Source organism: Canis lupus, chromosome 37 (genome assembly GCF_011100685.1).
Source record: "Canis lupus familiaris isolate Mischka breed German Shepherd chromosome 37, alternate assembly UU_Cfam_GSD_1.0, whole genome shotgun sequence".
Classification (NCBI taxonomy): Eukaryota; Metazoa; Chordata; class Mammalia; order Carnivora; family Canidae; genus Canis; species Canis lupus.
This window is the reverse complement of record NC_049258.1, coordinates 26740946-26813034: the sequence shown is the minus strand read 5'-3', so window position 1 is coordinate 26813034 and position 72089 is coordinate 26740946.

The window sequence follows — 72089 nt, the reverse complement described above, 5'->3', positions numbered from 1 at the left end:
GTTTTTATTCTCATGTACTTTATTGAGTTGAATAGTACAGTGCCTTAAACTACACTATAAACATCTTGAGGCTTACAAAAATCATAGGTCTAGTATACAAGAAAAAAATTGAGGCTGCAAAAGCAATGTTGAGGTCCCTATTACACTTATCTATGAACAATGAAGCAGTGGGAGAAAACACACCAAAATACTCTCATTATCTTTTATGCTTGGGCATTTGGGAATCACAGGATTTAGTAGAATGACAAGTATTTGCTAAGTTCCTATGTATATAGAGTTACTTAGAGTCATTTTCAAATTTGTGTTAAAGAAGAAAAATAAAAATCATTTTTTTACCATATAAGAATTAATAATGGAAAACAAAAATATTGCACACATATAAAAACATGGATGGAAAGGAGGAAATTAAGCAGAAGGGGAAAATGAACACTCCTTGAATAAGGACAAATTTCAGAAGCAAATGAATAAATATCCAGATAAAATATTCATCTATATAATATTTATGATTCTAGTTAAATGCAATTGATAAATTTAAATTGCATATTTTATCAAACTTGTTTTTTTTCCGAGAAAATAATTAACTATTTGCTGTTATTTGATGTATGTATATGCCATCTTCATTTTTGGAGAAATAAAAAGCCATCTGGAAACTATTAAATGTTGAATGAAAAATTATTATTAAATTATACTTGATATTATTGATGACTTCATTTATTTTTACAGTTTATCTGAGAACAGAAGAGTTTGCTGTATTTATAAATTTCTTGGCTTGACAATTTGTATTCTGCATATGTTCCAAACCACTAGGAAATGATGTTTTTACCCTTAACTAAATGCATACACCATTAAAATTTCTCCTTATATCCAATGTCAGTCACTATGTTTCAGAGAGGATATCTTCCTTATATTTAGGTTGGAAATACTCTGCATCCTATTTCTGTTAGCAATTTATCACTTATATTGGAAAGAAAAGGGGAAAAAAAATCTTGTATTTGGTTTGCCATTTAGCTCATTTCAATTTCCCTCACCATATGTTATACTGTGTTTTGCAGCAAATACTAAGTCTGCTGTCTTGTAGAACTGCATTAGAAATGATGGAAGGTAGAAGAAATTCTAAACTCCCTTATCCTCGGATTCAAGTCTTTGTTCTTGACCATCCTATCTGCTTTCACTTGCTGTGTCCTGAGTTGCCCTCTAATATGACAATTTTAATAATCTTTGCCCTCATCACTCTCTCACTACATGGTGATCTCATTGAGAGAAGGGAATTGTATAGACAAAAAGTTGTTTGCCAACTACAATGGTTCACCTATGATTTCAGCACTGTGCTCCGCAGCAGACTTCCAGGGGGGCTTCCAGTTGGCACATTTGTTACAGAACAAGGACAACTGCTATGTTCAGCTAAGATATTTCTTCCATATATCAGCTCTACTTCCAAGGGAGTTCAGTCCACCACTCACTTCAGTGTGAACCAAGGACTTTGCTTGCCATTTCAGACTGTGCCAAGAGAGTGAAGATTGGTGGATCGGTGTATCACAGTAGCATCTTCAGTTCAGAAAAGCAGTGTTATCTTCTTACAGTATCTGATGATCAAAGCATCAAAAAAATAGCATGATATTGGCTTAGTTATTTATATTTTCATCTTTATAATTGTTTTCTCAAGGTACAAATAAGGGCATCCTCTTGTATCATTACTCCCAATGCAGAGAAGGGACTGTGGTTTGGAAGAACAAGCTTCTATCAAAAGCTCCTCAACTACTTAAGAGACAAACCTAGGAATTAAAAAAATAATAATAAGCTAATGCCATGGTATAGTATTTTTAAACCTTTCTTTTTTTATTCAGTTATATATATATACACACACATACATATAAATGTAATCACAAGAAATTCATGCTAATTTCTTTTGGAGACAGAGGTATATTACTTTGAAAGTTACATGTAAGTAAGCCTTTAAAGATTTGGCAAATAAAAATACAGAATCACCAGTTAAATTTGAATTTCAGATAAACAGGAACAACTTTTTTTTAGTATATGTCCCAAATATTTCCTGGACATACTTATACTAATTCTCACTGGAATTAAAATAGAGCTCTAGTTTTAGGAGCAGGGGATTTGGAAGCAGGATCTAGGAGCAAGAATTGGAGAGAATTTTTTGACCATAGGGAAATTTTTATAGAACATTGCTATCTATAGTGCTGGTAACGAAATGACAGCTAAGTCAACCAATACAGTTTGGAGAGGGTCACATCTTTGGTGTTAAGGTAATACCGGATCTGTGCCTCTGTCTGGTAAAACACTGAGTTACCTCATGGTTTTCAGGTTGGTTTTGAGCAACTTATTGACCTAAGAGAACATAAGCTATGATATAGGGGAAGACAAGACACATTTATTTAATTATTTAGCCCATTTATATCCTTCAGAAGCCAGGAAGACCCAGGTTATGACACCATGAGAATCCTTGTCACAGAGAGGAAATCCGCAATGTGTGAACAACACTTAGCTACCTTATCCAAAGTTCCTGAGTGCTGAATGGGCCTTAGGCCAGATGGCTAATGGGGCAATGCAGAGGAGTGAGAAAAAAGTAGGTAACAATCAACACAGATGAGTTGAAAATGTGGAACTATGGCAGTAACTTGCACCCTGAGAGCCATAAACATGCACTTGTCATTCCCACATACTCTGATCACCAAAGCAGTAGATGAGTCTGGGTATCTGCTGACACACTCATTGATCCCAAGATGATAATTGATTATCGAAACCTTAATTTATAAAATATTGGTTTTTGAATAGAGTCATCTTTTTTTAAAAAGAGGAAGAAATTTTCCTTGTACCTCAAGTGGAACTTGTTCAACCGAGTTCACATAATTCTCCTTAGAGAAAGCCTTACCAAAGCTATATAGCAGGACCATGAAAGGTAAGTGAAGATATTCAACAAAAAGGAGCCTGCAGCCCTGGCCTAAGGGTGGTAGTGAAACAGGACATGGGAAAGAAGTGCCATTTCTGTCTGTGCTTTCCCAATGTTAATCTCCTTTAACCCTTATATCTCAATGCTTCCTCATTCCAAAGCCCAAACTCTCTTTAGTGCCCTGCCATGCATCATTCCTTCTTTTATGTTTCATTTAAGGTGTACAAGATAGTCTATTTTCACACAACACTAAACACACAAGCACAGGGTAGCCTGGGAGGCTCAGATGATTGAGTGTCTAACTTGATTTCAGCTCTGATTATGATCTCAGGGTCCTGAGATAGAGCTCAGGGTTTGAGCTCAGGGTGGAGTCTGCTTGTCCCTCTCCCTCTGCTTCTCCCCGTCCCAAATAAATAAATAAATAAATAAATAAATAAATAAATAAAATCTTTTAGAAACCCCAGCATACACACATGCACACATTTACCCACACATCCTTTGACTTTATCCTCATATAGTATCACAATGATAACTGACATTGGAGTTACTAGCATGGCTGTACTTCCCTCTGACATGAGGTACTCTTTCTTAGTGACTCCTTTAGCATAGGAGCTGAGGAATATTGGCCAAAAGAGGGCTTCCATGCTTCTGGCTGCACACTCCCAAAGAAGAGAAGGGCCATCGCTCTGTGAGCTGCTAACCTTGCCCAACCTAAAGGGCAGTTGAGGTAGGTGGCACCCAGCATTGTCAGTTGCTAATTTATTGTCCCACATGGGATCATATATTATATTGACTCTAGTCAGAAAAATGAATTTGGATAAGTATAATATTTTATGGAGCCACCATAGTGGCAAAGGCAGAGGGGAAGTCTTTTTCTTATTACTTTTCCCCCTTGCCTTTACAGGTACAGTAATGGAAAATGGGTTTCATCTTACTCGTTCTATTGGTTTGCTATGGCTGCTATGACAAATTACCAGGAACTGAGTGGCTTAAACAATAGCAATTTATTGTCTCGGAGTTATGGAGGCCTAAGTCCAAGATCAAGGTGTTGGTGGAATTGGTTCCTCCAGAGGATTGTGAGGAAGAATCTTCCATCCTGCTCTTCTAGATTATGGTGGTTTAAATCTTTTATATTCCTTTTATATTCCATCTTTTATATCCCTCAACTTCCCTGCCTTCATCTCTACATGGCATTTTCTCAGTGTTTATGACTATCTCCAAATTTCCTCTTTTTTATAAAGAAACAAGTCACATTGGATCAAAGCCCACCCTAGTGACCCCATTTTTCATGATTACTTCTGTCTTCAACTAAGGTTACCTTCTAAAGTACTGGGGGTTAGGGTTTCTACATATGATTGGGGGGAGGACATGACTCAACTCATAACACTTGTCAAGGTTGACTGATTTGTAGGAGCTGCTGCCCAGAGTGCTGTGGGGGGGGAAGGCTTCCTGATGATGCCTGGGATACTCAGACCAGAAGATGGTGCTTGGTGAGTGATGTCCACTGCCAAGACAGAATTGATTCGAGGTTGGTGACACCACTGATTATCCCAGCTCTAAGGAAAGGGATTAGTGAGGGTATTCACATGGTAACTTAATCGAATCAATATGCTTTATGTTCATCTATAATTGGAGGTGACTGTTATTCTTGATACAGAAAAATATAAGATTATATCCTTGGTTCCTGGATTTTACCAGAGAGATATAAAACCAGGTTTATGAAGAAGAAAGAAAAGTTGTCTTTTGGTGTTGGGTGATAAGATGGGCTTTGGAAGCACATGCATCCCCGCAAGTCTTGTCTTTGCTCTTTGCCAGTTCTGTGACTGTTGGGAAAAGGAATCTACCTCTTGGAGCCCATCCACGAAGGAGATTAATGCAGGACAATTCACGTAAAGCTCTTAGCAGGCCGGCTGCTTGATCAGTACCCATGGGTGGTTCAATTGTTCATTTCACCCCACAAAAGGCCCCTGCATTCCACACAGTAGGTATTACAAACTTCTCTGATTGTCCTAGTCTTTGTCCCTATCCCTTTTGCTAGAAAACACAAACATATAACCCAATACCTAATCCATAACAGGAGCTCAGAAATTATAGGCACTAAACAAATGAGCCGGGGAGGATATTTGCAATACCAATGTCACTCCCCCTTAAAGCAAGCAAACAAATGGCAACAACAGAGATCTCAAAAGAGACACAACTCACAGAAGTCGAAGTCGAACTTTTTTTCTTTTTTTTCTTTTCAGTCTGTTGTCACAGGCCATGGTGTAGAAGCCCAGGAGGGCAACAGGAAGTAAAAGAAAAGTCAGCAGGATAAATGATGCACAAAGGAAGAAACCGGCACTGAATAAATGAAAGTTGGCTTGACGGAGAGCAGAGCTGACAGAGAGCAATGGCTCTGCCTGAAGGAATGATCCAGGAGCTGCTCCACGTGAGGCCAAGGCTCCAAAAGGCATGGGGGCCGGGGGGGAGGGGGGCAGTGGTGGGGGGCAAGCACTCTCCAGAACCTAACACCCTGATTAGTATTTCCCCTGCACATTTTCTAGCGACTGGGTGGACACAAGCTGGGTCACCGCTCACAAAGGTCCAGGGAAAACTTTCAAATCTATTCAGTCTGGGAATGTTCCTTCCTTGTCCAGAATCAAGAGGATAAGTGCTTTGACAGCAAGGGTGAGAGATCAGGGAAGCTTCAGCACAGCCTCAGGAGCCAAGAGACTCTTGGATTGGCAGAGTCCCAACTCTTCAATCACAAGCCCTGGTAGCCTTTTCCTTTACTAAACTGTGCGGATAATGCCACTGATTTATGACCTGTCCCCTCTACTGAACGTGGAGAGGCCGGTGACACTTGGACATCTGATGGGGGAACCCAGCCAAGGCATCTCTTCAGCCTTCCTTGATTTCCCTTGGGTTCTCCTATGGGTCACAGTGAGTGACACTCGTATGTTGAGGGCAGAGGCTTCTGCAGAAGGTCAGGTTTGTAATTTTGCGGTGCTCAGCCCAACCCCTTCTCTGTGTAGACCCGGACTAAATCCTGGCTACGTCGTTACGGCTGCAAATATATTGCTCGTGGATACAGAACGCACAAAATTCCCGTGTAAATTTCCTCTAGCTCGAAGTGTTGAAACCCAAGCCCAGTTTATCAAAAACACAGCTGCCTTCCTTGGGGTTTGGGGAGGCTCAGAACAATTTTTTTCTTTATGAACTTGTGAGAACACCCTGAGGAAAACAGCTGCGTTATTGCAGAGATGAAGAAATCTCAGATGAGTGTGAAGTATTGTAATTTAAATAAGAGCGCTATTTTCAGGCCTTTTCATTTTAAGATCATTTCATTATTTTATTTTTCCCTAAATAAGTTATCCAGGAAAATAAGAGAGCAATTACTCCGGGGACTGCGGGCACGATAGCAGGCAAATTAAGGGTTTTAATTGAGAATATCAAATGTTGTACTACATGATTAATAGAAATGGGATACCAGTATTTACATATGTGAAATATTTAGCATATTCGCTTTGTTCTATTTAAATATGAAGCCAAAAGCAAGTGAAAAATAACAGACTTTGTTGATTTTAAAATTTTCTTGAACTGCACTGTCTATTCCAAGCTGCTCATGCCACTCATCATAAATGGTAGCAGTTTTTTTCTCATGCTACTGTTTGTAAACCATACACATTTTGTAAACGGATATAAACATGCTACTGTTCACAAAACAAACCATAGAAGAAGCAAGAAGCCTTGATGTTCTCAAACTTTTATACCAGAAATTTTATCTGAAATTGAATCGTCTACTGACCATGCCTAACCCAACCCAAAAAACTTAGTTGATCTATCTGTGTCTAAGAAGAGTGCTTCAAAAAAGATATGTATTTTTTAGGTTGCTTGTCTTTTTTTTAGCTAAAGATTTATTTATTTATTTATTTATTTTTAGCTAAAGATTTAAGTGCTAGTACTTATACCTTGAATCTTAATAAGCCGAGTCATTCTCTCAACTTTTTATTCAGTAAACATTGGGGTATAAATGAGAGAAACCCAACTTACACTGGTTCAATTTTAATTATGTGTTTTTTCGTATAACTAAAAACTTTATGTAGGGATATGGCTTGAGAAATTTTGAATCCAGTTATCAAAAATTGATATTAAATCACTCCCTAATTGTTCACACCCCCCCCCCAGGTTTTCTCCCTATCTCTGTCTCTCTCTGTCTCTGTCTCTCTCCCTCTTGCTTTCAATTTTTCCATTTTTGTCCTGGATTCGTTTCTCCTCTGTAAACAAGTTCTTCCAAGTGACTAGAAGGAAAAAGAAACACAAGCAACCTCTGCATACATTTTTTTTTTTAATTATAAAGGAAGGGAATGTGCCTCTTTCACAGCTTTTATATGCCAAATATCTGACAAATCAGCTTGGGGAAGATGCCAGCTCTACAACGATCACCATGTCCAGGAAGCTGGGTTATTCTGCTTCGCCATGTCCCTACACGTGTCTTCACCAGGAGCTGGGGAGAGAGCGGAGAGGAAGAATCATGGTCCCCTGAACTACACAAAACGGAGGACGGAAGGATCCAGAAAAAAAGGAAAAAGGTATGCTGGAGCAAAAACAGTTGTTTCTTTTTGATAATGTGATTATAAAGAGGGGGAGGAGGAAGATTAGAATGAAGAGGAAAAAGAAAAGCGAAGAAAAGAAAGAAAAAGAGGAAGAAGGGGAGGAAGAGGACATAATAAGGAGGGAGAGGAATTGTTGATATATCACCAATCTGTCTAATAGACATTCAGAAGCATATCTCAAACCAGGTCCCTAGAAGAATAAAACTAGGTATTGAAAAAATCCATTGTGACTTACCAAGGTGTAACATGCATTGGCCTGATGGGGTTATTTTTAGCTCTGGATGCCATCATGGCGTAAGCACTATACCTCAGAGGACTGAAAGTTTTATTCTGATTTATTTCCATTCGTACAGATATAACTCTATTAAAAAAAAGATTAAAACACCAGCTTTTCATTGGAAAATATTCCGTTGCTTAAAATGTAGAAGGGCTCCTGGGTGACTCAGTTGGTTAAGCGACCAACTCTTGGTTTCAGCTCAGGTCATGATCTCAGGGCCATGACATCAAGCCCCAAGTCAGTCTCTGTGCTCAGAGTGGAGTCTGCTTGAGATTCTCTCTCTCTCTGTCTCCCCCCCGTCCTTCCCCCACTCTACATATGCACACTTGCTCTCTGGAAAAAAATAAAACAAAATAAATAAATAAAATGTAGAAAGGCTGCATTTCAATAGCATCCCCTTCTACCATCGTCCTCCTCTCTCATCATCATCCTCATGCGCACCATGGTCACCTCTCACAGGCTTCAAGTCCTCATCAGGTGCTAGGCTCCCTGCTTGGTGCTGCAGTGCATCAGCCCATTTCATCCTGACAATAATCCTCTATTGTAAGTAGTAGTATTCTCCAGTTACAGATGAGGAAACTGAAGTGCCATATATACACTTTTAAAAATCAGCTCTCCCGAGAAAAACAAAATAGCAAACAAACCAAAAGACTAAATGAACAAACAGGACACATCTCAGGGACTTCCTTAGTATCTTTTAGATCCAATACATGAGAAAGAAATCACTTATATCTGTAATCACAATGTTTCTAATATTGCATTGACTTCATTCGGTTTTTGAACTCCTTTATCAGAATTGTTTTTCATGTTGCCCCACTCTCTACTTTCTGTTCCATGATGTACAAAAGCTCTTCTCTTAAACTACAAAGAAAATCCTGATACTTCACCACCCCAAACATTAGTCAAATGTTCAGGAAATCGTATGACCTCTGCAAAAACGAGATCCAAAACATATAAAAATCTAATTTAAAAATATAGAGTTTGAACCTGAAATAATCCATTATTGCCCATCAGGAAGCTAAAACTCAAAAATAAATAAGTAAATAAAAATAAAATAAGTTAAAATAAAATTTTAAAATTTTAAAAAAGGAACCTAAAATTCAGAGAGGTAAAGCAACTTGCCAAAAACTGTATATGCACAGAGTTGAATTGCCTGACCAAGAGCCTAGGGCTCCTGACTTCTTATTTTAGGCTATATATTTTAATTGTGAAGTATTCATGCTTACAAAATAGTGTATGAAGCATTTTTGTATATTTTAAAGAATAATAATAAAATGAGCATCCATGTATTACTACCTATATTAACAAACAGCCCCCTGCGTGTCCTTCCTTGATCACATTTTCCACAGTATGCCCCAGGTACCATTAACCTGAACTTTGACTAACTGCTAGTATTACATTTTTACCATCTACCTGACTCTCCAAACAATGTTATTTAGCTTTGACTATTTGGGGCAAATGTACAATATGTACATATTGTGTACATATATACATATGTGTATGTATACACACATGTAGACATTTTATTTTATGTTGTCCCTAGTCAGTGAATATCCTTGTAAGGAAAATCCTTGTAAGGAAATTCCACCTTAGCAAAGTTGTTTGCAAAGACATAATACCAGCATCTTTGTAAGATCTGGTCCATCTTTCCTTGTCTTCCTTTCCAGTCTTTTCTGCCATTATGCAGCCTCAGCCTGTGTCCAACAGAAGTGAAACCCCCACACATTTGTTTGCTCCTTTGAGAACAGTCTCTCCTTCACTGACATCTTTGATGGTCATTTGCAGTCCCGTACTAATGTCCCTGGGCTGTATGATGGCTCAGATGTGGCATATGGGTGAATCAGGGGAAAGGTGGCTTTTGTAAGAACATATTCCCTTCACTTCCTGCCATTTCCTAACACTTGGTTAGAATCTGGGATGGAGAACTTTTTACTGATTATTAACCTATCTCTTATCTCTTCTACTAGACTAGAGAGAACAAAACGGTCCAAAATATGGTCACTATCAAACCTACAGCTGAGGCGTAAACTTCTGGGTACAGATGGGGTTGCTAGTTTCACTGTATGAATTAAGAGGGCAGCCCTGGTGGCTCAGCTGTTTAGCACTGCCTTCAGCCCAGGGCCTGATTCTGGAGACCTGGGATCGAGTCCCAGGTTGGGCTCCCTGCACGGATCCTGCTTCTCCCTCTGCCTCTCTCTCTCTCTCTCTCTATCTCCATCTCTGTGTGTGTGTCTCTCATGAATAAATAAATAAAATCTTAATTAAAAAAAAAACTGTATGAATTAAGATGTTGAGGGCCAGTTTGGCTTGTGAGCCTCTCCTAGGCCCTGTGGTATATCCAAGCCAAAGTCTCCAGGCCCTGTGAACATAAATAACATACACTTGAGCTCTTTACTGATCTTTTCCATCCCCTCTGTGGCTCTTAGACTTTTAGCTGAGAACATGGTTGCCAGAACAAGGACTACAAATCCCAGCTTCCTTTACAACATATGTGCCACGTGACCATGTTTAAACCAATGACAAGTGAACACAAATGAGGACAAGTGAACACATGTCCTTAAAAGCAAGATGTGTGTCCTCTCTTTGCCCTTTCTTTTGTATAATGCTGAAATCCAGATTTGTGCTGGCCAAGGATGAGGACCATTATAAAGATGCTTGGACTTGTGTGTACTTCGGCAGAGCTTCCCTACCAGCCCAAATTTTAAGAATAATTTTTATTTTGCTTAACTCATTGTTAATGTGGTCTTTCTCACAGTACCAAATCCTATGTCCTAGCTAATGCAAGCCCTCTGAGACAGAGCCACACAGATCACTTTTCCTGAAACAAAAGCTTGTGATTACATGCATGTAAGTGCAGGGCTACTCTGGGGGCCTCCATTTACAGCAGTGTCTGTAATGTGACATTATCACCCTGGAGCTTTGAGGAAAGTGGTCTCTTTATCCCCCAACCAGTTCCAGAAAGAGTAAGCTTTCATATCATGGATATTTGGTATTACATTACAAAAAGCTGTTTTAAAAAATAAACAGTGACCTTTGTGCTGTAATTCCTTCAGTCTGAAGTTATTAAGAATTCATTTATGATTAGAACAGATTCACTAACTGGGGGAAAGCCATTAATGAATAGAAAGCTAAATTCACAAGCTGTGAAGATTATATTTGGGTGGATAGCCATAACTGTGATATTGAAGTTTTATTTTGTAATTACATCTCACTTCTTCCAGATTAAAATAATTTCAAATCCACTAACCTCTCCCTTCCTTGCGTCTTTATTCTCAACTTGTGTTCCTAGCTGAGTGGCTAGCACACCCATGATTTCTATCCATCCACTCCCCCTGCCCACGTCTAGGAGGGGGCTTGGGATATGCATCTGAGGTACAAAGAGAAGAAGAGAAAAAGAAAACAAAAAAACAGATGCTTTGTGTCACCCTACTGGGACTTTGGATGGAAAGAAAACACTCTCTCCTCTTCAAGGCAAGGCTGAATGAGTTCTACTCTTTAAGGGAGACAAAAAATAAAAAAATAAAAAAGAAATAAGGGAGACAAGCAACCTTTGGATACAAACCAGAAAAGCTTCAGATTTTACCCCATGCCCATACCACCACCCAGCCATACTCAACTTGGATGTGATTGGTCATTTTTACGGTAAGTTGAGCGGTATAAAATAGTAAGAGGAGTTTTTCCATAACCCTATACACCAGTTTATATCTATTAAATATAAAACTCCCATTACATTAGGCTGGTTTTCACTCTCATCCTTGACCTGAAAATCATCCCAAATTTAATAAGGCCTTGGGCAAATGACCCTGTGCTAAGAGTGTCATAATAATAAAAGCTCCTATTTGTTGAGCAGTTCTGATGTACGAAGTGGTTGATATACATAATTTCCCCTAATCCCCAGAATTATCCTCTAAAATGAATATTATTTTCCAGTTAATAAAGGAGAATCTGAGGCTGAGAGAAGTTAAGCATTTTTAAGTAACCTTCCTAAAGGCAGGCACCTAACAAGTAGCAGAGCCTATAGTTGACTCAGATAGTCTGACTTCAGCAAATAAACACTATACTGCCTATTGTCATACATCCATTCATTTTTATATGACCAATGTTTATAGAGGGCCAATGCGTGCTGTGCTCTGTCTTAGGCACTTTCACATATTCACTCGTTTAATTATGTTAGTAACCCTATGATTTGCCCCGTTTACAGATGAGGAAACTAAGCAGAGAGACATTAAATCACTTTCCTATGCAGGAAGTGAAGAGTGGTTGGGTAGTGAATCCAGGTCAAGACCTGGGAGAGGAAGAATCACAAACATGAAGCATGAGGCATCCATAGGCATGGCATACAATGGATGATGATCTGGTATGAGCCACTGTTTGCAGGAGATGGATGTACATACATGCACCAGAATGATGCGGATTCCCCAAATGAAGAGGACAAGGAGGATGCTGGATGGATGAGGACACAATTTCTGGTATTTGGGATATTTGGAGACCAGATCAGTTTAATAAACCATGGTTGTTTTTAAGGCAATAAAATGTTACTTGAGCATTTACTGTTTGCTAGACACTTTGTTTGGTGCTCTCCTCACTTGTGAGATAGAAAGTAGGATCATCTTCATTCTATAGATGCTTAGAGAGGACCAAGAACCTCACTCAAGATCTAGGTGAAGGTGTTGAAACAGGGAGCCCATTGGTTGGATTTGGTCCCCCCCTTTCCCCACATGTATGGGGACCTGCTTATATCACTAGGCTGTACTGTCTTCTTATGAAGAGAGGTCTCTTTTTGGGGTGGGGCTGCTAACTACAGCAAGGCTGCCTCCAGCTGTAATAGCCTTATTAGAGTTAGCTTTATGATAAGTAACTAACATCCTCCCAAGCTATCCAGGTGATTGTCACAGACTCTGGCCATCCCAATATCCTGCTCACTACTGCTTAAATTTCACCTTATCATCTTCTCTATGGCCTGACATCTTAATCCTGACCCTTGTTGGGTGGACAGTGTATTTAACATTAGTTTTGCACACGTAGCAACCAGTTCTCACCTCTACTGTCCATCCACTTTTGGCCAAATTCCCTAAGGCTTGTCAGGGCCAACCACAACCACTCCCCCTATGTCATGTCACCTTCTGATCTAACAACACCATCCCTCCTGAGATAGCCTTTTATCTTTTAGAGAAAGTATAAAGTATAAAATGAATTTTTTTAAGTGTGTTACTACCAACATGGGACTTAAAATAAGAAGTTGTTTGAAAAATGAGCTGAAACTCATCAAGCTGTTCTGAAAACCGAGAAGGAAAAAAATAAAGACCAAAAAAAAAAGCCAATTTTAAAGAGGAATAAAGAGGGCAAGTATGTGTGCTATAAGAAATCAAAAGTCACAAGATTGTCAAAGAAACAAAGAAAACAATGGCAAGAGACAGAGACCAGGCCCATGCCCACACATGTACGGGGACTTGATCCCCGGCAGAATTATGTTCTCTGTATGGTGAGAGGAGCAGCTGGTCAAAACTAATAATAGCCACCTTGGATACCTATATTACATCATACCCAAAAATAAAATCCAAATTGACCAAGGTCCTAAATATAAAAAGTAAAGCTTTAAAACTTTTATAAGAAAATGTAAGAGACTATTTTTATGGAGCTGAAATATGAAAAGAAAAATCCTAAGACGCTAAGTGCAAACCCTGAAAAGGGAAATTATAAATCTGATCGTTGAAGTTAAAAACTTCTATCAACAAGGTAAAAAAGACAAAGAAAAGACAAAATCTGGAAAGTTACTTGCAACCAACATAAATAACAAGGGATTAGTAATCAGAACATGTAAAGAGCTCTCACAAATCAAAATGAAAAATCAATTACCAAATGGAAATTTGGACAATATTTATGATTCAACAGAAGAGAACATATGAATGGCCTCTAAATATAAGAAAATAGCTCAATTCCACTACGACCGAGGAAATAAAAATTAAAACAAAAATGAATGCCATTTCATACTCATTAGAATGGCAAAAAAATTAAAAAGTGAAAATTCTAAGTACAGCAGGGATTTATGCAAATAGGAAGTACTGTCAGTGGGGATATGAATTGAAGTTGCTATTTTGAGAACAATTTACTGCTATCTAGTCACATGTGGATGTCTATAACCAAGCACCCTGTGATTCCTTTCCGAGGTATATATGCTAGAGAGATGTTTGCCATACACTTAAGGAAATACACGCAGATCTTTTCTACAGCATTGCATAGAATAACAGAACAATTAGCAACAACAGAAATGTCTATCAACAGGAAGAACGGACAAATGAACTGTACTACATTCACACGATTCAAGAATAGGGAACAGCAGAGATAAATCACTGAAAGCTTGATGCATCTACTGGAATTAGTCTTGAAACACAACATTGAATGAAGATGTAAATTCCAGAACATGTCATTCCTTTTTCAAAAGTTAAAGGAACTCAAAACATACTCTTTTTAGGAACATGTATACATATAAACATACTAAGAGCTGCATGGAAAGGTACATACTAACTTCAAGGTAGGAGTTATTCTTGTGGAGGGAAGAGAGAAGAATGAGATCCGGGAAAGGTTAAATGTGACTTTAAATCTGCTCATCCGTGGTTGAGCATCTGCCTTCAGCTCAGGTTGTGACCCTGGGGTCCTGGGATCGAGTCCCACATCAGGCTCCCCGCAGGGAACCTGCTTCTCGCTCTGCCTGTGTCTCTGTCTCTCTGTGTCTCTCATGAATAAATAAAGTCTTTACTAAAATAATCTGTTGGTCTTTATTTTATAGAAAGAAGCAAATACAGAGAATGGTAACTTCTTAAATTTGGGTATTTTATATTGATAACGTATATACATATGCAATATGTATATAATTCATATTCATATATGATATATATGAAATATTCCCTGGGTAGGCTTTGGGGTCAGCAAACCCTGGGTTGGGACTTTGGCTCTGCTTCTTCCTAGCCATACACCCTAAGCAAATTATTTCACCAGAATGACCTCAGTTTCTTCTTCTTTCATAATGTATATTTCAAAGGGTTGTTCTAAAGATTAAATTTAAAATACATTTATATAGCATAAAATATATATAGCATATTAGTGTAATACCTGGCACAGAGTAGACATCAATAAAACACTACTATTTTTTATTTCTTCAATAAATATCTACATCTTGTGTATTGCCAAGCTTGTAAAAAATAAATTATCTGAAATCAAATATAGCGTTTCATCAATAGCTTTAACATCACGTGCAATGGAATCGAATGGGGTTCTTTTGACAGTTTATAGATATGATTCCAAAGTGGCCTGAAGCAGTTCTCATCTGGAAATTCCTTTAAAAAGTTTTCTGAAGCAGTGATGGCCAACAGAACTTCATGCAATAATGGAAATGTCCTCTGTGCTGCTCAGTACAGTAGCCACTAGCCACATGTGGGCTCTTAAGCCCTTGACCTGTGACTAATGTGACTGAGAAACTGAATTGTTAATCTTATTTACTTTTAATTAACTTAATTTTAAATAGTCACATTTGGCTAGTGCCCACCGTATAGGACACCTCAGGTCTAATGCAGTACAATGTGTTTTCCAACACAAACTTACCAGGCATCTACTGTTCGCAGAGCAGCATGTTGGACCACGTAGGAGAAACACGAGGTGGTCTGTACCTTCAAATGTATAACCTATGAAAGGAAAATAGTCATGCATGAGACATTTCAATGACAAGAGGCAACAGCGATTGAACTTTTACATATGGTAAATATTTGTTAGATCATCTTGGACAGCTGTAATAAAGGAAGGCAGCCTGGCTATGGCAGGCTGTAATCAGGACTGAAGCGATAGACACGTTTTGTAGGAGTGGACAGTAAGGGGCAGACACTCCGGACACCCAGGGAGAGCTGAAGTAGACCGGAGGCTGGGATTCACTGAGCTGCTGGAGATGTGCCTCGTAAGGAAGACACGACTGTGAATGAAGTTGGACTTAATATGACTCTCCTTGATCTGTCCGCATCTCCAGCTTCACCTCCTTCTACTGCTTGCCCTAAACCACCTTCCTTCCAGCAGTTCTGAGCTATGTTTAGTTCACCTGCATATTTCCACCTGCTTCCTGCTTTCCTGTCTGCTTACGGGCATTGCTTTGGGTAACTTCAACTTATCCTTTAAGACTCAGCTCAAGCATGGTGTTCCCTGAGAGGCCACTCTTGACCTGTTGCTCCCACCTGGGGCATATTAGGTGCCTTATCTGTGTTTCTGAAAGAGCCCATGCAGATTTCTGGTGTTGATCTTATTACATGCTCCTATAATGAAGTCCATCCTCTGTAACAGATCGAAAGCTCCCCAGAAGCAGAAATTACATCACATTTATTTTTTATCCCCAGCTTTTATTATACTCTGCATGACTAAATGAATGACTTTGTCATAGAGCAAATGAAGAGTCCCTGAAGATTTTTGAACACGAATGTGGCATGATCTTTGTAGGACTGTAGGAGGCATGATTTGATAATAATATTCAGTCTGGAAATATCTGCCAAAAAGAAAGCATCACCTTTTAGAACTTGGTCAGTGATGACCAAGTAACAAGGATATTTTTGAAAAATATTAACATGCATTTCCATTTCTAATTTTTATATGACCTTCTCTAGCATGACCTTCTCGCAGATGATCCATATGGCTTGGTCTTCAGCTTCCCTCAGGTCTTGTTCAAATGTCACATTTAAAGTGACTCCCAGCATTCCATCTCCAGCACTTGCTATCCTCTTACTTCATTTTCCTTCATGCCACATACCTCCACCTCATGTATTTCTTTTACTTATTCATTTGGCTTATTACTTGTCACCTTCCACTAGAATTACAGGTCTTTGGAAGCAGGATTTTATCTGTTTCTTTTACACTAGCATCTCTAATGCCTAGAGGAATATCTGATACACAGTGTGTATGTCTCTGTGTGTGTGTGTGTGTGTGTGTGTTAAAGGGCGGTGTATTTGGGTTTTTTTTGTTGTTGTTGTTTTTTAATTTTATTTATTTATGATAGTCACAGAGAGAGAGAGAGAGAGAGAGGCAGAGACACAGGCAGAGGGAGAAGCAGGCTCCATGCACCGGGAGCCCGACGTGGGACTCGATCCCGGGTCTCCAGGATCGCGCCCTGGGCCAAAGGCAGGCGCCAAACCGCTGCGCCACCCAGGGATCCCCAGGGCGGTGTATTTGTATTGTTATAATAGAAAGAGAAAAAAACAGCTAATTCTCTCTTTCTGGTATTCAAAATAAAATTTTGCAATATAACAATAGTCTCTGTGAAACCAGGCTTTGCTGAGCAATATTTATCTAAAGGATAAAGCATTTTTGTATATTAAGAACCAAACCTGGAGGACTCTAATCTCAAAGTGTCTTCTGTGGTGTATCTAAGAAGCCCCTTTCATTCTTGAAAACCAAGTCATAGGCTTGTCTGCCAAGAATAGAAGAATGTGCTATGAAGCAAAGACGAGTCAAGTCAGCTTTTGCAGTTGTTGGGACCAAGGCAGTAGTGATGTAGGAGGTTCCAGTCTCCTCTCTCCAGACTTGGACTCAGAGATGAGGAGGTGTTTTAGGTAAGTAGATGAAAAATTCAAGAGCAAAGAACTCCGGAAAAGATGCTATGACAGATGACCACTGTATCAGCCCAGGGAGTAGTGAGGAGGTTGTGCCATCAAAGATAATTAACAAATCCAGCATGGCAACCAGAGGAATGGCCAGTATGTGACTTTCTGTGCCTCTCTTGGTTCTGGAATGGTGCAGGCAGGACTAGAATTTCCTGTTGGTTTGTGAAAGATACAAGGCAGTTGAGTTGAGGAATAACAGGCCCCTCTGATGGTGAGAAGACAGGGAACTCTATGTCAGTACTGGGCCAGGGGTGGAAGGAGAATGTTGCTGAGACCCAAAGTAGGCCGTAAAGAACCAAGAGAGGTCAATTTGCAGAGGAGGACTCCCAAACCTAACGGCACAAGAGCAAATACATTACAAATTCTGAGAGGAACCAGGTAGAGAAGTATATCACTCAGAGAGCAGAGGAGCCACGTGATTCTACTTAGACCTTAGATCCCCACCACTCTTCCATCTCACGGTCACAGAAGCCACTTCCGGGGGTCTTAGGGAGTAAATTATGGAAATTGAGAGACTTAGCATTTTTACCTATAGGCTGAGGTATGTCTTAAGGTTAAAGACATAGTTTTGATTATTGTATCGATTCAGATTAAAGACATAGTTTTAATTATTTTATCGATTCAGATTACCAAATTGATCTTTCCCTATAAGTCAGCAGGAGGGTGATGATAAGGATAAACAGAAACAGAAAACTGCATTTTCCCCACACACCTGAGCAGACTGTGAGTACCAACCCAACAAAACCACCAGTGCACACAGCTAGAGCTCCATAGTTTTGCTTGTAGGCAAAATCCAGAAAATTTTCACAAAGTTGGGTTCTTCTTGGCCACTGGCACACCCCCTAGGTGTACCACCAAGTTGTGAAACAACCGTTTTGATTCATTCTAATAATGCGTAAGGAAAGATCTTGAGACAGTTTCCTTGGGGATTTTAGAATAGCACACTATGATTCATATTTATATTGCATTATCTGGTTCACCAGCAGCTTCTCCAAATATGATTTTATTTCATTTTTCAGAACACCCTGAATGGGGTTATCATCAACCCCATTTGACAGATAAAGAAGTTGATCCACAAGCTTTTACGTGGCAGGGCTGTGAGACTGGAATTCAGACTGCACAGATTCCCCAGACCATCCCTTGCTGTGTCAGTTAACAGCTGTTCTCATTTCAGAAATTAGAGGGTTTCTCCCAATTCCTCACAAAGAATTTTTCTCCAGCCACTGATTTGCGAATCCCTCGTTCAATCCTGCTGAGCCCAGTCAAATGGGCAGGTACCAGCATGCTCCTCCCCTAGCAGGTGCAGTCAAATGAATGGCAGCATTGACTGCCACTTAATGAGTCGCCCCATGCTGGCACGGTTACACATTCTGGTTTGAATTTTTAATTCTATCTCATAAAATAGTGCCATAAATCATCCTGTGCTCCATTTAGAGTTGCATTTTCCAAAACCATCTCTGAAGTAATTAAGGAGAAACTACACAGGCCTTTAAATCAGTTCTCCAAGATATGGAAGAGCAATGAAAATTCTACCGCTCACTTTCCCTTTCTTCTAAGTCTCACATCAATTCATTCTGGCTATGACAAACTATCATCCCCAAACCTTCGTTCACAAAATATTTATGAGCCATTTGTGAACCTTTAGCCACTGAGAAGTATAATGCTGCATGACAAAAATGAGTTATAGGGAAGTGTGCAGTCTTACTTTAATACAATCCATCCGGCCCCAGGTTCATAGATTAATAACCCAAACCTGATTCCAATATGAGATCCAGACCAAATGAGACATTCTGAAAGCTCATGGCTGTGCCCAGAGACCCCCACAACCTAACCTAATTCACCTATTGCCTACATTTTCAAAATCAAATAAGTACATAAATAACAAGTTAAGTCCAAAAGAGATTTCTCCAGCTCTGGGGAGCACTTTTACAGCATATACAAAGCAAAGCAATTTGAATGTTTCCCAAACATGCAGGTGCTAAATACTCGTGCTTGGCAGGAATAATTATTTGCTGTATTCCCTAGATCTTCTATTTTGCTGAATTTAATTTGTTTTCAATACTTAGAAGGAGTAAAAATATAAAAGTACACCAAAACAGTAGAAAAACTTGCGACAGTAAATGAGAGATTTACCACAGTGCTTGTTACGGGTATTGTTTAGGCAGCATAAAATTGAAAAATAGCAAGAGGATATCTATCCTGATTCCCTTCTTCCCACTCTGCAGCTGGTAGAAAAATGCAAATCTGAAAGAATGGAGTTTGGAATGAGAGGGGAAGCAGAGTTATCATGAGCTGAGCTTGAGCCAGTCAATGACATTCTTGAGAAAGGAAGTAATTTGTGACTTCTTCATAGTCTCTGGTCACCAACAAAGGCTCTGGAATGATAGCAAAAGCAACTGTTGCTGAAAAAGATCTCACGTAACCCTGGGGATGCTAGGAGTCATGGGAGCAAAGTGAGATGCTACTTTCCAGGGTGGAGATGGAAATACCTCCTTGAGACTGCAGTTCTCGAACCTAGCTGCCCATTAGAATCACCTGTGGAGGTTAAAAAAAAAAAAAATACAAGACTCCAGAGCCCAACCCATGACTGATTGTATTAGAACCTCTGAAGGTGGGGCCCTGGCCCAGCTACTATAACATACTCTCAAAATAAGCCAAATGCTTTGGGTGGGCTGAGAACCACTGCGGTGTTGTTGACTCTCTTGGTCAATTGCCATTGATGATTGACTGCTCATGGATACCTGTATAGGTGAGAAATCACAAACTTGAAGCTTGAAGACTTTTTAAAGTATATAGATGTGCTAATTTGGGCATATATTATATTTAAAAACCAAAAATACATGTTTTTTTTTAAATCCAGTATATTTCATATAAAAATACCCCTCTGAAAAAGGAGTGCTAGATATTGTACATGGCACATTCAGCTGGATCTGAGTGATACCTGTCCTCTTACACTAAACAGGTTCTTTCCATCTGCCACAATCCCCATCATTTCCTTTTACATATCATAACAGACCACCTCTTTCACTAATATTACCTGCATGGTTTTTACAGCTTTTTTTTTATTCCTTATGACCACCAGCATAGACCTATAAAACTGTTAGGAATCATAGTCCCAAGATTCTTTTTTTTTTTTTTTTAAATAAGGAAGTGGAGGCCCAGAAAATGCAAACTGCTTTTTAGTTCTATTATTTCTTAAGCTCTGTCATACTTTCACAAATTTCCATTTACCTAAGCCAAACTTCTAGTGAAATTTGTTTTTGCAGATTGGCCTATTAATATTTAATGATGTTTCTCTTTGAATTTTAAAGTAGTAATTAAATTGAACTGCTCAGAAAGAGCATATTAATTCCAATTTTTTAAATATGAAAGAGAATAAATCTTGCTCAAAACAAAAGCCCAGTAAAAAGCGAACATTAATTCTGTAGGGTGAGCCTGGATACCTTTTATTAAATATTTATTTCCATAATGAGAAATACATTGGGACAACAGCTACTATAGAAACATAAAATATATACCAATAAGAAATGTTTCCATTTTCTAAACTCCTTAACACCTTAGCACTTCTCAATGTCTGACTTAATTTGTATGTGTTTATATTCTTCTAATATATCATAGATTCATCCAGGATAAAGTGCTTGCCTTTTTAAATCTTCTGAGTTTATAACAGCATCTAGCACAGGACTTACTGTATAATTAGTATCCAATAAATACTGGTAAATATCTGAGAACACATCTAAAATAGAGCCCAGAAGTATAAGAAAGCAATATTCAAAGCAACAAAATGATAGATAGATTGGCAAACCATATGGTACTGACCATGTTCTGTTCGTGTGATTCACTGGGAATTAAACAGAATTGAGTTTAAAAGCCCAGGAACAAATTAGAGAGGAAGACAAATCATGAGAGACTCTTTTTTAAGATTTTATTTATTTATTCATGAGAGATACAGAGAGAGAGAGAGAGAGAGGCAGAGACCTAGGGAGAGGGAGAAGCAGGCTCCCTACAAGGAGCCTGACATGGGATTCGATCCTACACCTCAGGATCATGCCCTGAGCCGAAGGTAGACACTCAACTGCTGCTAAGCCACCCAGGGGTCCCATCTGGAGAGACTCCTAACTATGGGAAACAAACAAAGGATCGCAGAAGGGGAGGTGGGTGGGGGCATAGGGCCTTAAGTCAGTGACAGGCATTACGGACTGCATGTGCATGTGATGGGATGAGCACTTTGTATCATACTGTATGTTGACAAATTGAATTTAAAAAAAAAAAAGCCCAAGAACACCGGTACTGTGGTGAGCACAATACTATGAAGGCATCTAGAGAAGGCAACACAGTGATCTGTCCTGCCCACAGTCCTTTACCCATGGCTTCCATAATAAAAGGAGAACTCAACCTCACTGAGCTTCAAGCACATTCCAGGCATTGCAGCCAGGACTAAGAATATCTTGTAACTATTACAACAATCTCAAGCATCACTATTCCCATTTTACAGATGAGGAAGATTTTGTTCTAGACGTCAAGTAGCTTCCCCAAATCCATACAACTTATTAGTGGCATAACTCAGAACTTTTCTCACAACGTTTGTCTCACCACACCTGAGGATCATGTTAAAATGTGGACTCTGGGATCCCTGGGTGGCGCAGCGGTTTGGCGCCTGCCTTTGGCCCAGGGCGCGGTCCTGGAGACCCAGGATCGAATCCCACGTCGGGCTCCCGGTGCATGGAGCCTGCTTCTCCCTCTGCCTGTGTCTCTGCCTCTCTCTCTCTCTCTCTCTCTCTCTCTCTCTGTGACTATCACAAATGAATAAAAAAAAATTAAAAAAATAAATAAATAAAATAAAATGTGGACTCTGTTTTGGGAGGCTGGAGATGGATCCTGAGATTCTGAATTTCTGACACAGCCCCCATTGTGTTGAAGCTGCTGGCCCGTTTTCACCATTGAAATGGAAGAATGAAGCCAGAATTGAAATATGAGGGCCCTGAAACACCCATCAGCGCCAAGTTCTTTGAGGTTTCCCTAACACAATGAAATTGTGAATGGTTACTCAAAACTGCTCCATAATTCACACAATCTCTCTCATTTTGCCTTGGAGTTTACAAGATCCTATCACACTACAAGGTTTCACATCTCCTTCCCTTTACTCAGCATCCACTACTCCTATTCCCAGCTGAAAGGGATTTAGGATTCTAGGCCCATGGTGGACGCACTGTTCATTTATACATCTGAAAAAAATCTTTTTTTTTTTTTTTTCTGGAGTATCTCCTGTGCTTTAGGCTTTATGCCAAGCTCTAGGATGCTATTATCAACAGAAAATGGCAGTCCCTAAGCCTACCCAAGATTGCAGTCCAGAGGAGCAGAATCATAGGAAGAAGGAGTTTGCTCCAAGAGCATTAATGATTCTGCATTCAAATTCAGTGTACGGGGGTGGTTCTCCCACACACCTAAGAAATTCTCTAACACCACCTGGGTGACCTACAACCCAGCTCAATTTTTGATACCATCTACCTGGAGATAGCTCCATATAACATAGTTTGGGGGCTCAGTCCCACAAGACTGCCCCAACCTAACACTCAACTTCAGAAAACAATTGCAAGTCCTGGTTGTTGCCTGGGTTTCTGACTAGATAGGCTGAAAAGAAAAAGCTATAGATTGAAGGTTGCAATGATGCCCTTGCTGGGTTCAATAAATTTGTTAGAGCAGCTCACAGAACTCGGGGAAGCAGTTTGCTTACTAGATTACCAGTTTTTATTATAAAAAAGATTAACTCAGAAACAGCTAGTTGAAAGAGGTGCATGGGGCATGGGGTTTCCATGCTTTGTCTGAATGTGCCTCTCCCCCCATATTTTCACATGTTCACCAATCCAGAGCTCTCCAAATCCTGTCCTTTGGGGGTTTTTTATGGAGACATCATTACAGAGGCATGATGAATATTGGTCATTGGTAACTGATTCAACCTCCAGTCTTTCTCCTCTCCCAGAGGTCAAGGTGTGGGACTGAAAGTCCCAGCCTTCTAATCACAACCTTTATATGGGTGACCCCTCATCTCAGGTAACCCAGGGCCATTCCAAAAGTCACCTCAATAATCACTTAGGAAATTACAAAGATTTTAGGAGTTCTTTGCCAGGAATGAGGATGGAAACCAAATATGTATTTCTTCTCCTTTTTTTTTTTTTAAGAATTTATTTATTTATTTATTTATTTATTTATTTATTTATTTGTGTGAGAGAGAAAGAGAGACAGAATGGCAGAGACCTAGGCAGAGGGAGAAGCAGGCTCCATGCAAGGAGCCCAATGTGGGACTTGATCCTGGATCCCAGGATCATGCCCTGAGCCAAAGGCAGATGCTCAACCACTGAGCCACCCAGGCTTCCCCCAAATATGTATTTCTCATTATAAATTACAAATATGGGATCCCTGGGTGGCGCAGCGGTTTAGCGCCTGTCTTTGGCCCAGGGCGCGATCCTGGAGACCCGGGATCGAATCCCACGTCAGGCTCCCGGTGCATGGAGCCTGCTTCTCCCTCTGCCTGTGTCTCTGCCTCTCTCTCTCTCTCTCTCTGTGCCTATCATAAATAAATAAAAATTAAAAAAAAAAATAAACTCATTTAAAAAAAATAAAATAAAATAAAAAATAAATTACAAATATTACAAGTACATTAGTGAAGAGTTACTTGAGACCAGTGGTCTTTAGAACCCATTTCCCAGAAGAGACGTCTCGTCTCAGCTGAGACCCAGGAGTAAGAGTTATCCAGCTGAAGAGGGAAATAAACTTGAGTGTGATGGTTAATTTTAATGTGTCAGGTTAACTGAGCCATGGGGTGCCCAGATATTTTGTTAAGCATTGTTCTGAGTGTGTCCATAAAAATGTCTTTGGATAAGATTAACATTTGAATCAGTAGACCCAGTAAAGTAGATTCCCCTCCCTATGTGGGTAGGCCTCATCCAGTCTGTTGAAGGCCTGAATAGAACTAGCTGGAAGTCTGACCCTCCTGTGAGTAAGAAAGATTCCTCTTGCCTGACTGCCTTCCAGCTGGGACATCAGTCTTTTCCTGCCTCCTCACTCTTCTTGGCTCTCAACACTGCTGGCTTTTAGGCTGGAAATATGCTATCAACCTTCCTGGGTCTCCAGCTTGTCCACTGCACATCTAGGGATTTCTTGACCACCATAATGAAATGAGGCAATTCTTTTTTTTTTTTTAAAGATTTTATTTATTTTACTTATTTATTTGAAAGAGAGAGAGAGGCAAGATGAGTATAAAAGGAGGGGGAGAGAGAGAATCTCAGTTAGACTCTGCATTGAGTGTGGAGCCCAAAGTGGGGCTCAACATGGAGGTTGATCTCATGACCCTAGGATCATTACCTGAGCCGAAAGCAAGAGTTTGTTGCTTAACCAACTGAGCTGCCTAGGAACTCTGAGGCAATTCTTTATAATAATAGATGTCTTTATATATAGAGAAAGATGTCTCTCTTCTATAACTATATAAATATTTGTATTTATACCACACATACACACACACATTCTATTTCTCCAGAGAACCCTTACTAATACACTGAGTGAAGGGCCAGGAGTCAGGGAGAGCTCAGTACATCAGAAGAACTTCAGGTAAAGTCCAGTCCTGCCAAGGTCTAGAATGATATATGGAGAAAGGAAATCTATGAGAGTGGAGAGCTAAGTAGAACAGACCAGGTAGATGGCATATAGCTCACCACAAGGTTCTGTGGCTCGCCTTCTCCATGTGCTCCAGCTCCCAAGGAAAAGAAAAAAGAAACAAGAAAGGAAAAAAAAAAAAAAAAAAAACTCATGAAAAATAATGAGCTAAACATCAGAAATACAAGACTATAAAGGAGTGTCCTGATTTTCATTGATTTTTTAATTAATTATTCATCCTGACCAGGAACAGAAGAAGCATATATCTTACCTTCATTCATTCATTTAATAAATATTTACCAAGAGCCCACCATGGGCATCATTCCAACTGCAGAGGAGGCACCAGTGAGCAACGTGCCTATCTTCAAGGATGGTGATGAGGAGAGAAATACAGACAATAAACAAGTAGGCAATACTATATAATTTTATTTCTAAGAAGAAAAATAAAGCATGACATTTGAACAAGGAGTACAGCAGTAGGGTGTGAGTACTACTTCATGGAGGGTGTCAAGGAAGGTCTCAGTGATGAGGAGAGACAGTCGAGGAGGCACTTTTCAGAGGGGCCTTACTGGATGTGTTCAGGAAGCAGAAAGGAAGCCAGAGAGGCCAGGGAAAGTGAAGGAGGTAAGACCTGAAGATGAAAGAGGTCCAAGCCTGGATAGCCTTGTCAGCAGGTGTGGGGATCTTGACTTTTACACTCAAAGAAATGAAAAGATTCTGGAGGGTATTAAGCAGTAGAAGGAAATAACCTGGATTATCTGGGTGTTAACAAAATCACTCTGGCTGTTGTGTGTAGAATGGGCTGTGGGAGAGCAAAGTGTGCAAACAGGAAGACCCTTGAGGAGATCATTGCAATAATCCCCATGAGACATGATGGTGGATGGAACAGACATTGTAATGGTAGAATTGGTGAGAAAGGATCAAATCCTAGATATATGTATTTTAAATTATTTTAGTTGTAGTAAATATATATACCATACTCTTTCTCATTTTAATCATTTGCGAGTATACATTTGAGTTGCATTAAATACATTCACAATGTTATGTAACCATCACTGCTATCTATAACCAAAACTTTTTCATCATCCCCAAGAGAAACTCTGGACCCATTAAATAAGAACTCTCTCACTGCCTCTCCCCTTAACCCTTGTGAGCCACCATTTTACAGTCTCCATGAATTTGCTCTTTCTAGGAACCTCATATAAGTGGAATCGTGCTTGTCCTTCTGGTTTATTTCACTAATCATAATGTCTCAAGGTCTTTCCAGGTTGTAGCATGTATCAAAAGTGCATCATTTAAAAAAATTTTTTTAAAAAGTGCATCATTTTTATGGTAAATAATATTCAGTTTTATGTATATACGACAACTTATCATCTACTTTTTTCTATTGATAAACATTTGGGTTGTTTTACCTTCCTGCTATTTTCAATAATGATGCCTTTAAACACTGGCATACAAATATCTGTTCAAGTCCCTGATTTCAATTATTTTGAATGTATACCTAGGAGTGAAATTGTTGCATCATAAGGTACTTTTATTTTAAACGTTTCAAGAAACCACCAGACCGTTTTCCACCATTTTATATGCCCACCAGCCGACACAACTGTTTCAGTTTCTCCACACTGGAGATAGGTAGATAGATAGATAGGTAGATAGATAGATAGATAGATAGATAGATAGATAGATAGATATTTTAATTTTTTTAAGATTTATCTATTTATTTATGATAGACACAGAGAGAGTCAGAGACAGAGACACAGGCAGAGGGAGAAGCAGGCTCCATGCAGGGGGCCGGATGTGGGATTCGATCCCGGGTCTCCAGGATCGCGCCCTGGGCCAAAGGCAGGCGCCAAACCACTGAGCCACCCAGGGATCCCTGATAGATAGATATTTTAATACAGAGTCAATAGGACGTCCCCATCTATTGAATGTGGGATAGCAGAGACATAACCTTGAAATGACAAAAATCTGTGTTACTCCAAAATTTTTGGTCTGAGCTACCAGAGGTCAAATTTGGGTCAGGTGCTGGGGAAGGGGGAATGCTTGATATCAAACATTTGACTTTGGATGGGTAAGGGTTTGTGAGGCCTATTAAAGAACTAAGGGGGAATGACAAGTGAACAATTAGGGAAGTCTGGAATTCAATGGAAATACTATCTCTAACTTAGAGATAGTATTTACAGTCATGCACAGCAGAGGAGATGGTCAAGGGAGGGAGTGAGCATGTGTGGGAAGGAGAGAAAGTCCGTATGAGTCAGCAAACCAACACAAAACAGATGGCGTGTTCAACTTTAGGATAAATTGAATAAGGTTTATTTACACAGGAATAGATTTCAAAGGTGTGGGAAGGTGTAGGGCAATCACCAAGCACATTGTGGCCTCAGGGCTAGAAGCAGCACAGCTACCACACCCTGCAAAGGCTGATGTGGGAACCATGTCAGTCCTTTGCCTGACCTCATGAGAAGAGTACTAGGAGACAGTTAATCTGGTGCCAACTCACAAGGAGGGAGCTGGAGGCCTACAGGGCCTGACCCACCCTCCTCCCTCTAATCTCCTAGCAGATCCCCATGGGCCCAATCCAACCCGAAACAAGGGGCACTGTCTTGATTTGCTAGGGCTGCTGTAACAAAGTAATACAAACTGGCTTAAATAACAAGAATTTTTGTCTCACAGTTCTGGAAGCTAGAGGTTCAAGATCAAGAGTTCCCAGGGATGGTTCTTTCTAAGCGCTGTGAGAGAGATTCCATTTTTTGGCTCTTGCTTATCTTCTGGTGGTTGCTGGCAATTTGGGTATTCTGTGGCTTGTAGATGCCTCACTCTGATCTCACCTTCATGTTCTCACAGCATTCTTCTCCCTGTGTGCCTGTCTCTGTCTAAATTTCCCCTTTACCTAAGGACACTAGTCACATGGGGGTAGGAGCCCACCCTGCCCTGGGATGACTTCATTTTCACTACTTGTATTTTCAGTGACCCTATTTCTAAATAAGTTCATATTCTGAGGTACTGGGTGTTAGGATGTTAATATATGAATTTGCTGGGGACCCAATTCAACTCATAACAGGCCCCGTAAGTTCCAGTGTTACCTAAGCTACGGAGGTCAGCCTCCCAGGCCACAGAGCTGGCTGGAAAAGGACAGAGTGGAGACAATCTGAAGAAGCAAAGGGAAGATTTCAGCCTGCACAAAAAGCTAAGGAAAATTTCAGTATTGGGTGACCTGGGATATGAGGAGGAACTACCAGGCTGCAGGAAACAAGGAGCCTGGAAGACAGGAGGGAAATCCAAGAGAGATGTCCCAACAAGTAGAGGAAGTGGTTCAAGGAGAAAGTGATCATGCCATGCTACACTGCTGGTGGGTGAAGTAAGATGATTTTAACATCGTCACTTCTTTGAGGGAGTCCAAGGTGGAGACCACTTGAAGACTCCTGCAAGCTGTCAGGTTGCCCAGATCACACCTTAGGGACCTTGTATCTGTCAGAAAACCCTGTGCTGGGATGAGTTTCCAATATCCAAAGATAAACATTCTGAAGCATGGTGGTCGCTTCAGCTAGACTCTAGGTCCTCATCGGTGAGTTAGAGCAGCCTGTACTACTCTAGCACTGTATTAAACACGGTGAAAGCAGGGGTAGATGGATTATTAATCTTTCCATTGCTATTTGGCTCACTGCCACAATACCTACCAAATGAAAAATAAATGTTGCGGTATTACGGATTGTCAACTAATATATAATCCCAAAGGGTTAATTCTGCACTAAGCCTGCTTGAATTTTTTTTTTTTTTAAGAATATAACTAAACCATAAAGAACAAAGAGGCATGTTCATGGAGAACTCTTGCTGACCCCAAAGGAAAGAATGCCCCAACCATTCTGTCTTCCCATGGGCGGGGGAAGGGAGGCGGACTCACGGGATGGAGAACAGCTCTCTTCAGTGTCCTGGACTAAAGCTCAGTGACTGACACTGTTGGTGGCTGAACTGAACGAATCAAGGCAGGTGGAGAAGTTCCCAGTGGACATTGTTCTGTGTCCTCATGAGACCACGGATAGCGCAGGGCTAGGCAGAGGGTAGTAAATGGGCTGCATTCTGCCGCTGTGTTGCGAGGCATTGGTGGACAGGCCCCAGGCAGCTTGGGGTCACTGTTCTGGGCAAACGGCCAAGACTGGAAGACATTCAACTGATGTAGAGGGCCACAGACGGAGTCGACAGGCAGCCTGAGGGCAAATACAGACGTCATGGCATTGGGTCAGAGAGAGTGTAGAGACAAGGAGGCCACAGGGCACACACGCTATGAGGTCTGGCCCTCGGAGGGTCACCAAGGGGGAGGACGGGCAGGCTGGAGGGCAGGCGGCAACAGCAGGAAGTCAGCTCAACAGACCCAGGTGTGGGGGTCAAGCACAGGGCCCTCAGGAAATTTCAGAGTGTAGTAAGGGACTGGGATTCTCCAGGAACAAGACTGTAGTAAATGGAAACACATGCTCTTGTCAAGGAGGTGACCGCTGTAGCAGTTTCCTGACCCTGCTTTCTGGTCTTTTCTATGCTGCAAGCGGTGTCAAATGCCAGTTCCAGATGGCCTCTTCAGAGGCCGGCAGGTGGGACCTGGAGCCAACTGAGGTGGGGCGTGCAATCGCTGAGGAGAGGCGGCAGTTCTTCCGACCACGCGGGCCCGCGCTGGAGGGAAAAGCCGAGGCCAAGGGAGGCTTTGGGGAGGCCATCCTGGCCCCTGATTCCAGCCTCTCCCTTCTTGCTTGTACTGCTATTAGCAATGCCATTTTATTATCACTAAGTTATTGAACGCTTACTGCGCAGTGCAACGTACTTGGTCCTTTACGTTCATTGTCTCATTTAATGCTCTAAAACCAAGGTAGACACTCTCACTATTGTTTTATGGAGAAAGAAACTTGAATCAAAGAATGTGAGATCCTTGCCCAAAGTTACACAATTGGTAAAAGGCAGGGCCAGGATTACAGCTCATTTTGTGTGACTCCAGATCGAGGCTCGCTTCATGAAGGCATAGTTGGCTTAATATTTTGCTGTTGACATCTCAAAACTTGTACTTTATTCATTTATTTATTTTTAAAGGTTTTATTTATTTGTTTGAGAGAGAGAGAGCACGGGCAGGAGGGAGGGGGAGAGGGAGAGGGAGAAGCAGACTCCCCCCTGAGCAGGGAGCCCCATGTGGGGCTTGAACCCAGGACCCTGGGATCATGATCTGAGCGAAAGGTGAATGCTTAACCGACCGAACCACTCAGGTGCCCATCTCAAAAATTTTAATAATCTTTTGAGAAAAAGCCCCCACTTTCATTTTGCATTCAGAGGCCTGGCAAATTCCAGAGCTGGTGCCGCACAGACCGTCACTTCCCGCACTTCACTGCCCTCCCACCACCACCCACTCCCATCTATTTATACAATTGCGGAGTTGATTTTCCAAGGCAGTTCAAAGCCATTTAAGCTCTTGTTGACTTTTTCCTGAAGGAAAAGGGGAGCAGACATTGGCTGGAGCCAGGGAGTGAGGTGACTACAGTTTCATGTAAGCAGTTTGGAAAGCTGAAGGCACTGCCATAGGTGCAAGAAATTATGAATCTAATCTTCACCAAAGGTTTTTTGCACTTCACGATGTGTTTACCTGACATCTCTACCCATGTTTAAAAATTAAAGGCGTTCAGCCAATCCCAGATGCTTTGCCCGCAAGCCCAGGAAAGAATTTCAGCTGCAACAGGGAAGCAAATGCATCCAATAATCCTATCAAAATCTTGATGGTTTCTTCTCTTTGTTTCTCTGTGTTGGACCACCTCCTCAGCCCCCCAGTGGAAAACCCTCAAGGTCAGAGCTAATCCTTCTCCTGGCCAGCCCTGGCCCCAAGAAGGAGCATTAATTTGCTGACCTGGGCCACCCTGTCGTACAGACATCCTCTGCCTTTCTCCCACACCACCGTTTATCAGAAGGACTCGGATGAAGCTCTCTCTGTGCAAGGACACAGAACTGTGTATATGAAATTAAGTGTGACTCTAGGAGCAGGGTCACTCGAGAGCTGCAAGCTAACTTTTCATCTTCTTTATCAAGTTGGTTAGAGTGCTAACTTCAGCAATTCCTGCTTGAACCAAAATATTCATTATCTAGGAAGCAAGTCACTGGCTGCGGGCCTGGCAACACGGCAGAGCAGAGCTTCTTACACGGGATGCTACAGCTTCTTAGAACCGGCATCCACGTCCGTTCCAACAAAACACCTCTGCCTGCCTAAACTCGTGCAAACCAGGTTGGTGCTCAGCCTTCCCTCCTCTACCTTACTGTTCCCCAAGATAGTAAGGGGGCCATTCTAACCCATTCAACACTTCAGACCGAGAGTATTTGTGCTGAGTCAGCTCTTACAGAAAATTGGGATATTCATCTCTCATGACCAGGACACCAGTATGGATTAAGCAATGGCCAGAGGAAATGTGTATTAAGTCATGAAGCCACTGATTTAAAAACAAAAACAAAAACAAAAAATAAACTCTGTTGCTGTAACATATTATCCTTATTGTAGGGAGGCTTCCACATGAAATATCTTCATTCCACTTCTATCCACATACACATATTGAAGCGGAAGATAGAGGCAATTATTGACCTAATTAGTGACATAAATTCATTCACCCAAACGACCCCAAAGCAGGAAAGGGGACATCTGTGTTTAAGAAAGAAGTGGTATCTCTTCTATATTATTCAATGAATCCCAAGTTTATTCCTCTCATTTGCTTTGTTCATTTTTTTATTTAGTCATTTTTAATAGACAATTTTTTTAGAGCGGTTTTAGATTTACAGAAAAATTAAGATTGGTCAGAAAGTTCTCATCTAATCCTCACACATAGTTGCCCCTATTCTTTGGGTATAATGCATTCCTTACAATTAATGAACCAATACTGATATATTATCATTGACGGAAGCCCATGCTTTATTCAGATTGCCTTCGTTTTTACCAAACGTCCTTTCTCTCTGTTCCAGGATCTCAGCCCGGAGACCATATTACATTAATCTTAGGTTCCTCTTGGCTATGACAGTTTCTCAAACTTCCCTTGCTTTCGATGACCTTAACAGTTTTGGGGAGTACTGGCTAGGTATTTGGTAGGATGTCCTGCTGTTGGAATTTGTCTAATGTTTTTTCATGATTAGATTTGAGTTATAGGTTTCATGGAGGAAGATTACAGAGATAAAGAACCATTTTCATCATATCACATGAAAGGTCCACGCTGTCAACATGGTTTCTCACTGTTAACATTGACCGTGGTCACCTGGCTAACATAGGGGTTGGCAGGTTTCTCTACTGTAAAGTTGCCGTGCTGTTCCCCTCCCTTTCCATCCTGTACTCTCCAGATGGAAGTCTCTATGAAAAGCCCACGATTAACAAGTGGTGAGTTATGCCTCCCCTACTCCCTGAGGGTGGAGTATCTGCATAAATTCTATGCTCAGAAGAGTTGTCACTTTTTCTCCTATTAATTAATTAATTTATTATTTATATCAGTATTGACTCTTGAATATTTATTTTGTACTTGGAGTTGTAAACTCACACTATCTTAATGATGTCTTGGTCAAATTATTCTGACTTCTGGCCACTGGGAGCTCTTTTAGTTGGTTCTTGTGCCCTCCTGACATACTCTAATTGTGTGTTTATGTGTGTGTGTGTGTGTGTGTGTGTGTGTGTGTTTCTTTTTCTATGGATTTATTTATTTATTTGTCAAAAAGAGAGAGAGTACAAGCAGTGGGAGTGGCAGGTAGAGGGTAAGACAGGCTCCCAGCTGAGTAACGTGCCCGATGGGGGACTTGATCCCAAACCCTGGAATCATGACCTGAGCCAAAGACAGACACTTAACTGACTGAACCACCCAGGTGTCCCTGTGTGTGTGTTTGTGTGTGTGAGAGTTAGCGCTTCCTTATTTTCAGGCTCCACAAGATGCTTTAGGCTTATCTTATATGTTTCAGTTCTGGAATCAGTCATTTCTCCAATGAGCCCTCATTCCTTTTATTGGAGAATAATATTAGAAATCAACAGCTGGGTATTAGGTGTGCCCCTTGATACTGGGCTATTTTTTCTTTATGACTCTTTAGTTGACAAAGCCAGTATATGTGTATATATTAATCTGTGTATACACACATATCTATAAAAAATATTTCTATATAGAACCATCTGTAACTATATTAGCCATTTGCTCTTCTTGTATTCAGATCAATGAGGAAAGTCATCTGTAAAGCTCCTCCCATCCCAAAACAAAGCTAAAAACACCCTAAAATCATATTTGGAGGGATCCCTGGGTGGTGCAGCGGTATGGCGCCTGCCTTTGGCCCAGGGCGCGATCCTGGAGACCCAGGATCGAATCCCACGTCGGGCTCCCGGTGCATGGAGCCTGCTTCTCCCTCTGCCTGTGTCTCTGCCTCTCTCTCTCTCTGTGACTATCATAAATAAATAAATAAAAATTAAAAAAAAATCATATTTGGAGTGAGCACTGATATAACAATCCCTGACCCTGAGGAGCTTCCGGTCTCCGTAGGGAAGATAGGTTTACATGCACATAATTTCAATAAAATGTAGGAATTTGATAATCTTATGTGAAAGGTACAGATTAATGAGAAAGTGCACAGGAAGCCATGTGGAAGAGGACGTTGCCTATGTGTATGTGTAACATGAGGTTAAGAAGACTGAACTTAATTCTGAAGGTGAATGAAGATGATTACAACAGTTAATGCAAGATTAAGTCCACACAAACCCAAGGTAAGAAGACCAGACTTCCAGTTTCCTGGGTATGGAAGGGAGACAGGCCAAAAATCATGGCCTCCTTCCTAGTACAGTGTTGGTGTTCATACTGTAGAGATGAAGAGGATGATGCTGGAATGTGATGGAGATTATTTCTTTAACATTTACTATGTGACAAGTGCCATCTCATGTAACTCTAGGAGAAAGGCATTATGATTAATACAATTGAATGCATGAAAAAGTGAGCCTTGGAAGCAGAATAATGTGCATAGAGTCAAAGAACTGAAAAGTGGCTGGTGTAACTTTAGACCACATCTGCCCAATCCCCCACCATTACTCACTTTAACCATTATTTGGTATTGGGAGAGGCAGAGTTTCCAATATTCAAGTTCCTCCTGAAGAAGGCAGGGCTACGAATAAGTCACGAGGATGAAAGGTACAGCATAGGGAAGAGAGTCAATGATATTCTAATAGCGTTGTACGGTGACAGCTGGTAGCTGCACTTGTGGTGAGCACAGCATTATGTATAGACTTGTCAAACTACGACGTTGTACACCCAATATTAATGTAGCATTGTGTGTCAAGTGTACTTTCAAAGAAAAACTGGTGCAAAAAAAAAAGAAAGAAAAGCTTGGAAAATTTTTTTTTAATTTTTTATTTCTAAGAAAAAAAATAATCTTTTGGTAGAGGCCTGGTGGCTATATCCAAATTAAAGAACAATAGCTTTTGGAGAACAATAAACAAGGTGAAGACAGGATTCTCTTCCCCCCTGAAATTGGTTCACCCTGACCGAATGCCTCTATAAAATTTTTGAGCTAGTCCATTTCCATCTTTCATAATGAGGGGAAATGGGCAAATAAATCAGCTGGGAGTCTGCAGCCCAGTCCTCAGAGGTGATGTGTCAGCCCGGTCTCTCCCTCCTCTGCTCGCTGGGATTTATGATCCCATCACTCATCATGTGTCCCTTCAGTGGAATTCTGGGTAAGATCAAGCGAAGCCACTGGGAGTTCAGAACTACAGCCCTACTACTTCCTCTCCACGGTATTAGAGCAAAACAAAGAAACATCCAGCCGAGGAATGAAAAATCCAATCAACCTCATCAGTGCTCAGTGATAGAAGGGGATGCAAACTTCAGAAAATAATCGCTATTTTGGATTCCACTTTCACCTTGAAGTGTGCGGCATCCCACAGACCCCTTCCGAATGACTAGCATTATCCTCTTCTCCAACTCACTGTGTGAGCTGGTGAATTCCCAAGGATTGGGTTTGAGTTCAGTCACTCTGAACAACCGTAAGTAGAAGGAAGAATATAAAACACTTTTAGAATGCAGACTATAAACCTAGGTGCAAGGAATGTATATTCGCTAATAAAACCAGTTTCAGCTGGCTAAGCATGTGCCTCCTTTGTGACTAATAAAAGCAGAAATGCAATCTCTCCGCCTGCATAGTATAGAGCTCCCTGTGTAGAGGGAAGGCTTGAGGGTTTCAAACTCGCCTCACATTTATTTATATATATATTAAGCCCTACCACATTCTCCACCCCCTAGAAAAGAATGTCAGATGGCTGTAACTCCTATAATTCCTGTCTGAGGCCACCATGATAAAGCAAGCCTGCTTACCTTGACAAGTGAATTCCTACCGCACAGGGCGGCTGTAAGAAACGTATGTGTAGAGCTTTGTGTGCTAATCATATACAAATGTTAGGTAATTTAAATTGCCACTTATTTCAAATTAGCATGTTCTTAACCTTGGTATATTATAAGAAAAGGTTTCTAAGGATTGTGGGCAAGTGATGTTCTCTTGATAAGGGAGCAAGCAGTAGAGTGACTGGAAAAAGTGGACAAATCAAATGCTTCACCATTCGAACACAAATCACACCAGGGAAACCCAGAAAAGTTCCCCAATACTACTTTGGGTCAAATATTTTAGAGTTCTTTCTTTCTTCCTTCCTTTCTTTCTTCCTTCCTTCACTCCTTCCTTCCTTCCTTTCTTTTTTCTTTTTATTTCTTTCTGTCTCTTTCTCTTTCTTCCTTTTCTTTCTTTCTCTCTCTTTCTCTTACTCTTTCCTTTCTCTCTCCTCTCTCTTTCTTTCTTTCCTTCCTTTCTTCCTTCTTTATTTTAATTTTCATGCAGTCATAACAGACCATAAAGCAAGTTCAGGGTGAGGAATCTAGCTAAGTTCAAGGTCAGAAATGTAGACATAACTTATGCCACACCTTCTAACCTGACTGGCCCTGATTTAATAAGGCCCCATAGTCACATCCTCCCATGCACTCAACTTGCAATTGCCTGCTTTAAGAGACAAGGCAATTAGTGATAGGGAAGAGTGAGGGAATTACCGCATTCCAAACACATCTGGGGAAGAGGAGATGTCTTCCACCCCAGGATGTAGCCAGACAGAAGGGTGCCCACGAGGGTGAAAAATGAAAACTAATCATGATTTATAGGCTCGCAGTAAACTAATTTGAAAAGTTAAGGCATGTCCTCTGAAAAAGTCTTGTATTGCCTCATCTCTTAAGGTAAGATGGGAATTGTAGGAGAGAAGTTTCTGGCAGTTTCCACTGAACTAAATCATAAGGTGTTTCATAATTCTGTGTCAGTTGTGCAACTGAGCAGGTTTTATTTTCCTCGAACATGTAAAGGACCTAACTCTGCCTTCTGAATATCTTTGATGTTTGCCTTGCAGCTAGCGTCAAAAACTAAGTGTACAGCTGGACCCTAGAACCCTAAAAAGGCTGGTGTTTGGGCTTCTCAAGAAGAACTTAGGCCAAGTGTCTACTTCAGATTATAGATCTCAATATTGTGGCCTGTGACGTGGGTTTTTTTTTTTTTTCCGGATTCTTTCTTTCGTGTCAACATATTCTGAAATATCAATGCTCTAAGGGAATGCCAATTGCATCACTGAAATGCTATGGGGCTTTACCTGGCTCTCTTACAGTTACATATTTGTTAATAATGCTCAGGGCCATAGGGATCAACTGACAGTGGATGATGTTGGTTCACTTCCCAGTTGTGAGGAAAAGAAGTTATCTGTTGCCATTTCTACTATATTATTTCCCAAACAATAACCTACATTTAGTTTTCCATCCCTCCCCTTCTGTGCACTGCTCTAAGGAAGGCTTTGCATTGGAGTCAATCCTTAAGCCTTAGAACTGACTCAGGATCTTCACATTCCCTTCTCATCCCTGGATGAAGCCATAGGCGTTTGAGAACAGACCCCTCTTTCCCACACAGGAACCTCTTTCCTAGTGCCTACTTCTTGATTAAACAGCACTGATGGTCATTCTACCCTCTTTGCTTCAGGTCAGGTAATTTGTTTTTGGTCTGCCTCATTCGAGCTTAAGCACTGCCACCAGTTGTCATCTGCTCCACATTCCAAGGCTCTATGCCAGGCTTTCTCCACTCATACGTCTAGCACCAGCTTCCCGACTCCCAGGATGAGTCAGAGATTTTATAGAAGTATGGTCACAATTGAAAGACATCCCTGCAGCATGTTCAAGCAGAACGAGGAATATATTACTTGTATAATCCACAGTTAGAACCCCAACTAGTGGAAAGACAAAGCGTTGCTAGACTCGGGATTAACTGTGCCTGTGATTTTAAGTTCACTTCCTTTTATCTCTTGTTTCTGATTGCTCTGGATGTCAAGTTCATTTTCTTTCATACTATTTATCTATTTAATAGGGAATATGGGAGCACACAGCATCTGAGTTTTATATCTTATGGCTTCTGCCACTCAGTTGGATTTGTTCCAACACTATAAGACCCCAAGTTCAGAAATCCTTATGAAATGATTCATTGGTGTAACTAAATTTTACACCACTCATGCAGTTTGGTCAGAGAGGAAGAAAGAGTGCCCAAGGTAGAAGGGAAATTCAGATTGACAATCATAATGTAGACGTCTTTTTGCCCCTACATCAGAGCTAAGAAATTAAAGACTAGTTCTTTATTCTTGGGGGCAGGGGTGGGGATCCAGATGCACCTGATGAAATCAGCCAAGCTCAGAAGGGTATAGCCATTTAAGAAGCCCTCCAGGAAAAAAAGTCTTCACTTCCTAATACTTGTTTTATAAAATAACAATCTTCACCCTATAGCTAGGACATATAGAGTCTGCACACAAGTTAGGAGTTATTTTAGAGGTAAAATTTCAATTTGGGTTCTTAAAATGGTATATAAAATATCTTTGGATAATCATATATAAGAAAGTGAGTTGTGATGAATGGTACTTACTCCAACTGTTTGGTTAGAAAAAGACCAAAACACCATTAAAAGAAGGTTAAACAAAAAAAGGGAGGGAGGGGATTTACTTTTTTTTCTTCTTTTTCTTTTCTTCTTCTTCTTCTTCTTCTTCTTCTTTTTTTTTTTTTTCTTTTTTTTTTAAATAATGGAGTGCTTAATGGAACTCAAGACCAGGAATGTGTGTGTCTCCTTGGAACATGGTGGCTTCCATCATAGGCATGTAGATGAGTTAGAGGGGAAATACAGTGTGGGCAATGTCATGGGTGGCCACTATTACCAGTTCAATTTCGTCAGTCTTTATTAAGCACCTTTTTTATATGTAAGGCACTTCACCCCTCAACTTTTCATGCTTGTCAATCTGCATGTTCTATCATAACACTTCAATGAATTAACTCTTTTAAAATTAAATTTGGTGTACCACTAAAAAAATATATGGACACATAGTTTGATTTGCGGCTCACTCTGCTATCATGAAACAAAATGTTAAGTAATAAAAATGTTGAATGAGCCCGTCTCTTCCCACAATTTTTAGTAACTATCCATTATATTCAGTAAAAGGAGAGGTCTAGAGTTCACCAAAATATGTAGTATTCAATAATGGAGTTGTCCCCACATAATATGGAGAAAATGGTGGTATCATTTTAAGTCTGCTCAGGCTATGTGGAGGAGAAAAACTCTGGGGGTCTCCCCAGTCCATAAGACTTAAGTCAGTTCATGCATAACACATCCAACGAGACCAGTCTGGACATTGTTTCCTGAGCAGAGAGCCCTGCCCTCACAGTCTCCAGGCCTTGCCTCAATGTTAGCTCAGTCTAAAATGTCTTTTTTTTTTTTCCAACCTGCTTAGGTCTTCTATTTTGCCTTTAAAGTTCAACTAAAATTCTAGCTCCTCTTGGAAGCCCCACAACCCTCAAATTCCTCAGAGTAAAGTATTCTTTTGCTTACACTTGTTTAGTAAGATGTGTGTACATGTTTTGGGGTTTCATTTTTAAGTCATTTCAAAATCAGCCTTTCATCATTGTGTCTGTGTGTGTGTGTGTGTGTGTGTGTATAGATAGATGATAGATAGATAGATAGATAGATAGATAGATAGATAGATTGATTTTGAGCTCCTGGAGTGTAACTGCCATAACTCTTTCTTCCTACCTATTCCTTCAATCATTAAGTATTTCTGAGTGTCCATATTCACTGTTAGGCTTTACGGAGATAGTAAGACAACAAATCAGACTGTATTTCATTCTCTAAGAATTTACAGTGTAAGAAATAAAAGGTAGCAAATAAATCTAGTATAAGGTAAACATAAGTGAAACAGGTAAAGATGAAATGTATGAGAGTTCTGAGAAGACGGAGATCATTTCCACATTGAGAGAGAGAGAGAGAGAGAGAGCAGAGAAGGAGAGAAGAGGAAAACTAGAAAAGACTTTCTGGAGCAACACAGGTTTTGAAATTGTCTACTGAGGGTGGGTGGGATAGATGTGTGGATGTGTACATTCCCCAAGCAAGAGAACCAGTACGAGTAAAGGCATAATAAGCAGGGGGAAGAGGGAGATGGACTTAAAGGGACCATGTGATGCTTACAGAAAAACAGTAAGAAACTCTTTGAATGGTAGCTTAAAAACCAGTGTTATTCTGAAGAATCTGGACAGTATCTTCTCATTAATCTGGACCCACCAAAGAGGTGGACAAAAGCAGAAGAGGCTGAGTGTGTTGGTAGGGAAGCGTCCATCAGCCTGCATCAAGTGTATAGGCAAAGAATGATGAAGTTCAAGCCCGTGGCAGGGGTAATGGGACTGGAGATCTTACATGGAGACTTGACAAGACTTGGCTTTTAGGTACCCGTGGAGGGCCAGGGAGAGGAGGGAAGGGGTCTTCAAGAGCGAGGGGGTGGTGGTGCTATTGACTAAAGTAAGGAACATATGAGGATTATACAGATTGGATGGAGGTAAAACATGATTCCCAGTGGAAATGCCAAGCAAAAGTTTTTCTCTTTACATCTGCTTCCCAATTCAGCATCTGACAAAGTCATACAAAAAAAAAAAAAAAAAAAAGTTAATATATGTTTACTCAATTGATCTGAATTCTATAATAAATATTAAAAATCTATGGTGACATTAGTAAAAATAAACTCTTCTAGAGACATCACTGAAACTTAAGTTTGTCACCAAGGCAGACAACCAGGTCATTTTATGGAATAGGTCTTGGCCCCGTGTCCAGCTATTATTATGGAAAATTCTCATCAGTTGGAAAGTGACTATCATTCACTAGGTGGATACCACAGGTAGATCACTTAGGTATTTTTATAAACTATATCTCACAGCATCACCCCAATTCTATTTCACTGAAGAAGTAACAGGGTTTGGTTATCTAAAAGCTTTTAAAGAACAGGTAACAGCAAGTCCTGTCCCAGGCAATGTTTTAAGCCCTTCATTAATATTGAACCTTTTACTCCTCATCACTCCTGTGGCAAGGATTACTATCATGTCCATTTGATGAGTTAGGAAACCCAAGCATAGGAAGTTAAACAGTTAGAGCAAGGCCACACAGCAAGCAAAAGTCAGATCCAAGATTTGAACCCAAGCAGCTGGGTGCCGGAATCCATGAGCTTCGTGGCCTTACTCAGCCTCTGCAGACTTCAGTGGCATAGTGTGGTTGGGAATCAAGTCTCACTGGTGCCAGAGCTCATGTTTTCCTTTCCACTTTTTCCCAGAGAAAACTTTTGTGGAGCTTCCCTCTGAGAAGAAAAGAAAAATGATTATTGGATAACTGGCCCAGGATCAAATGGAAATTAATAGTGACATCTGTTAACTCATGATCCCTAACACCCAATTTAGGCTCATGTTGCCCTGCTACCAAAGAGCTAACAGTGAACGAACTATAATCATTATGTATTTTAGGAATGCTAAAAAAATATAGATGTGTGTTTTAGTTGTTTATAATAAAGGAAATATTGCACTTAAAAATCCTTATGCAGGGGTGAATACTTGGTAAATATAATTAGTTATTTTTTGTGGTTTTTACAAATCAAAGTTTTATGATGAATTACTCAAAAAAAGATAATTTTACTTTTCCACATTCAGATTTCTAGGTGCAGTATATTATCATGAATCCCCCAATCATCCTTTAGAAACACTACAATATAGGGTTTTATCGTAGCTGTCTTTTGAGGTTGCAAATTGTTAACATCTGTCTCTTAGTATTTTTTTTACAATACTCTAAATACTCTAATCTCTGGTTATCCTGCTAATAACTATAATTTTCTAGTCAGCTGCTATCTCTCAAGGTAGTTTAAAGGTCATTTTTTTGCAATACATAAAGAAGCTTGTGAAGAAAGTGGACGTGATTTATTTTTTAGCAAGTTGAAGTCATGTTTGGATTTGGTTTTATATTCAAGAAGAAAGAGACTCTGTCTAGCAATTGTGTTTCAATCTCTTATTAGTCCCAGCATGATTAATCTGGTCTCTTTCATTACATTTTAGTTCTGTTACCTGTTGTTACTCCGAATAGATAGGGAAAACAGATATTATTTTCAGAAACATAATTAAAACATACATTTATATTGTACTTTTTATATTCAAAGTGTTGGTTAATCCATATGTTATCCCTATGAGATAAAAGCATGCTACACTTTCCCCTAGAGAAACAGGTTCCTGAAAACTCTCTTAATCAAGATTTGGTGAATTACATCCACTTCATTTTCTGCAGCACCACAGTGGCTGCAGAAATTATAAAACTTGAATATATTTGCGTAAAATGCACACATTCTCATTTATTGAAGGTGTGGATCAAAATATAAGAGAAGCGTAAACAGAAGCTATAGTGAACATATGGTGAGTTATTTAGTTTTTGTTTATTTGTTTTGCCTGTCTGCATCCATTATTTTCTTGTGGTGAGGGAAAAAAAAGCCCGGGTTTCCTTTGGGTACAATTTGTCTTCACTCAACACTTTATGTGCATGACCATTAGATAGCTATAGTGATCCCTTCAGGGACAAACATGGAATCCACCCTTGGCCAATGAGACACAAAGCATCAGGAATCGGCAAGAGGTCTTTTGGAAAGGACTGTGCATCCTATTTCCAGTCTACGGCTCTTCAGATGCGGTATCAGTTGGACCTGGCCATGTCAGCATGGCTACCATGGGGAAAAATTCAGTCTGATAGTATAGCCAAAGCAGGCAGAAATTAGATGTAAGAAAAGGGGAGAGACAACACCTTGATGTCATCCCTGAATCTAGCCCCGCCTATGATTACATGAAATGGGTTCTTTTCACTTAAAAAATGAGTGACACCCAATTAGCACATAGGCACAATTGCTGTCTCTAGATATTAATAAAAATCCAATTTTACTTTAGCAGATGCTAAGTATGAAGAGAATTTTAATGGAATATTCTAAATGAAAATAACTGGGCAGGATTAAGTAAGAAAGGCTTCAGGCAAAGCATTATAAATGATGTTTTGACTAGATCAAACGATTATAAAGTAGTAGCTCCTATTCCAGCAGAATGTAGTTTATATAAGAGTTTGTTACAGATTGGCTTGTGTCCCCTCAGAATTCATATATATATTGAAGTCTTCACCCCCAGTACTTAAGAAGGTAAGCCTGCTTGGAAATAGGGTTGTTGCAGATCTAATCATTTAAGATGGGTTCATATTAGAGCAGAGTGGGCCCCTGATCTAATATAATGATTGTCCTCATAAGAAAGGGGATATTTGGGCACAGACACATACAGGGAGAAGGCCGTCGTGTGAAGATGAAGGCAGAGATGGGATGATGCTTCTATCAGCCAGGGAACACAAGGATTATCAGCAAAGCACCACAAGCATGAAATAAATTGTCCCTCAGAGCCTTCAGGGGGGACCAGCCTAGCTGATCCCTTGATCTTGGAGTTCTAGCCTCTTGAACTGTGGGACAATAAATTTCTGTTTCTTGAGCAGCCCAGTTGGTAGTGCTTTGTTATCGCAGCCCTCGCAAATTAATTCAGGGGCTAAGGAGAATTGCAGATGAAGATAAAAGAAAACATTCCATGGGATAGGAAAGAGCCAAAATGAAATAGGAGAGCATTGATCAAAGTTAGCAACATTTGCTCCAAAGGTTTGTAGAACAGAAGTTTAAGGACTAAATTAAGATGATGGTTTCATAATGGAGATAAAGGAATATATCTGAGAAATAATATAAAGGGGAAAACTTGAAAATTGATAAGAAGAATGGATCATTTGTATGCAGGTTTGGATGAAAAAATACTTTTTTGTTTGTTTGGTTTGGTTTTTGAGGATATCAAAACTATGTGATTAGAGAATTAGAATAAAGATACAGTCCATGAAAGAGTTTGGAAAGAATTGTGGTAGGGAGCAGGGAATTTGAAGACAGCCTGAGTCATACTACACTTTTAGGTAGACATCTGGTAACCCAGGGAAAAAAAATGTAATAGCAACAATAGCAGGACAAATGCCATTCTGTGTCTCTGATGTGAATCTCTTAGAAAAACTAACCTGTTTGTGTTTTTGCATAATTATTTAACGAGCATCAAGTTGTGAGGAAACCAATCAGACAAACTCTTGAATGTTTTACAAAAACCCAGGCTTCTCAAAATGTATTAATGTCATAAAAGTCAAAAAGAGTCGGCGGAACCCATCTAGATTAGAAGAATATAGAGGACACATATGACAGCTAAATGGTGTATGTGATCCTTGAGTAGATCCTGAATCAGACACAAGCCAACAAACAACAACAAAAACACTACAATGCTCAAGACATTATTGGGATCATTTGAATACGAGCCTTCTATTAGGTTAACATTAGGTCAGTGTTACGTTTCTTGAATGTGGTCATAATATCACAGTGAGTTTATTTCACTCTCTCAACTTTTCTATAGGTTTGGTGTTGGGGAGGAAGGACTTCACGCAGCTGGCCTGTAATCCGGTTCTCCTTCCATGAATGAGGGGTGTGATCCCACAAGAAGAGAAAAGGTGGGTGATCTGGTTTTATCTCCGTGTGTACATACTGATAACTAGAACTCCTGATAAATACACTACCAACATCTCCAAAGGAGGGAGTCCAAATCTATGGAAATTTCTTTAGCAGAATGTCCTGGTTTGAGGTTGTTTAAGGTAAACACACCTAAGATCTATGGATTTATGGAGTTTTGCCCCCTAGAAAATGTTACATCAGGTAGGTGATCCTCTGGGGTAAAAACTGAGATGTTTTGTAACCAAAGTGCTGTCTGCTGTCTGAGATAATCTGTGTACTTCAGTTAGAGACCTCATCTAATCAGGGTCAGAATGTATGTGTGTAAGGGAACAAAGTCGCCAACGATTCACCCTCAGGGTTCCACATCTGTCCTGTGCTTCACCTGTGCCTTTAAAAAAAAAAAAAAGATTTCTTTTTCTTTCTTTCTTTCTTTTTTTCTTTCTTTCTTTCTTTCTTTCTTTCTTTCTTTCTTCTTTCTTTCTTTCTTTCTTTCTTTCTTTCTTTCTTTCTTTCTTTCTTTCTTTCTTTCTTCCTTCCTTTCTTCCTTCCTTCCTTCCTTCCTTCCTTCCTTTCTTTCTTTCTTTTCTTTCTTTCTTTCTCTTTCTTTCTTCTTTCTTTTCTTCCTTTCTTCCTTTCCTTCTAGAACAGGGGTGGGGAGAGCAGAGAGAGAGAATCACAAACAGACTCTGCACTAAGCATGGAGCCCAACACAGAGCTCGATCTCAGAACCCTGAGATTGTGATTGAGCCAAAACCAAGAGTCAGATGCTCAGCCGACTGAGCTACCCAGGTGTCCCTCACCTGTGCCTTTTGGTTGTTGGTCTCTGAAATTATCGTAGGTCAGCTCTGGGAAAGATCCCTAGTTGTGAAAATCTGATTTGATAGCCTGATCCTTTGTGTGAGCTCAGCTGTTCTTCAAGTTAAAAAGTTCTTCAGATAGCACAGGATGTCAGTTTTTAAATTCTTCACATATAGGATTTGGACTAGATCTATACAAATGATGGCAGAGGTTGGCCTTTAAAAAAAATAGACTATTTTGAGAGCAGTTTTAGATTCACAGCAAAATTAAGCAGAAGTTAGAGAGATTCCCTTTGTCTCCCCTGTCCCCACAAATCCAGCATCATTATCACTCATCGGAATGGTCCATTTGTTACAACTGACGGACCTGCATGGACATGCCATCATCACCCAGATTCCATACTTTACGTTACCATTCACTCTTAGGGTTGTGCGTTCTGTGGGTTTAGATAAATGTACAATGATGCGTGTCCATCGTTAAGGTATTGCACTGAGTCCTTTCACTGCCCTAAACATCCTCTGTGCTCCTCCTATTCACCTCACCCTTTCCCCTCTAACTCCTGGCAACCACTGATCTTTTGACTATCTCCGTAATTCTGACTTTTCCAGAATGTCATGTCGTTGGAATCATACCGTATGTAGGCTTTTTCACATCGGATTCTTTGTCGTATTAATATGCATTTAACTTTCCTCCATGTCTTTTCACAGCGTGGCAGCTCATTTCTTTTTAGCACCGAATAATATCCCATCGTCTGGATGGATCACAGTTTATTTATCCGTTCACCCGCTGAAGGCTTTCTTGGTTAATTTTAATGTGTGAATCATGTTGATTCTATGGCGAAGTCTCACTACGGTTCCTGTGTCTCCTGGGAAGACAGGTCATGGACATGTGAGTGACAAGGGACATATTCCAGGGCTCAGTCACCAGCTCCTAGGGGTCAGGAGTCCGCGATACAGCTGCAAGAAGATCTTAGTACCTGGGGTGCTTCCTTCAGGGTCTCCGTGGAGTCTCCTCCAGCTTTCCCAACAGTCTTCTAAGCCCTTAATTTCCTACACGAAATCCTCTTCTGCTCAAAATGTCTAAAGAGGTTTCTGCTTCCTGCACTGAACTCTGGATGATGTAGTTGATTATTAAACCAAATAATTGCTCTATTTTAGTTTGGAGATTTTTTTTTCCTCAGGTTCTTGATTTGTGTACATCAATATTTTGTCTATCTTCAAGATTTTTAAAAGCTTAAAATAAAAATAATAAGTAATAATAGACATATCACTTGACCAGGCTAAAAACAACAGAACAAAACAAAACAGAGATGGTCTATCATGTTTCACAACTATTGGCTTTATTTGATGTATACATCTTTTTATTTTTATTTATTTGTATTTTTTTGTATACATCTTTTTAGATAACTGTTTGTACAACTGTTGGGTTTTCTCCCCCTCTCTGCATGCAGGTTTAAATATCTGAATTCTTATTAAGAAATATAACAAATGCACTGAGATTTTTTTTCTGGATGCAAAAATGGTTTAAAGATTATTTGAATCTTTTTTTTTTTTTTGATCAGCAGATATCACGGCAAACTAATCCAGAATCTAAAATTGTTAATGCCATATGTGTCATTGATTTCCATCTTGCCAATTAAATAAAGGTTACCGCCTGGGCGCTTCAAAGATTGCCTCTCTCCCTAGGCACCATCGCAGTGATTCAGCTCAGCCAGGACACTCCTGCTGGCAGTCCCCAAATTCCCTCTGCAGGAATGAACAGCAGAATGCCTTCTGGGAAAGACTTCACTTAGGGAATGGCAAAACTGCTGATAACCAGAACTCCAATTTGCTGACCTTTCATTGCTCATTAAAAAGATTCCTCTTTTCTGTTTTCCCAAAGAGACAAGAATTCATTCAACAAGCATTTATTAAGCACCTACGAGGTGCCAGGCATGGAGCCTAGCACTAGGAATCCTAAGAAAAATAATATGTGGAGCTATGTTCCTGTCCTCTATGAGGTCTGACTTGGAGTAGATGGTTACATATGTAGCTTCAACACCATCAGATCAGCTCTATGAACTCAGTGCTCCTGGGTAGGAGGAAGAAAGACTGGAATCTCACTGTAGGAAGGGAAAGAACTGATTAGCCCAGTAGAGAGGGAGGTGATGTTTGAAGTCCATTGCAAAGAATAAATAGGGTTTGTCCAGGCCAAAGTGGAGGAAGGTGAACAAATTCCAAGGAAAATAAACCCAGTATAAGCCAAGGCAAGAAGATAAGAAGGGACCAGAGTTGGTTAGGAAATCACCAAGGAGGTGGCTGGGAAAGCATGAAGGTGGATTTTACATGTTGACGTGACTGCATGTGCCATGGGGTTTAGACATTTGGACAAACTTTATTCTGGGTGTTTCCATGAGGGACTTTTTGTATGAGACTTAGTTTGGTAGACTGGGAAAAGCAGATCCTCTTCCCTAATGTGGGTGAGCCTCATCCACTCAGTGGACGGGCTGAATAGAACAGAAAGACTGGCCTGCCCCTAAATAAGAGAGAACTCTTGCCTGACCGCCTTTGATCTAGGACATCATTTTGGGGTTTTTGTCTTGTCTTGTTTTGTTTCGTTTCCTGCCTTTGGACTCAAACTGAAACATTTGCTCTTCCGGGGTCTCAAAATACCCAGACTACAGCTATACCATTAGGTCTCCAGAGCTTGCCAAGTGCACATCTTGGGACTTGTCAGCCTCCATAGTTTCATGAGACAGTTCTATACACTCCTGCACACACACACACACACACACACACACACACACACATACCGTATTGGTTCTGTTCTCTACAAACATCTGGCTAAGACAGGAAGGGCGGCATAAGATGAGATTTGAACAGTAGAGATCACCAGGATGTAAAGAACCTGGCAGGCTGTTCTATGTATATTAGAAACAGCTAGTATTTCTTTTCCATATTATAGCTGTTATCATTGACCAGTCTGCCATTATTTCTCGGGTGGACAAGCTGCTCTTCTGGGTGCTCTACTGGCCCCAGCTCATGATTTCTGAGGGAGGCTCGCTCATGACCCCCATCTACACAGAGAAACGTGAGCAACAGAGAAGTCAGTGTCATGACTGCACTGACTGACACTGAGGGGCAAAGCCCGGGTGGGAACCCAGACAGTCACGCCTCCAGAGTCTCTACTCTGTTACTGCTTTGCTGATGCTCTGATATTGGATGTAAAGCAATAGGTGGTTTTGATCGGGGGATATAGGCCAGGTTTACCATTCGATGAAGATGATGGTGTTGGTAAAACAGAGAACAAGGAGGAGAATGGAAAGGACGGAGTATTGCAGAAATCTGAGATGAGACATGCTGGTGCGATCAGGGTCTGGCCTGGACTGGGAGTGCTGGGAACCGGGAAGGGAATGATCAAGAAAGCTGTTCTCAAGACAGCATTACCACCAGGATTTAGTAACCGGTCGGGTATTGACAATAAGAAGAAAAAGAGGTAAAATTCAGTGTGATTAGGAATTGCTGAATGACCACCTGAGCTGCCAAGTGTGTTAGGGGAGCGGAGAAGACAGCTACAGGTGATCTAGAAAGGGAGATTGAGACATCCATGGATCAAAATTTGAATCTCAATTCGGAAGAGGAGTCAGGATTAGGGAAATAAGTCTGGGAGCTGCATTAGTTTCCTGGGGCTGCCCTGAGGACCACCGGGACAGGCACATGTCCACAGAGGACCACAAATTCTGTGTCTTAAAGCAACAGAAAGGTATTCTCTCACAGTTCTGGAGGCCAGAAGTCCAAATTAAGGTGTGGACAGAGCTATACTCCCCCCCCCCCCCACACACACACACATAACCTTGGGGAGAATTACTCATTCCTGCCCTGGTTCTAGCGATGGCTGGGCTTCCTTGGAGTTCCTTGGCTTAGGGCCACTTCCCCACAATTACTGCCTTCCTCTTAGTGCCTACTTGGGTTGAACCCCCCTCTATCTCTTCTTCAAAGAACCCCTGTGATGGCATTTGTCACCCCACCCTGCATACACACACACACACACACACACACACACACACATAACCAAGGATTATCCCCATATCTCAATATTCTTAACTTAATTGCACCTGCAAAGACCCGTTTGCCCAGTTAGGTCGTATTTATAGGTTCCAGGACCTGATCATTTTGGGGTGGCTAGCATTCAGCCTCCTGCCTGAGTCATCCAGATGGAATTAGAGGAAGGTTAGAGAATTAGTGGAAGATTAGAGATGCAATGAATCAGCAAGGGTGAAGAGATGGCAGGAAGCGCCCCCAGGCTGGAAGGGAAGCAGTCCCGAGACTTCAATTCCCACTTTGCCCCTGCTCGCATCTCGTGCACCCGACCAGGGGCCTGGGCGCTTGGGAATCTCATTTTCTCCCCTGTCAAATGCTGGAGGCCCACTACATGATTTTTCTCTCGAGAAGAAAATGTTAAGTGCGCATTTCATCTGAATAAGTGTGCAGAGTCATTTGGAGCTGTGGCTGGCTTCAAAATAACATCACTTTACCTAAATAACAATATTAAAATGAGGGGATAAATCCAAAATCGTCCATAATCCTTTCATTTAACCAAATCAATGTTTTCATTTGTATGACATTTTCGAGTCTTTGAGCAAGCACACATTCAATTTTTACATATTGGCCACACTTTTATAGGTAGAATTTTATAATCTGTTTCATTATTTAAAATGTCACCGTGATTATGTTTCCATCCCTTCTTCTATAAGCTCCCGTGTTCCCCTCCCTCCCTGTGCTGCCACTTTGTGCAGTTAAAAAGAGAAGTGTTCCCTCGGAGCGGGGCCCCTGGGGCTGCAGAGGGACAGCCAGAGGGAATCAGCCACACTTGTACCCCTATGGACCCCCCTCCAACACCCCCAATGCTAACCGGCTCTATTAAGGTTATTTTCTGTTCCAAACTAAGATTGTCATTCCCACCCAGGTTAAAAAAAAAAAAAAAAATCAGTATGCAAATACCTGAAGTAACTTAAAAAAAAAAATCAGTATGCAAATACTTGAAGTAACTTTCGTAAAGCTTTCATTTTAGAGAAAGGTTGAAACAATAGAGAGTTAAGGTCTGTCCTCTATTGAACTTAGTTAGCTTTCCACTTTAGAGGACACTTCCACTAAAGCTCCTTGAAAAATTAAATCCCATTCAAGCGTACCTGCTACGAGCTATATTGACACCATTTTCCAGGACATAAATGAACTGCTACGATGAAGCCCCGATGTCATCATATCTACCCTGCATGGGAGTGCTGAGCATAATGTGAGACTGCCCCACTTTTCTGCAATAAATAGCAATCTGAATATAGCTGCAAAACTTCTGAGCCATTCTTGGAAATGTATTTATTCTGTTTGGTCTTGGATTTTTTTTTCCTCCCAAGAGGACTCTTCCCTTACTCTTCCCTTAAATAACCTCACTGTCCACAGGCACATGCTTACACTTTCTCTCTCTGCCCAACCCCCCCCCCACACACACACATACATATGCCAAGAGAGAAAAAAAAATGTTGCTTGAACTATCACAGTCTGTTATAATCAATTTTTGTTCAGTATGTATTAAATTTTGAAATGGCACCAAAGAGCATGAAACTAAAAGAATCAATCATCCTGTATCATGTCCTTTCAGGACAAAATTAACTTGAAATGGTCACTCTTGTTTCTTTCCTGTGGAAGAGAAAAAAAATTTCTAGGCGAGAGTTAAAATCCAGGACATTGAACACCTGCTCTAGGGGAGTAAGACTCTTGGTGTGGGGATTTAATGATCTTAAAGGTGTTACGGTTCACACAGATGTACAGATAGTGGTGAAAATACTGCACATAACTCCGCACTCCATGACACTGAGCACAGATACTTTGGCTCACATTTACAGTTAGCTGCTCTTCTGCCTTTGTTCACTCTGGAGGAAGCTGCCTGGATGTGTGTGGCTTGGGCAAGTTATTGAACCTCTCAGTTCCTGAGGAAGGATGGGGTAACAGGGCCTTCCTTAAATAGATGCTGATAGGTTCAAACTAAACAATGCATGAGAAACAGAGGGTCGTGTCTGATGCGTAGGAAGTGCTCCATAAATCTTAGCTGCATTATCCAGCTTTTTACTTCGTAGAACGCTTTAGTTATCCATCCTAATCATGCCATTTTACCAGGGATTCCTTGAGGACAATTTGTGTGAGTCTCCATCAGTCTTTATATCTCCTCGCAATGCCTTCCAGCTTCACCATGTAGTAGCCATGTGAAAATTCCACGGTCACGCAGTGGGGCCACGTTGAAACACACAAGCCTTTGGGACTGGAAGTCCAGGTACAGCCCAGCATCAGTTGGTGAAACTGTCTTACCACTTGAGTGTTAAACACGAAACCGTGGATGACATAGAGTAAGATAGAAAACAGTGGTAGGCACCTGCCTCCCAACGAGTCTAATGAAACCAACACATTTGAACCCCCAAATTGGCCTGTCATTGAAGAAAAGGTTGGCACCATGAAGTTTGCCAGCTTTCCAAATGACACTCTGGCCTTTTTGTTTTCATTTTCTATTTATCTGTTATTGAATATCTTTGGATACTGTGATGCCAACACGACAGAACTCAGTGGCAGATTTTCACTGCGTTGCAAAAAGGATCAAATGATAGCAATCAAAGCTGTGAAAATGTCTCACTTTAAAATGACTTAAACAATAACTTTTTAAAAAATAATCTCTTTCCTTATAGAATTCACAGTGGGAAAAGTCCTTAAATCCTCAAGTGCAACGATTTATTTTCTCAAACGGAGAAACTGAGTTCTAGAAAAATAAATGTATTTCATCTGGAAAGACTCTTAAAATTACCCAACTGTGGGTAATTCTTTGAGGATTTGATTATGTGACTCATTATCTACATTGATTGAATTAGTTACATAATTGATCAAGTTAACTATATAATCTGCGCAACTGACCAGTCTGTACCAAATTACAATCAGGCCTTACATTACATAATTGTCTATGGTTTTGGTGCGTCATCGAAATCACTTTTCACACCAATCCTCTGAAAAAAGTATTAAAATACACGTCTATTAACATAACCATGTATGTTGACGGGTGTTAACTAGGATCATTGTGGTGATCATTTCACAAGATATACAAATATCAAATCATTCCATTTATACTTGAAACTAACATAATGTATGTCAGCTGTGCCTCAATTAAAATCATAAATATCAAACTTTTGGGGGAAAAAATGAGAAATTCAGACCTGGAAACTTATTTATGTACCAGTGACTGGCAAGTGGCAGAGTTAGAACTTGAACCTAAGCTTTTTGATTCCTTATTCCATGCTCCTCCTAAGGAAATTTCCCTAAAAATAAAGAATAGCTTGTCGCAGAGAATTATTTTAATTACTTAAGAACTAGACCAACTGGAAATGGAGCACATATTGGAAACATGTGGTGGAGGCAGGGACGCCAGGGATAAAGAACGGGTTTAGGTAGATTTAATCTTAAAATAAAAGCTTTAACTACTTACCAATATTGTTGCACCCTAGGCTGTGAATATGCAAAAGTTTGGTAGGAAAAAGGTATCTGATTTCATTTTCTGGGATTCAACCATAATTTCCCAAACTAGCCCATGTGTATAATGAAACATCTGAAGTTTAAATCAACCATAAAAGCCCGCGGAAGCCTCCCCCAACACACAAAAAAAAATGTCTTAAGTGGGTCCAAGAATTTCATCCTTACTTGTCCTGAAGTATCATTATTTTTTATAGGAGCCAAAAATGCAAGTACAGAGGAGGAAAACCTTCTTATGAAAATAACTAAACACTGATAGAGCCATTTCCTCAAATGATACTTACCAAGTAACAGGGACATAAGAAGGAGATTTAATGCGGGTGTTTTGGGGGAATATTAAGTTCCAGCACAGAACTAAATTCACTGAGCCTAGAAAACTGGTAGGGCTCCTCCCCCTTTGGTAGTAGCACATCTTTTCAGATACAGCATTAAAAAGACGCATAATTGTACATAGCTGCCACCCTGCAATCTACATAATATTCTTGCCTGTATCACAGCACCCCCCTTTTTTTAAATCTAGAGAGACGTTCACTCTTTTACATTTTAATTAAGTTGGGTGGTTTAACCAGCTATACTTCAAAAAGGTAATGACCAAGGATTTTGCAATGACACCAACTCTATTCAATAGCAGCAGACTATAAACTAGCTAGTCCCATTGGAGTATAACTAGCCAAATGGGAACAGGTAAGAAAGCAAGGATAGCTGAGCGCCGTCTCCCTTCCCCACCACCTCCAGAACACCTGTATTAAAATCATTTCAAGTTCACATCCACAAGGTGATGCCCAGAGAAGACCTGTTCTTCTCACTGGACAATGCACTTCGTTCTAAGAAAATACTCTCAGAATGTTACCTTGATTCCCAGGAGGCAAGGGAAGGTGGTAAGAGATGGGAAGAAGAGAAGATGAAGGCAAAAATACCTTTCTTATTTAGCCATCTTGGTGCAGAATGTAGTTTATAGAACATGATGAAAGCAGTTGGGTAGCAGTGTGAGTGTATGTGTGCATGTGTGTATGTTTGTAAGGCTGTTTGTGTCTGTGCATTTGTTAATCATTCTAGTTTTAAGGAAAGAGTCCGGTACAAACTATCTTTTTATTTACAAATCCATTGCTCTATAATATGTGTGTATGTGGGAGCACTTGGGTGGCTCAGTTGAATAAGCACCTGACTGTTGGTTTCAGCTCAGGTCATGATCCCAAGGTCATGGGATCCAGCCTCACAAGGGGCTCCAAGCTTGGCGAGGGGTCTGGAAGGAGATTCTCCTTCCCTCTCCTCAAGCACACACAAGTGCTCACTCTCTCTCTCTCTCTCAAGTAAATAAATAAACCTTTAAAAAAATGTCTGTGTATGTATGAAAAAGAGTATATTCCTCTCCAAAAACACAGTAATCTACTAGAGCAGATATGTACTATATCCTTAACCAAGGGATGGAAATTCAAAATCCTAAACTACCTCTGTAATGGTTTCAGGACTGGGCTCCCTTTACATCACACAGAGCTCCTTTCTCAAGGTGTTATTATGTGACTAGCACCCGTGACAATACCTGGTATCCTCATAGACAGGTTTCCCATCTGAGTACTTGGAGATGGATCTTTAAAAGAAAGGCAAAAGTTCACATCTGCTTTCACACATAAGAGGCATAGTTTCCCTTTTATGTAAAAATAAATAACAATTTACTGTCGCGTGCTGGTAGCATGTTAGGACCTTTAAACACATTCTCTCTAATCCTAAAAATAGTTCTATAAGTCAGATACTACTAACCCTATTTGATGGATGAAAATAAGAACCCATTGAGGTTAAGGGATTTATCCACCATCACACACAAAGGACCTAGGAATCAAACTGAGGTCTCTCCAGGTCCAAACCCATGCATTTCCCTTTAGACAGGATCTCCAGCTCATACCAACACTCCAGGGAGGTTAATTTTTATCCATTTATCATTATTGTTTTCAACTTCACAAGAAATTGTGGAAAAGTTAGGAAATACACATTAACAAAGACCAAAAAAGAGAAATATAATTACTTGAATTCCCAATAAATTATCACCACTAACTCACTGGAGTATATTTCTTCCAATCTCAATATCTATCTATACAGATATCTATGTCTTATGTCTATATCAATATGTTCATATCTATAAAGATATCTATAGAGGTATCTATATACTCTATGTTTAGTGCCATCTCATCTTGTTTCATATTCCATATAGGAATGCATTTCTTGAGCAAAAAATTGGAAAAATATTATAAATACTGTTTTGTGGGTTTTTTGTTGTTCCTTTTACATTTAAATTCTAAACAGAGTATATTCTTTTGGTCGCTAGATATCACCTTTGTTAATTTGGTAAATGGATATCAGTTTGTATCACCTCCAGGTGTGGTAATGCACGGATGGATGGTAAGGCCCCATCTATCAGGCACCATATGAACAACTATCAAGGCTGCACAGGGTAACCTAGTACTGATGCAATATTATGTACTTTGCCAGTTTTCTGTTGCTGGGTGTTGAAGCAGCTCCCAATTTTTTTTTTTTTTTTACCATCATCAACAATGTTGTGCTAAGTATCACTACATATATTTATATATATATAGACTGATATATATGTGTGTGTGTATGTGTGTTTGTGTGTGATAATAAGCACATAACATTAAATTTTTATTCATTGGGAGACTGTTCCCTTTTTTTTCTAGAAGATTTTATTTATTTATTCATGAGAGACACAGAGAGAGAGAGAGATGGGCGGAAGGAGGGAGAAGCAGGCTCCATGCAGAGAGCCTGATGTGGGACTCGATCTCAGGACTCCAGGATCACACCCTGGGCAGAAGGCGGAGCCAAACCATTGAGCCACTCAGGCTGCCCGAGACTGTCCCTTTTAAGTGTGAAAGCAGATATATATATATATATATATTTACACACACAAACACAATGTGTGTGTGTATATATACACAATATATATATACATATATATATACACAATCTTGTGCATTTATAAAATTATTTAACACATTTTTTAGAATAAAATTTTAGAGAAGTAATTACTTGATCAAGTACTCTTAAATATATACGAAAAGTGTAGGTAACATATTACTGAATTGCAGTATAATTGCAATCCAATAATATTTTATCATTTTACTCCCTTACAGATCAATGTGAATGAAACTTTTTTCAGACTAGAGGTAGTGGTCGGTCAAATAACTGGGTTGTGGAGCTGCATACACACTGTGCTCATGCCAGTGCAAAGAGTGATTTGTCTTAGTTTTCGAAGTCCAAAGAAACAACAAAATAGTTTGTTGTATAACATCAACCAACATTCACTGAGTGCTTACCAGGACTGATATTCATATCAGCATGCTGATTAAAGTCTTTTGATTGGTTGCTACCCATGCTGAACTGTTACATATTTTAAATACATGCTAGGTTCCCTCCTGACCCTGGAATACAGCAGTGAACAAAATCCCAGATCCCTGAATTTATGGTACTTATATTCTGGTGCACAAATACGTGCATAAAATGTACAGTATCTGTGGTGAGAATACCAAAGGTAAAATGAGGCTCAATATCCTTCCAACTCACGTAGAGACACAGCACTTAAACATGTGAGGCAATTGAAAGCAAAGATTATACTGAGTTTCAGGACATATTCATTTTGTGATAAGGATATTGACTGATCTAGGCAGAACCCCGCCCCCAGGTCGGCCATACTTCTCATGTCTCCCATTCTTTACCTGTGGCCTGAGATGCCACATTTTCTTTCCTTGGAGGCAAATCTTCCCTGATGAGTTTTTGGGCGGCATATTATGCCACCCCCAGTCCTGCTGGCGATGGAGGAGGACATGGCATCTCCAATCTGCTCGTTTCTTTCAGGCGTCCTAATTGGAAGTCCTGCCTAGAACACATGGCCAGAGCAAGGAGCCAAGAGAAGAACAAAGGACAACTGCTCACATGTGTTCCTTCCCAATCTGGTCCAGGCTTTCTGGCTCAGCAGAGAGAGTCCGCAGTGCAAACTGCTAAATGGTGAAGGGTCAGAGGCAATGAGTGGTCACATCCCTAGTGGGCCATAGGGCTGCAAGAGAAAATACTGGCTAGACTTTTAAAAAATGAACTAAGATAGAGATTGGGGAAATAACATAAAATGAAAGAGAGAAATTATAAAAGAGGAAAATCCACATCTCTGGACCTAATGTCTTTCTAGAATTAAAAATGTGGAAAGAAGCTAATGCTTTCCTTTTCTTAAAATTAAAAGTTAATCTACTGAGGACATATTATGTTGACATTATGGAGAAAACATTGAGGTAGAAATGGCCAGACTTGGATTTTAAGTCAAGGTCTAACATAAACTCATTCTGTGATTTCAACTCATAAACTCATTCATGTGGTACAAGTCCTACTCAGCATCTTACATGTGCCACTTACTGACTCTCCCAAGACCAAAACAAAAGGAGTTGGTAAGACAGGATGTAAGATATGAGGTAGGAATATTTTAATCTAATTGTTGAAGAAAAAACTGGCCAAACAACTTTCCTTATAGATTCACATGTAAAAGACAGATAGGGTAGGAGTATAAATAGAAGTCCAATTGTAAACATTTTACAATGAGACATGCTTTTTCCAGGGTAATCAACCTGGAGAAGTTTTCTTCCATATTGACTTCTAGTTTGGACTCAAAATCTTCATGGTCCTCACTAAAGACTCACCTTTCCACCTCCTCTATTCAAAGCACACATGCAGGAGTATGCACACACAAGCCACGTGTCATTTTTTTTTTTTAATAAAGAGAAAACTCTGAAAAGCCGGAAGAAATATCAGAAATTCTTGGAGCCAGATTTTTTTGGGAATGTAGGATTTTGCAGGGTTTTGAAGGCTAAAATAGTACAAATTCCCTATGTTATCTAAAACCCTCTCAAGCACCTCACAATCAAACACATTCAGATATCTGCAGTAAGATGTACGAATGTCCATTCTAATTGAGATGAACAAAGGTCATACATATCCTTACATCAGTGCAGGTCAAGTTATACCAAATAAGTTTTAGTGACTGAGTTACAAAAAAATTGATGGAGCTTTTTAGATTTCTGAGTTGCAAATGAACTGGCTAATGAACTGTGTATCTCCTGACACTTTCCCTTTTTTCAGTTCTAGTGATTAGGATCTTAACCAAATTATGACATAATTATCATCACCTATAAATATTTAATTGATTGCCAATTGAACAAGATGGGGCATTTACTTAAGATGACAAAGCTTTTCTCATTAGCTGCTTATATTTTATACACAGTGCAGAAATTTGAAATGTTGTATGACTAGAATATGATAAAAGTCTTAGTCCTACATTATATAAAATTATAGTGGTTTTGTTTCAATGTAAAGTTGTGTTTTTTGTGTTTTATTTTTTGGAGGAAAGGTTAGTTTGTTGCCTAATTTCCATTCTTCCATCTTAACACTTCTCCTCCCCTGCTTCACCCACATCAGTTCTGTCATCATTTCCTTAGGGCAGGTCTCCTCGCCTGTCCTAAATAGGTAAACTTGCCCTGTTAAAAGTTTTCATGCCTTAAGTGTGCCTGAATGGCTCAGTTGGTTAGGTGTCAGATTCTTGCTTTTTTTTAAGATTTTATTTATTTATTCATGAGAGACACACACAGAGAGAAGCAGAGACACAGGCAGAAGCAGGCTCCCTGGGGGAAACCTGATGCAGGACTCCATCCCAGGGCCCTAGGATCATGGCCTGAGCCAAAGGCAGATGCTCAACTACTGAGCAACCCAGGCATCCTATGTTGGCCTCTGGATTTTGGCTCAGGTTGCGATCTCAGGGTCTTGAGATCAAGCCCTGCGACAAGCTCTATGCTCAGTGTAGTCTGCTGTATATTCTCTCTCTCCTTCTCTCTCTGTCCCTCCTCTCCACCTCTCTCTCTCTATCTCTCTCAAATAGATAAATGTTTTTTAAAACGTTTTCATGCATAATGTACATCTCCTCCATTGAAAATATACAATTATTTTGTGATTTTCAAAAATTAATATCTTACTCCCACTAGACCATAAATTCCCCAAGACAGAGAGAGACTATGTCTGAGGGTTTTCCTCCACCATTATTTCTTCATCAACTAACAAAGTGTTGAGTACAGAGTAGGTACCAAGTAATACATATTGGTTGGGTGGATGAACTGATGGATGAATGGGTGGATGGATGAATGGATGAATGAATGGGTGGGTGGATGGATATATGGGTGATTGATTTAGTATAGAGGGATCATTAGGGTCAAGTTGAGGTTAAAATGAAAATGAAGCTTTGTCTCTTTTTGCATAAAATAAAAATAGGAGAGTACGTGAATATTGGAGGGGGAAATTCCAAGACACTATTTACAGCATTATTTACATCCAGCACCACAGTACAGGTCTCCAGATGTGCTTACATTATGAAGAATTATTTGTAAATCTTAACCTTTAGCTTGAGACAAAGTAGTTTAGAAGCTCTGAAAAAGAAGAGGATCCAAAATCCAAACCTTAAAATAAAAATAGAATTAATGCAGAAAGACCCCCTTTAATCTTGGGTACATTTTTATTTTGATGAGAACTGTAGGAAAACTGAGCTTGGGAAGAAATTATTTGCAAGTGATGATGAGTGAAGGTGTAGCTCAAACGAATTCATTCAACAGCTCTAAAAGGGGCCCATAATTTCCTAAAAGAACAAAAGTCTTCTCTGCAAAAAGATTTTCTTTTCTTTCTCACCTGGCCAATATCTTAAAAATAATTAAATACATGCAAATAAGAAAAGGAAACCAATGAACTTCTAACTAATAGGAGTCATCCTAAGGGTATGAATAAAAAGAAACAGGGAAGAGGAGGGGATGGAATCCATTAAACTCTCCAAGTATCCAAAACCTGCCAGCAATAGCAAAAATGAAAATGAAACCTTACCTTTTTTGAAGTTCTTCCATTACTAATTGAAAGGTAAGAAGACTGGTTCTCTATGCCTTAGGAAATACAGACTTAACAGATGTCTTTATTGAAGACTCTGCTGTTCTAAAGGAAAGGAAGATGGATAGCTCTTCCCAAGCCCTTTTGTCATGTCATATCAAGTTCTGTCACCTAAACCTGATACACAATTAAACAATTGGCTAGGGTGTTGTCTTGACAGATTATTTGCCATGCTGGAAATGAAGAGATATTTGCTGCACCATACACTTCTCTTCCTGGAAATGTTCCTAATGAGCAAGATTACCAGCAGGAATTATTTTTGTGTTTGGGAACCTCTCTCTAAATGGGAAAGGAAAAGTCAAGTTTAAAGCTAAATTATACGAATTAAAGGGATAAAATAGGATGCTAAAAGGAAATGATGGCACTAAGAGGGGTTAAATGACTTTGTCCTTATCTGAAAATCATTTCAAATTAATCAGATCACTCTGCCCATTTGTGAGCAATATTTTTTATGAATAATATTTGAACTTGTTTGTTCATTTAGATATTTTAAGGCATTGACTTTGTACATATAGTTCGAAACTTTTATTCAAAGCAACCATCTCTAAAAGATGGTTCTTTTTTGATGTGATAAAGGATTTCATCAACACATATTAATGAGGCTGTAAAGCCTGGAAGAAATAATGTTTGCCTTCCCTACCTCCAACTTCAGCAGAGGTGATTGTGTCATATGATGATTTCTACTTCATTCTATGTCAAAACATGTGCATGGTATGGAAGCAGTTATTATCTCAAATGATCATTTGGATTTTCATCACTATTGTAAGGAGCTGCCAAAGGAGATTTTGCACACGTACCAGTGCATGGGCATGCAATGCTGCAACCATATCTATATACACACAACCCTGTGTACACGTATCATCAATATGCCCATGAATTTGTGCACCTAGGTGGATATTATGCAAACACAAGTGTGTAGATACATGTCTGAATGTGTTTATGTATGTAGTTTTGGCTCATCCTTTACAATCAAAACAAAGTCTGCTGTTCAACTTTCCTCACAAATGAAAGGGGAGGAATCAGACTACCTACTTTTACTATACAGTTTTAAAACTTTATTGCACTCACCACTGATCTGGAGTACTGGTGAAATATAATGATTTCTAAGGCCCAGGATTCTGCATTGGAACAATTCCTCCATGGTTCGAATGTCTTGTCACCCACTATAAATACCCTAGTATTGGCCTAGTAGCCAAGCCAATTTGTGGCCAACCTACAGCCAGGGATGTTTGTCCCCAGAAAGAGAGTTGGCCAACTCCAATTCGCTGCCTGTTTTGGGTCAATATGAGAGCTAAGAATGGCTTTTACATTTTTAAATGATTGAAATTAATTAACAGGAAAATAATATTCTGTGGCACATGAAAATGATATGAAATTTAAGGTTCAGTGTCCATAATAATGTTTTATTGGACACAGTCATTTAAGTATCCTCTATGGCTGTTTATCTGTTACAACCCCAGAGTTGAATAGTGGCAAGAAAGACTAGATAGCCCATGAAGCAGAAAATATTTATTTATTTATTCTCTGGCCCTTTGCAAAAAAAAAAAAAAAAAAAAAAAAAAGGTGTTGACCTCTGCCCTGGACCTCTACCTCTATTCTGTCAGTGTCTTTTAAATCTATCCACGACATATTGTTTTACCCTTTCTCTCCTTCTCTTGTCCTTGAAGGAGAACCTGACTGTATATCCCTCTTCATCTTCACTCGTTTTCTCACTGTAAGTCTTGGATCTTCTCATAAAATTCAAAAATAATTCATGTTATAAAAAAAAAAGCAAGGCTCAGTGAAGACTTGGGAGAAAATAGAGTCTCCCCTGAGGTCCTTGAAATAATATTATCAGAATACTATAGTCCTGGAGCCCCTGGGTGGCTCAGTGGTTGAGTGTCTGTCTTTGGTCCAGGGCGTGATTCCGGGGTCCTGAGATGGAATCCCACATCAGGCTCCTCAGAGGGAGCCTACTTCTCCCTCTGCCTATGTTTTTGCCTCTCATGAATAAATAAATAAAATCTTTTTTAAAAGGACACTATAGTACTAGAGGAATAAAATAATACTATAAGAATAGATGGCTCTATGGAAAAGAGACATGCTTATCCTCATAATCATTTGAGGAAAGTTAGGGACTTCCAGACTATTGGAAGGTCGCAGAGGAGAAATCATGATTCTTTGAAATACTAATTTCAGAATTTGTTCAAATCTAAAAATCATTGATTTGTTGATTCTAAACAATCTTTTAGTCTGCTAGGTAAGTGTGTAGAGCTATCTTCTCCCATGGCTTCTGCACATGAGATAATGTCAAAGACCTTTTCCTAGTCTGATCCAAAACAACATTTATAGAAAGCAGGAAGGAAATCTGAGTGTTCTGGATCCTTCCTTCATAGTAACCACCACAGTGGCAATTACAGTGATATTTGTGTGATCGTCTCTCTCTCTCTCTCTCTCTCTCTCTCTCTCTCTCTTTAAGATTCATTTGTTTATTCCAAAGACAGAGAGAGAAAGAGTGTGCACCATGAGGTTAGGGAGGGGGTAAGGGGCAGAAGGAAAGGGGGACAGAAACCCAAAAAGACTCCACATGAGCATAGAGCCCTCTAAGGGGCTGGATATCATGACCCTGAGATCACCACCTGAGCTAAAACCAAGAGTTCCATGTTTATCCAGCTGTGCCACCCAGTTACCCCATGTGTGATCATCTCCTTACTGTCTACTTTCCAGGCTTTCTCACCTAGGGTTCCTCATCTGAATCACAGAACCCATAAAATGTATTGCAAATTATTTTCTCGATTATCTCCAAGAAATTTGACCTTACCCAATTGTGGGACCTGGTTATCTAGTTCACGTGAAGTTGTTATTTCTGCATCTAAAGTCTGTAGAACAGGTAATCAGCCAAAGGAGATGGACGTGAACTGGGAAAAGCCAGGTCAAACTAGAACATACAAGACTGACCTCGAACTCACATCATTGGTCTTTCACCATTTCTGAGCCTCAAACCTTGAGGACAGGGTATCCTGAAGCAGAATTGGCCTCATGTACATGTGGCCTATGTAATCACTCAGAGTCTCCTGCTTAGAAAGATCTCATACTTGGTTTAAAGCTCTGCTGGTAACACCTTGAAATTCTTAATGATATTTGAACCCTATGTTTTCATTTTACACTGGGTGTCGGAGACTAGGCACAACTGTCCAGTTGTGCCTGCTGGAGAGGCTGGTACTCCTCCTCAGATACCTGGCTCAGTAGCTGGAAGAACAGAAGCAGAAGATCTAGCAGAAGGTACTAAGGGTCCAGCTGTTGCCCCATGTCAACCAGATGAGCCAGCAGGTAAATGACATCATGTGTGAGCTGCTATGGTGCCTCATGCCTAGCACTAATTCCCCAGTGACCAGGAGTGTGGCTACTCCTTCATTTATACCACCTCAATTTCCAAAAGGTGTCTCCAGTGGGCCAACATGAACTCAGAGCGATGCAGGGAAAAGGAATTCTTGAAAATGTAATAAGAGCTTAGTTGGCACACTAAACCCTCACCATACAAGCCGCTGTATGGAAAAACCATTTTAATCAAATCCAGTGGGATGCAGTAAAGGCAGAATGGAAAGAGCCACAAGACCTGAATTCAAAGCCCAGACCCATCACTCACTGATCAAGACTTTACACAAGTTATTCAATCTTTGAGGTTCGATTTCTCACCTATAAAGTAAGTATAGCAAAACCAACTTGCAAAACCACCATGAGAAGGTGATAAAACGTCATCGATATACTTCTGCCATTTTAAGTAAATAAATAAATAATCTGAAACCTGCTGCATTCCTAAGTAAAACATGTAGACAAATTAATAATATAAGAATGACCCCTGGTGCTTGGTTGAAAGGACTGGAGTTCTTTTTTTCCTACTGTTTTAGCCAATAGCAGCACCTCCTCAAATCTCCCCTGGCCAACCCCAAATGATACGAGAAAGTAAAAAAATATTCCTTCAGGGACTTCTCATTCGCTACCAGTACAAAATTCTGTTGTCTTATTTTATCTTCAACAATCCATGGACTTGCATCTTCCATCCTGTACTAGGGCTATATTTGTTTTACGGTAAAAACAATACCTTATATGACTTTAGGTGAAGTCACTTAACTCTCCTTTAAGTCCTCAAGCACAGTTGATGTTACAGGAAGATGCAACCTTCCACTTGGCACCTCCACAATGATAATGATGGTGATGGAGAGTAGCCAACTCTACTGAAGAGATGTGGTATGTATCAGATGCTGCATGAAACATTTTAAGTGGATTCTCTAATCTCATCTTCATAGCATCTTCATTACTTGGAAATCAGGAAACTGAGGCTCAGAGCTGTTAGGTAGCTCTTCAAAGATCAAAAGACCAGGCTCATAAGTGGTACAACTGATCGCAAGCCTGGGATCTCAAGTTTACATTTGTAATCACTCTTCAATATTGTCTCCCTGAAAGGACTCGGTACTAAGTTTAAGAAGCCCAGTAAAGAGATGTAACTAAAATGCAATCTGTGCTATTTATGTGAAGAAAAGCTGATCCACAAATACTTACTTTTAAAAAATACCTGCAGCAAATTTGAGAGTTTAAAGCTCATCAGTTGGTACTCTCCCAATCATTAGGGAAATAGTGGGGGGCGGGTGGGCAGGTGAGAAAGAAAGGGGAATAGGTGGGAGTTGAGATGAAGGAAAAGAGAAAAGGAGAGATGAAAGAAATTCACTATGAATTTAGAATAAGCAGGTTAAATTTGATAGGTGTGTGAGCCCTTCCTCGGTTGCAAAGTCCAGGTCTGGCTGACAAGTAATCGCATCAGAATCTAGATATTCTGAGTATGTATCAGTAAAAAAAAAAAAAGAGGCAACCACTCCCATCTAACCAGGGAATGAGACGTACAGAAACTCTACAGTCTGAATTTCTGGAGCCTTTCTAACTCCCCGCAGAGTCAAAATCAACAAGGCTCAGGTGAAAATGCAAAGAACCACTTGGGCATAACACCCTCAACAAGTAAATGTGCCTCCTCCAAGAAGCCCGAGAAGATCCCGGGAGCCAGAACCAATGACTTCTGACCTATTCTAGTAGTAGAAGGTACAGCAGCTTCCTTCAGCATCATTGAGATAGTAACTGGCCACTTTTCTGGAGCACAGCCCTGGAAAGCTAGGGTAGTATTTTAACAGTAAAATAAACTTTTATAATCCTTATAGCATCCAGCACACTGCTTTCCTCCTAAAAAACATCTTCAAGAAGTATATGTTAAGGATTTTGTTTATTTTTATACACGAGAGACACAGGCAGAGAGGCAGAGACACAGGCAGAGGGAGAAGCAGGCTCCCTGCGGAGAGTCCGATGCGGGACTCGATCCCAGGACCCCGGGATCATGACCCGAGCCGAAGGCAGATGCTCAACCACTGAGCCCCCCAGGTGTCCAAGAATATATGTTAATCAGCAGACAATTACGCTTCTCACACAAAGGCAAAACTACTCCAAACCAAAACTATGCTTCAAAAACATTTCAAATTTAATAAGTGAAAAAGTGGCTAAAAGCCATTGCATCATGAGAAAACATGTTTTTAGTGTAAAAGAGCATTCCAGGTTTATTTTAATTCAAAAACAGGATTAGACATTTAAAAACATGATTTTTTTTTCTTTGCCGTTCTGAACATCCCTGGGGGTGGGGGTAGAAGCTGTTCTGGTGACATCTTCCTATCTCTATTCAGTGTGTTTTATCAGAGTGACTCAGACAGAGAATGTCCTTTTAGAGATGGGATTACTTTGGTCTAAAAAGAGAAAATCTGCAAAGCGGTGACGTTTCTGGCTGACTTGGAAGGATTTTTTTTCTCCTTCTTTTTCTTTTTTTAAATTAACGATCAGTGACTCTTGGTATTTTGTTGTTGTTGTTGTTGTATTTTTTTTGTTTGTTTTTGGTTTGTTTTTGTTTTTGTTTTTGTAAGTGTACTTTTTCTCATTTGGTTATGGTGAACCCAATAACCTTTCATGATTTTGTTGGCACTGACTCCCTTTAGCCATCATTTTTAGCATAATGGCCAACTATTTTTCTTCATCCTGTGATACTCAGGTAGTGTATGTAAGACTGAGTCCCACAGTGGAAAGGTAGTATGATAATCAGTATGATAGGTGGCCTGGCATGCTCCACTGTACTAATATTTTTTCCCAAATAAAGGAACATTGTTGCTTACATTGGTCAACGGTAGTCACATAAGGAGGCTTTGGATGGATTCTACACCCTGTAATTTGAATACCCTGCAGAAGCACTTCTGTGTGCACTGTTCCCTCCACCCTGCATGCTCTTGCTCTATCCCCCAGTATCCTAGTCTTGCTGTCCTTCACCTCAGAGCTTATGTGCCACCAGTGCCAGGAAGCCTTCCCAGATACCCCCTTCTGCAGATTTGCGCAGCATATGGCAGCTGGCGTTATGAATACTCTATTACCGAGGTGTGCGTCTCTTGCAATTGCCCTGAAGCAGAGCTCTGAAACATTAGCCTAGGTTCCTGGGCCCTTCCCACTTCCTCTCCTCCCCCTGCACGTCCCTCTTGCACCATCTCTTGCCACCCACAGTCTGGCCCCATTCTGACTTTGCCTTCCAGGGAAGGCAAACCACGAGGTGCTTCTGACAGCAGCGCATTGCCACTTTTAACTTCTGTGTGAATGTATCACCTAGACTAGAGGTTTGAGCAAAGAGTAATGCTTCTTTTTTTTTCTCTCTCTCTCTTTCCAGAGTCACCATTTTCAGTCTCAGGCCAGTTCCGAAAGCTGATTTTTGCTAAGAGCTCAAATGGATTCTGAGGTTCGAAAATCCACAAATAAGACTTGGATGTCAGGTTAATGAACCTGCAGAGGATTATTTTTAAATTCCATCAAGATGATGCAAGTTTGCTAACTAGACCCCATTTATAATTATAGTCTTTATCAAATGTGTTTTTCATAGCTGAAATTCCATTGTCATTAAGCCACTGCCTGAAATTTTAACCCATGATCATTTTGTATTAAGAACACTGAATGAAAACGTAAGGAGACGTTTCGGTTTCATTCATTGTAAAAATAAGGTTATATCCTGAACTGTTCTTAATGGTAAAGCTAAACAATGACAAGATTAAACTTTATGGAACACCTTTTTCAGACACCAGATTGCTTTCTACAAGACTTATTTGTTTCAGTAACATCATGCTACAATGGCAAAAGCCTAAAAGAAAGAAAGAAAGAAAGAAAGAAAGAAAGAAAGAAAGAAAGAAAGAAAGAAAAAAAGCACAATTACCTGATGTACCTAAGCCTGGGGTGAAGGGCAGGTACAAAGCAGAGGAAAGACAGGGAAAAGGAAAAAATAACCACAAAGGAGCATTAGCTCTGAAATCCTAGCACACGGATCTCCATCTATTTTATCTTGACTTTATTCTCCACCTTATGTGGCCCTCAACATAATGCAACCACAGAATTCACTTTTGGGCACGGCTCAGAACTAGCGGGCTCAAAAGTATGTCTCATCGATAGAAATTGCAGTTAACTTTTTAACTTTTTTTTAAACTTAAAAACCTTTGACAAAATGTTATCAGTGTAATTCATTAAGCTGTGTGTGTAAATATAACCCATAGCACATATTTAAACTTTGATTTCAGTGATTCTACGTTGTATGCTAGATTTTAAGTTCCTTGGTAATGAGGGGATTTTGTGTATCTTTCTACCCCTAAGAAATTGTATGGCAAGTAGTCGCATTTAACAGCATCGATCTACTGGCTGATTTTGAGAAGCCTTGGGTTGTACTCTTAAACTGGTTATTATACAACACAAACATCTTTAAATACTTAGTCGTGGGTCAACTGAGTAGTTTTTATGAACTTCACTCATATAAATGAATAACTCCTAAATGTATACCCAAAAATTATCTTTAAGTCCACCCTTAAGAGTAGACTTATGATTTTGCCCTTCAAGAAAATATCTTTATTTGGATTCCAGATATGAGACCATGAGCTTTCAGGCTGACCACGAGCATGCTCGATGTCCTCAAAGCCTAGCCCCCTTGTTCAGCATAGAGACGCCATCAGAGAATGTTCTCAGGTAAAAATAAAGATTGGCTGCCCAGTACATCAGGTCTATGTTAGTGAAGATAAAAGTCACTATACGAGATTTTAAATTTATGCTATGTGTGAAACAACTGGGCGTTCTCGTTTTCATCCTCAACCGAGACCTACGTGCATCAGCAGCAAACGGGGGTTTTAGCCTGCGCTGCAATCAAGAATTGATGCTCATTGGAAAGTGGATGAAGTGCGGGGAGGGGCCCTTTCTATCGGAAATCAATGGCCCTTAGGAAAATAATGCAGTGATGTAGAAATCCAGCTATTCTGCGAGCTGGCTCACATTCCCTGAAACTTCACCCTCGGACAAGAAAGACCCAGTTAAACAGCCCGCAGGAGGCTCTGAATTCTGGCCCCTGGCACGAGGTCATAAAGGCATTCACGTCCCACGTTCTCAGATGGTCACCTTCACTGGGGGAAAGAGAGGGAGACAGAGAATGATACTATAATGTCTTGCTTTGGCAAGACAAATTCCTTGCTGTAGTCACTGGAGGTAGAAAATTCTCCCTGTGTCCGAGGCATGGTGGGTGACACAACATTCCTGAAGCAGACGGACCATGAATTCCAATGAAAGCTTCATTCTTTCAGAATGCCATGAGTACTGGAAGTTAATTTATGGACTCGCCTGAAGTAGAGATGCTCAGTCTGAGTCCTCCGACAGCCTCGCTCTTTTAAAGGCAAGTTCGGTCCCAGGGCTCTTGACGATGGGGAGGCAGCAGAGAACTACCTTCCCTGATGGTCTGATCAAGATTCCATGTGAGTGGAGGTCCCACTTTACTGGTTATTGTGTCTAATGAGTCAATTTGCAAACCTCCCACTCTGAAGGAGTCGTGTGCATCTATTTCCTACAGTTGAAGCGAGCTGGGAAAGGTTTTCTAATTTAACCTCATTTTTTGTGCACGTTTTTAGACAAAGCAAGGAGAGACAATCTTTAAAAACTGACTAATGGGTTCTTTTTTTTCTTTCTTTTTTTTTTTTCCTTTTCTTTTCTGTTCTTGGCAGGAAGGTAAGTAAAATAGTGCAGGAGGTTCTTTGTGAGGTCTCTCTGCCCACTGACAATTCTTTAACAAAGATCCTCCGATCTGCATTTCGTATCTTTATGTTAGTGACATCCATAGGAGCTGTCTAGCCGTTTGAGACTGGCTTTTATCTTGCTTCGTATTTGGAGTCCACACTGGACAATGACAGCAGTCCCAGCCTCACTGAAGCTCATCAAACTGTCTCATTCACAGTGATGACTGAGTTGGATTAGACCCAAGGACTCGGCTGCTGGTATTAAACCATCAGACGTTGCAGGCCCTCAGCCGCTTTAATCATTAGGGTGGGATTAATAGGTTTGCTCCGCCACAGCCTCCATGCCTAGGAAATCACGCCAGGAGAATGTGGACGCTTCAACGGGCCGAGCTTTAATCACACCAGGCAAAACATGACAGTTTGGAAATTAACTCAGGAGGATAAACTTGGAAAGGAGATTAAAATAGCCTGGGTGTTTATCAACAGATTGTACACTATTAGCCAAGCAGATTTCCCAAACTCCCAGTGAGAACCCCCGTGGTTGGTGCCCACCATGTTCTTTCTTTGGAAATAAACAATGAAGAGTTTACACGGGCACATCAGAAGCAAGGCAGGTAAGTAGCTAATAGGGTTATGGGTAACAACCATACACATTTTGGGGAGAATGAACACTCAGATAAAGACAGCATGGGCAGGTTCCCCAACAGAATTTAAAATACTTTCTGCTCCAAGTCTGCACATGTCCAAATAAATCATGATGCACTGGAGCTCCACTGGACTCCCCCCTCCTACCACCACCCCTTTTTTTTTTTTTTTTTTTTTACCCTTCCTGGCTGTAATAAGCATGCTTGATTGTCAGGCCCTGCTGTTCTTAGGGCCAAATCAAAAATACAATATTAACTTCTTTCAAAGATGCAGCCACCAAAGCAATAGAAGAATGCAAATAAATCAATTCTGCATGCTTAAGCCCATCTCCCTTTCATGCAAGCCCGGTGATAGAGAGGGCTCCTTTTCTCCCGACGCTGCCTTATCATTCCGAGGTATGAAAAATAGATTGTGTCACAGTAATGAAGCACAGGAAAAGGGAGCTTGTTATAAGCTGATTACAGTTTAGATTGAAGGACTGGTTCTCATTAGCTATTTTAGATTGGACAGCATCCTTGAGCTGTAGTAATTACTGAGAGTAATTTTTGAAAGGGGGGCTGGGGGGCAGCTGGTGCAAGGAGAGACTCCAACAGTTGCATGGGGATTGGAGAACGAGGGCTGGGGGTGGGGGGAGACCTGCAGCTTGCCAGGTGGTTAGTACCCCAACTCTAGGGCAAAATGAAGCAGCTGTGCCCAGCGACTGTCTGGTGAGGCTCTCGGGCAACGAGAGCGCGCTTTGCACGGAGGAATGAATACGGCATAAGCGCTAAGAGGCCCTATTGAAAGTTCAAGTGGGCAGGGTGACTCCCCGGAGCTATGCCATCAACACACAGAAGCTCAGTTTTCATCCCATAATAAACGTGTTGAAGGCAGGTTTCATTGCTAGTTCCAGAAGCGGACTTAAAAAGCAGACGCTAAGTGATGGTCAAGGTAAGATGACCCATTTTCTTGCTTCATTAAGTGGATATGAGAACTTGACCGTTCCCAGGTCCAAATAGGATGAAATATGCGACTTCACCAGTCTTGCAGGTATGCTGGGGACATCCCTGCATGTGTTGCTCCAAACGCATGTTTTTGATCTAGGATTTACAAGACAAAATTTGGGGCAGAGTGGAGGGGGAGAAAATGTGCTGTTTGTTTGTTTGAGTTGTTTGTTTCTTCACCTGGGGAGACCCGAAATTTGGAGGTTTGGTTTCCAGCTCTAGACCTGCCCCTAATTAGAGCCCTTGCGGCCCTAAGTCAACCATTTAACCTCTCCGTGTGTCTGGAAAATAAAAGGGACAAACTCCATGTTTTCTAACATCCCTGAAAATTATTGATTTTTAGGATTCCAATTATTATGTCTTTGACCTAATTCATTGAAAGTGAGATAAAAAATAAAGAAAAAAAAAGTCTTTTCTTCCCAATCAGGGAACAAATTCTGCATAAGAACAAGATGAAACTTTCTTACCCCAAAGCACAAGTGATCTGGGTTGTACTTCAATGAGAAGATAAGGAACATTTACAGAGACTGTACTAGGTGGGAGACTTTTTATGTAACGATCCCCCAATAACCCTGCAGTGGAGAGATGGAGACTCTGAGCTCTAAAGATGCTGCGTCACGTGCCCACGGCGACACAGCTCACAGGTCGAGAGACACAAAGTGATGGATAAGGCTGCCCACCCGCATGCACAAATGGCCATGAAACGGTGGCACCAAGTCACTGCAAATTGCAAGAGGAATACACAGCCGCTCTCATGGACTTATTTCAGCAGCATCCAAAGGCTTCTCTTCTCTAAATGCTTCAAACTCTCAGAATGTTGCTGGCATTCCCTCCACGAAAGCCCTTCCTTTGGGTTAAAATATGCACCATTTCTAGAAAGCCCTGATTAAAATACAATATGTATTTTATCTAGAAAGCCCTGAATAAAATACAACTTATGTGTTACCTGGGAGGAATAAACCCATTAAGCCATTAGTAAAAATTAACAGTCTTTATAAAATTAACAGCCTGAATGTATCTGATTAGCCAGCTGTCATTCAGTGGAAAGCAGATATTAAGGGAAGTATATGAAGCTGAAGCTTCTCCTTCAACGAGGAGATCCAGAAAAGTCTGGGATTCAGGACCCTGCTGCGAGGGGCAGGTGCAAGTTCATGCCCCTGTTAGGTTTCTGAGCAGCTAGACGGCAGCAGAGGATTGACTTGTGGGGCTGGCGAGGAAGAGGTGGGGCAGGAAGATGAAAAACAGAGGGATTTCTGTGGTGGGGGAGGGGTGTGTGGTAGGGGCATGGGGGTGGGTTGGGGAGGGCACATTTTGTCACTCGACTCTTGCTACAGATTGAAAGTAGCTCTCCAGATTCAAGGCTTTTACATATAGCATTATTATTTAACAATTTTAAAAAGTTATTTAGTCTAGTGACTTTCAAATTAAAGTACTGAAAACTATCCCCACCTCCGAACCTTTGAAATAGAGGAGGCCCACTTCTGTCTGTGTTCTGCACTGGGCTCCTAGGCAACATGTTGCTTGAAGAATGGCTTCAGATGGGGAGAAGAAAGGAAGGAAGGAAGGAAGGAAGGAAGGAAGGAAGGAAGGAAGGAAGGAAGGAAAGAAAGAAAGAAAGAAAAGAAAGAAAGGCCGCCGCCCTCTCCCTCCTCCCTCCTCCCTCCTCCCTCCCGCCCTCCCTCCCTCCTCCCTCCCCCCCCTCCTTCCTCTCTTCCTTCCTTCCTTCCTTCCTTCCTCCTTCCTTCCCCTCCCTCCCCCTCCCTCCCTCCCGACCTCCCCCCTCCCTCCCCCCCCTCCCGCCCTCCCTCCCCCCCTCCCCTTCCTTCCTTCCGCCCTTCCGTCCTTCCTTCCTTCCTTCCTCCCTCCCCCCCCCCTCCCGCCCTCCCGCCCTCCCCTCCCTCCTCCCTCCTCCTCCCGTCCCTCCCCCCTCCCTCCATCCCTCCCTCTCCCTCCCTCCCTCCCTCCCTACCCTCCCCTCTCCCCCCCTCTCCTCCCTCCCTCCTCCCTCCCGCCCTCCTCCCTCCCCCTCCCTCCCCTCCCTCCTCCCTCCTCCCTTCCCCTCCCTCCTCCTTCCCTTTCCCCCTCCTTC